General features: G+C 33.0%; 9 protein-coding genes, 3 long non-coding RNA genes and 1 pseudogene across 20 annotated transcripts; 6 read left to right on the top strand and 7 right to left on the bottom strand.

The window, feature by feature from the left end:
• Nucleotides 1-5548: 5548 nt before the first annotated feature.
• Nucleotides 5549-10462, bottom strand: LOC7476720 (disease resistance protein RGA2). Its single transcript, XM_002321779.4, has 3 exons — nt 10241-10462; nt 5909-8888; nt 5549-5755 (listed from the first exon to the last, which is right to left on the bottom strand). Exons 1-2 carry the CDS (start codon nt 10298-10300, stop codon nt 5985-5987), a joined length of 2964 nt encoding a protein of 987 aa, XP_002321815.4. The 5' UTR covers nt 10301-10462; the 3' UTR covers nt 5549-5755; nt 5909-5984.
• Nucleotides 10463-12178: 1716 nt separating this feature from the next.
• On the top strand, nt 12179-15078 carry LOC7476719 (pentatricopeptide repeat-containing protein At4g19890). The gene has a single exon (XM_002322340.4). The coding sequence runs from the start codon at nt 12214-12216 to the stop codon at nt 14359-14361; it is 2148 nt and encodes a 715-aa protein (XP_002322376.4). The 5' UTR covers nt 12179-12213; the 3' UTR covers nt 14362-15078.
• Nucleotides 15079-16011: 933 nt separating this feature from the next.
• LOC7481797 (uncharacterized) lies at nt 16012-18673 on the top strand. Of its 2 annotated transcripts, none has more exons than XM_002322339.4 (6): nt 16012-16216; nt 16358-16582; nt 16709-16885; nt 16979-17203; nt 17306-17434; nt 18229-18673. In XM_002322339.4, exons 1-6 carry the CDS (start codon nt 16127-16129, stop codon nt 18460-18462), a joined length of 1080 nt encoding a protein of 359 aa, XP_002322375.4. In that variant the 5' UTR covers nt 16012-16126; the 3' UTR covers nt 18463-18673. The 2 variants fall into 2 exon arrangements, with proteins under 2 accessions (XP_002322375.4, XP_024442442.1); XM_024586674.2 differs by having other exon boundaries at nt 16062-16216; nt 16338-16582.
• A 594-nt stretch (nt 18674-19267) lies between these two features.
• On the bottom strand, nt 19268-19655 carry LOC7476718 (uncharacterized). Its single transcript, XM_002321778.4, has one exon. The coding sequence runs from the start codon at nt 19588-19590 to the stop codon at nt 19339-19341; it is 252 nt and encodes an 83-aa protein (XP_002321814.3). The 5' UTR covers nt 19591-19655; the 3' UTR covers nt 19268-19338.
• A 2266-nt stretch (nt 19656-21921) lies between these two features.
• Nucleotides 21922-28492, top strand: LOC7481796 (protein NARROW LEAF 1). Of its 3 annotated transcripts, none has more exons than XM_052447579.1 (6): nt 21922-22330; nt 23320-23826; nt 23968-24111; nt 24698-24938; nt 26129-26629; nt 27045-28492. In XM_052447579.1, exons 2-6 carry the CDS (start codon nt 23332-23334, stop codon nt 27278-27280), a joined length of 1617 nt encoding a protein of 538 aa, XP_052303539.1. In that variant the 5' UTR covers nt 21922-22330; nt 23320-23331; the 3' UTR covers nt 27281-28492. The 3 variants fall into 3 exon arrangements, with proteins under 3 accessions (XP_052303539.1, XP_002322374.4, XP_024442404.2); XM_002322338.4 differs by having other exon boundaries at nt 21933-22330; nt 27468-28492; XM_024586636.2 differs by having other exon boundaries at nt 21933-22330; nt 23301-23826; nt 27468-28492.
• A 334-nt stretch (nt 28493-28826) lies between these two features.
• LOC112324351 (uncharacterized) lies at nt 28827-29584 on the top strand. The gene is made up of 2 exons (XR_002978157.2): nt 28827-29357; nt 29461-29584. It is a non-coding gene; the product is annotated as an uncharacterized LOC112324351 (long non-coding RNA).
• A 3682-nt stretch (nt 29585-33266) lies between these two features.
• Nucleotides 33267-36742, bottom strand: LOC112324382 (uncharacterized). The gene is made up of 2 exons (XR_002978224.2): nt 35831-36742; nt 33267-35231 (listed from the first exon to the last, which is right to left on the bottom strand). It is a non-coding gene; the product is annotated as an uncharacterized LOC112324382 (long non-coding RNA).
• A 6955-nt stretch (nt 36743-43697) lies between these two features.
• Nucleotides 43698-44554, bottom strand: LOC18105956 (squalene monooxygenase SE2-like; annotated as a pseudogene).
• On the bottom strand, nt 44456-47479 carry LOC18105957 (cytochrome c6, chloroplastic). 6 transcript variants are annotated; one of them, XR_008057411.1, is made up of 7 exons: nt 47234-47479; nt 47016-47145; nt 46437-46534; nt 46162-46193; nt 45944-46040; nt 44967-45095; nt 44456-44857 (listed from the first exon to the last, which is right to left on the bottom strand). XR_008057411.1 is itself a non-coding variant. In XM_052447403.1 (6 exons), exons 1-6 carry the CDS (start codon nt 47396-47398, stop codon nt 44849-44851), a joined length of 531 nt encoding a protein of 176 aa, XP_052303363.1. In that variant the 5' UTR covers nt 47399-47477; the 3' UTR covers nt 44456-44848. The 6 variants fall into 6 exon arrangements, 4 of the variants coding, with proteins under 4 accessions (XP_052303363.1, XP_024442061.1, XP_052303362.1 ...); XR_002978073.2 differs by having other exon boundaries at nt 45944-46007; nt 47234-47472; XM_052447403.1 differs by lacking the exon at nt 44967-45095 and having other exon boundaries at nt 47234-47477.
• A 1970-nt stretch (nt 47480-49449) lies between these two features.
• On the top strand, nt 49450-55766 carry LOC18105958 (lecithin-cholesterol acyltransferase-like 4). The gene is made up of 11 exons (XM_006374637.3): nt 49450-49868; nt 50517-50608; nt 51309-51427; nt 51593-51728; nt 51866-51917; nt 52638-52738; nt 52910-53092; nt 53421-53578; nt 54531-54585; nt 54939-54992; nt 55180-55766. Exons 1-11 carry the CDS (start codon nt 49625-49627, stop codon nt 55594-55596), a joined length of 1611 nt encoding a protein of 536 aa, XP_006374699.2. The 5' UTR covers nt 49450-49624; the 3' UTR covers nt 55597-55766.
• Nucleotides 55767-57195: 1429 nt separating this feature from the next.
• LOC18105959 (squalene monooxygenase SE1) lies at nt 57196-59936 on the top strand. Its single transcript, XM_024586613.2, has 8 exons — nt 57196-57643; nt 57726-57837; nt 57943-58117; nt 58261-58429; nt 58591-58809; nt 58893-59168; nt 59258-59536; nt 59640-59936. Exons 1-8 carry the CDS (start codon nt 57383-57385, stop codon nt 59742-59744), a joined length of 1596 nt encoding a protein of 531 aa, XP_024442381.1. The 5' UTR covers nt 57196-57382; the 3' UTR covers nt 59745-59936.
• A 493-nt stretch (nt 59937-60429) lies between these two features.
• Nucleotides 60430-61231, bottom strand: LOC18105960 (protein CYSTEINE-RICH TRANSMEMBRANE MODULE 4). The gene is made up of 3 exons (XM_006374639.3): nt 61051-61231; nt 60720-60942; nt 60430-60615 (listed from the first exon to the last, which is right to left on the bottom strand). Exons 1-3 carry the CDS (start codon nt 61085-61087, stop codon nt 60570-60572), a joined length of 306 nt encoding a protein of 101 aa, XP_006374701.2. The 5' UTR covers nt 61088-61231; the 3' UTR covers nt 60430-60569.
• Nucleotides 61232-63778: 2547 nt separating this feature from the next.
• LOC18105961 (uncharacterized) lies at nt 63779-64381 on the bottom strand. Its single transcript, XR_008057519.1, has 2 exons — nt 64244-64381; nt 63779-64065 (listed from the first exon to the last, which is right to left on the bottom strand). It is a non-coding gene; the product is annotated as an uncharacterized LOC18105961 (long non-coding RNA).
• Between the last annotated feature and the right edge of the window lie 1790 nt (nt 64382-66171).

Raw genomic sequence — 66171 nt, 5'->3', positions numbered from 1 at the left:
TTAACGGGTTAACTTGGTTTGACGAGTTAACATGAATTTTATTTTATTTTTTGCTTTTTTTTCTTTTTAATTATTTTTTTTGTTTCGTTTAGTTTAGTTTGTTAATGTTAAATTTCTATTTAGTTTTTTTTCTTCTTAGAGGTTTTTTTTCTTTTATTTGTTATTTTTAATTAATTTATTTAATTAATTTAGTTTATTAATATTAAATTTTTTCTAAGTAGTTCTCGACTGATGCCTTTAGTTTTTTTTTTATGCCTTTGACTGTGAACTGCACAGTGCAGTACACTGTGAAAAGGCTGATGCTTTTTTTTAATTAATTTTTTTTATTTAATTTAAATTGTTAATGTTAAATTTTTTTCTATTTAGTTATCAAACTTTCATTACACGGATTCTGGGTTTGACAGGTTAACCTGGTTTGACGAGTTAGCCCAGTTAATTCTGGGTTAACCCATTAATTTGTTTTTTTCTTTTTAACTATCAAGCTTTCACGATGCAAATTTAATGTATGACGGGTTAACCTGGTTTGAAAGGGTTAACCCAATTAATTCATATTTTTTTTTTCTTTTTTTTCATTAGTTTTTTTTTCCTGTTGGTTTTTTTTTAACTAATTTATTAAATTATCACACTTTTATGACACAAACTTGCAGCCAGACCCATGTCCAATGTTATTGGGTTTGGTATTGCAATCCAGACACTTTTATGCTAAGGATTAACCCAAGTTTAATGTTATTATTAATATTATAAACATTACTCTTGGATCAGGCGTTGCAACCAAACCTGAGACTCTTGGGTATAACTTTGTAAAAAAACCTAATACTTTTAGATCTTAACTATTTTTAAAATGCAAAAAATAATTGACCCGCGGCATCGCGCGGGGCATGTAACTAGTACAAAACTAGGTGGGTAGGTGACACAAAGGCACCGAAGCTGAAACAGTAGGAAAGAGGTTTTTCAAACATAACAGAATTGTTGGCTCATATTTATTAATGGTTTATTACTGTGTTTTTAACTAAAAATGAAAATGAAAAAAAATTAATCTCTTACATTTCTAAAAGAAAAAAAATAGTGTTGTTGATGTCTTTTTTCTATTTGAAAAATAACAGAAAACCTATAAAAAGGAAACTATAGAGAATTTCTAAATTGTGTTTTCTAAACTTATCAGTATGAATTTAAAAACCGAAAAACTAGTGTAAAACTAAAAGGTGGAGGAGGGTAAACACTATTTTCCCTCACACATTATTACTATGAATTATAATAGTAATTCACAATATTATATATATATATATATATATATATATATATTTTGACCCCCTTTTCTTTTTTTGATTATTGTTTTTTTTATTTAGTCCTTATATTATGTTTTTATTAAGATTTAGAGTTGATAATTTGTTGTAATCCACAATGTTTATTTTAATTTGCCTTTTTATATAGTTATCTCGGTATTAAAAAATATCTCAGTATCTAGTTAGTATAAAAAACATATCTCAGTATCGTAGTATGGTTTATTTTTTAAAAACAATTAGTTAAATATAATTAAGTATAAAGTTAAAAGGTTTGAGGAAAATATTGTTTCCCTACACTTATTAGTACCGTGGATTACAATAATAATCCACAATGTTTATTTTTTTGTATTTTAATTTTTTTTCTTTGGTTATTTTTTTTTAATTTAGTCCTTATTAATTAGATATTAAGTATAAAGCTAAAAGGAGCGGGGAAAACATTGTTCCCCACACCCATTAGCATTGTAGATTACAATAGGAATTCATTATGTGTTTTTTTTTTTTTTTTGCACTTTGACCTTTTTTTTTCTTTGGTTATTGATTTTTTTTTAATATTATGTTCTTATATTATGTGTTTATTGGGATTTAGAGTTAATAATTTGTTTTAATTTTCCTTTTATATGGTTATTACGGTATCAAAAAAATATCACAACATCAAATTGGTATCAGAAAAATATTTCAAAATCGCAATATGGTCTATTTTTAAAAAATATTATTTAAATAAAAAGTAATTTCCAAAAAAAAAACTAGGTAATTAAACTTTGTAGAGTTAATGACCTAGTTTGCAAGTTTGACGAGGTAACCTTAGTTGCCTCAGTTTGCAAGTTTAGCAAAGGATTTTTTTTTAATTGAACTCGATTATGTAATCATCTATTTTTTTATCATATAGTTAAAAAAATTATTTTGACAAAAAAACATGTTTTTAAATTTTAGAAAGTTCATGAGTCTATTCGCGAGTTTGGCGAGTTTAACTTTTCTCCTTTTCTTTTGTTTTAAATTCATTTTTTTTTCGATTTCATCATATGATATTGAACAGATTGAGGATTGAGTTTCATAATTTGTTTTGTTTTGCTTTCTATGAGATTATCATAATCTTAAAAAAAGTCTGAATATTGGTTTGACACTCGATTTTGCGATACTCTATTTTTGTTGTCATATAGTTAAATAAACAATAGTTAAAAAAAAAAACAAGTTATTAATGCCAATATAGTCCATTACCTAGTTTGCAAATTTAACATGTTGACCCCAGTTACCCGATTCACGGGTTTGGCGAGTTTACCCATCAAACCTGATTTGTTTTATAGTTTTTAGTCCTTTAATTTTTTTAATTGTTTTTTTATTTCACTCTTCTTCAATATTAGATTGGTTAGGAAATGGAATTCATGGTTTATTTTTGTCTACTTTCTATAAGGTTGTCACGATCTCAGATAAATGTTTTTTGTAGGGTTAGTACTTGATTTTGCAAGCATCTATTTTTATCATAAAATTAAATAAAAATAATTTACAAAAATAACAAAGTTATTAAATCCATTGAAGTTCATGACTCAGGTCACAGGGTGACTAAGGTCGATTCAATATGGTATCTTCTCAATATATTTTTTAAAGAAATTGACATCTTAAATTTTTTTAAAAAGTTATGTCATATTTTTACCAGTCATCCAAGTTGTCTTTAGACCCATTAAATTAATTGATTCATTTTGGGTAAGCTCTCACGCGATTTAATTGGAAACTTGAGCTAGGTAAGGAGCCGTGTTTGCAGGTTTCAAGATCAAACCGTTTGATTGAATTTAATGATATTGACAAAAAAATCTTCATACTAGATTTTAACAATTCTTTTCAAGTTTTTTTAAAAATAATCCAACGAGCAATATAGTGTGGACGAATATACTAGTTTATAACTAGTCCTCATGGTTAGTAGTTTTTTTTATATATAGACTTAAGTATTTTGGTTAGAAAATGCAAAATGCAAGAGATATTAATAGATGATTTAATGATGATTTTATAAATGATAACTGAAAATTAATTCACAAAGAAATTGTGAATTGCACCATATTATATTGGATTTGATTAGGTCTCAGTGAATTAATGGATTCTTAATATTAATACACATCTATTAACTTAAGTTAATATAAATACTAAGTAATATAAATGTTAAAGTAATCATTTCAAACTTACCTAATTTCTCTTTTCTCATAAAAAAAAACCATGACTTTTAAAAGAAATATAAGGAATTTATGTTGAATACAGTACAATATAATTATCTTTGATATATATATATATATATATATATATATATATATATATATATATATATATATATATAAAATTATATGCAATTTGACAGCGATTCTAAAAACAATCTTTTTACCGTCCACAGTCCACTCCCGTGTCAGCGGACACAATGAGTTGTGCAAATATATCGACAGTATTAGTCGTGAAGGTGAAATTGGTATAATCTAATTAGTGGACAACTAGACATGAGGTTAACTGCTCATATGAATGAACAGTGTCTGAACTTAAGTTTTTTCTTCTAATTTCATATAATTAAACTGTAAAAGAATATAATTGAAAAGGGGTTTAAAAATTAAAAAAAAAAGGAAGAAGAGAGATTCATTGTTTATATAAATAGTAGCCAACTAATAGGTTTTTTAGTTTCTATTAATATTTTAGTGGAAGTGCCAATCCAGTGGGTTTAATAAATACAATTTTAGCATAAAGATTATTATTTTTAAGATATTAATTGTTTTTATTATATTTATTACAGGGTTAAAACAATATATTTTTAGAATATAATAAAACCTTGAAACTTATAAACAACAGTTTTTATAAGTTTCTTAAGAATTTTTGTTTTGTTTTTTATGAATGTAAACTAAGATTTTGTAAAGAAAAATTAAAGAAAAAAAAATTATTTTTTAAATTGATTTTTACTAATATCAAACTGATATTTATACCTCTTTATATTAATGTATCTGTAAACTTGAAGAATTACAGTCAGTAAGATAAATTATAAGGAATAAAATGTTGCACACATTCGGTTCGGTCATGATCAACGCTCATATAAAGCTAATGATAAAAAGGTACATAATACTAAACATTTTGATTTTTTTTAAATTAATTTGATTTTGATTTTTTAAAATTATTTTGATATGTCAACATCAAAAATAATTTTTTTAAATAAAAATAATTTAAAAATAAATCACCACAGCACTCATAAAAATTTAAATAAAAATATACATAGTTAAATTTGTCGGTTAAGCATCATTGCTGAGTAACTGTATTGTTACCCTTATACTATTATTGCTGAAAAGTTCTTGGAAACAAAAATGATAAAAAAAAATGATAGATTTAAGAGTATTTTTATTCAATCAAATATTTTTACATAAAATTTGTGTTCTTACATAATTATTAGTGGTTATGGATATATATAAATCTGGTTAAAATCAATTGGCACTTTAAACTATGTTGCTTTCAACTTAAATTAAGGGGGTCAAATGATTACAAGTATGGTATTAAGACCTTTCAAGATGCTTCAGAACATCAAAGTTTGAATTTATTTATTTTTCCTTGTTGTTCTTACTTTTTTTCTAGATCGTAAGCATGTGCAGTGCTTATGTATTTATTAATACATAAATTTAAATTGTTTTTTTTATTTAAAAATATATTAAAATAATATTTTTTATTTATAACATTGAGATATTAAAAATAAAAATAAAAACATCATAAATTTTTTCAAAAAATAATAATAATTTTTTTAAAAAAAAGCACGGGGGCATAAATATGCACACCCTTTGACGAATATTTAAATGAGATTTCTTCAGTCTAATCTACTTAAATCACTAATTCATTTTTCTGTTTTTTAAAACAATTTAGGGTTTTTTTTGAGTTAATAAACTTGTTCATTGTGATCTTCTTATAATGTTTATTAAGTGTTCTTCTAAAATAAAATAAAAAACCCTAAAATTTTGAATTTTAGATCAAACAAATCACACTACTTTTCAATTGCCAAATCTTGACAATTTTTTAAAAGTCTCCTCACAGAAAAATTTATCAGCAACAATCTTAGCTGCAAATTTAAAGAAACTTCTTCTCATCCATGGCTCTCTACATTACCATGTTTGAAACAGGAGCATCTGGAGCTTACAAATGATTGTGTAGGGTTGATAGCCTGTCCAATATCCATACCAATGATCTGATAAACCGGATTATGATAACATCAGCACGCCTTGGTCTTAGATTATTAGATAATCAGCCTATAAACAGCCATATAATGAATATCCAACCATAGTAATAAATATTATCAGACAACAAGCATACATCAGTATTGTCCAAACCAACAACAGATCCAAACAAATTTACAGAACTTGAATTCAAAAGTTTGTGAATCCAACTGACAAACGAAGATAGAAACCAAATCATCTCGATTATGAGAGAACCACCTCAGGGCCAATGATCAAGTATCTACCAATACCGTAAGGCTGTCAAGTAAACAAGAAAGAAAATCAGAAACGGGTCATAAGCGAAAGCCAAGGCAGGAACGTCCTTACTAAAAGAATCAGAAATTTTATTAAGTGAAAGCAGCATCTTTTGCTCAGAGTTTTTCTCTATGAAAACAAAATATAGTTAAATACCTGATGATGATCTTTGACACTTAAGGAGTGTGAGGGGTAGAAGAACTTTCCTGTTGCTCTGTATCATCGGCAGAACCTAAGACTTCCGTGGTGGTCTCTTACTACGCTGGTAATTAATTTCGATTTCTGAGATGTGAGAAATCTTGTGCCAGTCTTCACCCTTCTCCTCCTCGTAACGTTCTGAAAGAAGGGGGCATTCATTCATCCTCAATTCCACTAGTGGTGCTGTAAGAACATAGTCTGGCAGTGCTTTCAACTTGGGACAGCCCTTGACTTCTAATTCTCGAAGTTGTGGCATTATTGCTGTCCTTGTATCTTTTTCTCCCAAGCCCATTCCAATTCCGTCCCACCCTTCCAACTCTTCCATTTTCCAGATAAAGAGTTCTTTCAGCTTCGGGAAAGCAGAAACCGGCGCCATTTCTCCGTTTTCTCCTTTCTTTGATATACCTTCACTGCCATTGTTAACAGGTCCTAATCCTAAAAATCCAACATCCAACTTTCTTGTTTTCACACCTATTTTTAGTTTCTCAAGGTATGGTAATCTTCCGAAAGGAGGCAGAACCTCGAAGCTTCCACAGTGAGAGATATCAAGCCCCCTTAATTTGGTTAACGACATGATCCATTTCGGTAACAAGGTCCCTCTGAATTCAGATATGCATAAAACTTGCAAGTTTGATGGTGGTTGCAAAGCTTCAACTAAAGCATTCTCGTCAACTCGCAGATCTGTTTCATCTCTATTGAACAGCAGATATAAACCAATCAGGTACTTCTTCTTCTTGATTTCGGCTTTCACGGCTTCGTTCACATCTCTGACATTTAGAAGTTTCTCTATCCAAAGAGTCCCTCGAAGGTGACTTAAGTTTCCCAATTCACCAAGATTAGCTGCACCACTTTGACCCCCACCTCCACTAACAATGAAATTTGTTAATGTTCGAAGAGAAGTTAATTCCTCTATTCCTCTCGGCAGGAAGGCTACACCTGAACCGAATATCTCCAAATGCCTCAATCTGATGAGCTTTCTCATCTTTTGAGGTAATTTCTTTAGAGCAACACACCAAGTAAGATCTAAGGACTGCAAATTATATAAATCACATATTGTTTCAGGCAGTTCCTTTAACCATTTACAGTAAGAGAAATCGAGGTACCTCAGATGCAACAATTTCCCCACGTCACTTGAAATTCCTTCAATCTGAGATGCACTCAAATCAAATAACCTCAAATACGTCAAGTTGCGGAGCAATTCCAGCAGCGGGTTGCTGATTGCGGTATCGTTAAAAGACCTGATCAGGAGGCTGCGGAGTTTTCTTGCGTTGTAGATGGACTGAGGGAATCGTGCCCAATTGGAAACTGTCATAATTGCATGACGAGCTCTTTCATAGAAAGACTCAGTTTTCTGTCTCTTCAGAACATCAGTTTCCACCGTGAAGCATTCATCCTTCATCAAAAACTGGGCGAAATCATGCACTATGTCATGCATCTTGAACTTTATAGAGTCCTCGTCCGTTTCTTGAAAATCCTGGAAGAAAGCACGCGTAGCTAAGATTTCGAAGTAGCCCTTACCAACCAGCTCCATTTCTTTACTCGGTGATGCCTTGAGGTAACCTTGTGCCATCCACATTTTAATTAATTTCCCTCTCTCCATCACATGATCTTTAGGAAACATGGCACAGTATGTGAAACAGCTTCTTATGGCAACAGGTAAATCATAATAACTCAGAAGCAAAGGGGGAAATATGCCCTTTTCAACCTCCTCTATTTCCCATAGTTCATTAGATAAAATATTGTCCCAGTCTTCTGTAGTTGTTTTAGATTGCATGAGACCTCCTAGTGTCTTCGCAGCAAGAGGCAAACCCTTACACCTATATACAATTTGCCTGCCAATCTCAGTGAACATTTCACATGCATCCTGGCTTCTCCCATAGAACGCTACCTGACTGAATACCGACCAGCACTCCTCGTCCGTCAACTTCCCAAGGAGCAAAGAATAATCAGATTCCATCATCTTTGCTACTGTATCCTTACGAGTAGTCACTAAGATTCGACTTCCCGGGGCTCCACACTTGAGAGATTCTTTCAGTGGCTCCCATTTTCTAGGATTATCTTCCCACACATCATCAAGTACAAGAAGGAACTTCTTTCCCTCGATAGATTCAGAAATTCTTTTACAAAGTGGTTCCAGCTCTACTAAATTTGGAGCTGCCCCGCTAAGATCTTCAATTATGGCCTTCGCAACCGTGTTCTCATCAAAAGGATGTGAGACACACACCCATATTCTCTTCTCAAAATAAGTCTTAATCTCATCAGCATTGTAGGCTAGTTGGGCAAGAGTTGTTTTCCCTAACCCTCCCATTCCCACAATGGAGATGACTTGAACTTTCCTTCCTTCTTGACTGCTGTCGCACAACAACTTGCTGATCACATTTTTCTTCTCATCTTCTCGTCCGTGCACCCTAGATACATCAACAAAGGAAGTGGTTTGCCGGTCGGGTTCTTTTTCGATGGCCTTATGCAATTCAAAACCAAACATAGCTTTCCGTTTGGCTATATCTTCCAGTTTTTGACCAACTTCTATAATCTTATGGGCGATATCATGACGTCGAGCCACCCGACGGAAACTACAGCAGAAGGAGCACAGGAAGGAAGACACCACCGATTTTGGAGCTAAAGCATTTTCTGCTTGCTCCGCCCGACGGAAACAAAAGCAGCAGGAGCGCAGGAAGGAAAATACCACCGATTTTGGAGCTAAAGCATTTTCTGCTTCCTCCATTTCCCATTTCAGAACTGCAGTACTCCACTCATCCAACACATCATCCATATCATAAGACACATCTTTGAGGTTGTTCAGCCAATGTTTTACAGCAGTATCCTTCAGCTGTTTTCTCTCTGCGTCTTCAAGGACATCACGGATAGCTTGGAAATTGTTTTTGAGATGTTCAATTTCTTTCTCCACGCCTACAACAAGTTTCACTTCATGTTCTACCTGCAATGTAATTTTTCATCAGAACAAATTCAAAATCATACAAATCTTCAATTATTACTTCTGATTTTTTTATTTTTCTTCTTATATCATATATGTCAAGAATTTTTCTTGCTTTTGAGTAGGCAGCTTTAGTGCATAGAAACAACAAGAGGTATATATGTACATAACAAATAATTTTTTTGGTAAATCTCAACAGTAGTCCCCAAATTATAACTCAAATCTCAATTGAGTTCCCGGAAAATTCTTTTATCTCAATTGGATCCCCAAGATTTCAAAAATAAACAATTGAGTTTTTGGTCTCAACTCTTCAAAATTCTTTTATCTCAATTTTTTGGATTAGCATTTCGAGAGATAAGAAGGGTTTAAACGCACATATAGGGATAGGGCAAGAATTCATTGTTCAAAATACAAATAAAAAGGATATTTTTAGTTTGACAATTTTATAACATAATAGCTAGTGTGTATTTTAATGGCTCTGATCCTTTCTGTATGTATTGTTTTTTAGATTAGCCTAAACCTTTATATATTCTTTAATTGTTAATTATATGTTTAATTACAAATTGTCCCTTCGAAGCTTGTTAATTTTTCAATCAATCACATACAATTTACTTTTTGTCAATTATCTACTTGAAAATTCAAGATTGCTTTCAATGGGAGGAATCCATTAATCATGATAATGGAAATCAATGAAAAAGAGCTCCCTTTTCACATTACTTACATTAATTTTAAAATCATCAAACACCACTAATGGAAAATTATGTATAAACTTTTTTAAGAAATAAATTACAATAATCTCATATTATGTATGCATGTGTAACACATGGTTTGATGAAAGTGAAGTGCCGATTGAAATAATTAATATGGAAATAGGTTGAAAATCGAGATTATAAAGAAAAATAAGCAAAGATTTCTATATATATATTAGAACATATTTTATCCTAACATTTGGTTATTATCTTGAGACAAAAAAAAAAAACTTTTAAAATGATAAAAAATTATTTCAAAATTATTCACTAAAAATATTTATTTTATATTTATTTTATTGTTAATTCAACCAAATACATTTTTATCTCTCCTATTTAAAACATTAATCAAACACAATTTTACGATATATGGAAAGCACATAATATAACTCTCATGATAATCTTGATCGTTTAATTTTCTTATCTTGCTTCAAAAAATAAAAACGCAGATAAAACTATTAGTAAAAAACTATTTGCGAATTGCTGAAATATAATTAAGAATCTTTGACAAAAGATAACACGTATAGTTCTGAAAACAATAGTTCTTGAATAGAGAAAAGCTTTGGCATGCATGCATGAAAGCATAACTAAACGACGTTTAATTAGTACCTGATGACGAGCGATTGTTATTATCTGCTCCAAGATTGTGGATACAAGTGCATCAGCCATTGTTGATTTCGATATTTGATCGGAGGAAGAGGAAGGACAGAGAGATCAAAGCGGGTGTTAATATTGATTGATGGAATTGATGAGGAGCTGAACAAAGGGTTGTCAGCCTTTCACAGAACGTCGGGTTTGAGCCTTTGAGCTTCTGTAAAAAGCATAGTATTGATGCTTAATTGGAACGCAAGTAAAAAATAAATAAATGCAAAGCTTATACCAAAACCAGTTATGAACGTTCTGCTTTGCCATGATAAGTAATAAAAAACTTAAAAGCAAAATTTACTTTGTAAAATATATACAATAATAAAACAATATAATTAATAAAGACTAAATAAAATATATAAAAATAATGAAGGTTAGGGGATAAAGACAACACTTTTATTTTGTATATATAAATTTATAATTATATATGTATGTCTCATTCTCTCAACAATATTTCTATCTATAGATACATGTATATAAATACTTATAAATTTGGAAAATCATTAAAAAAATATAGATTTAAATGAACTTAATAATAATGAATAAATATAATAATAAAGAAACGTGGAAAGGTATCTAGACAGTATAATTTTATAACAGTAAATCATTGTTACTTGAGAAATGAATAATTAATGTAAATTAAGGGGTAAGTACTTGAGCTTAAGAATAAGAAAGGAGTAGTTTTGCGCATTAATTAGAAAGGAGCCTTCACTTGAAGTTTCCAAGGCAAAACAAAACAATGACAGTCGGTCATGAAGAACGCTTACAGAAAGCTTACGATCAAAAGGCATGTGGTCCTTCCTGTCTTTTCATTTCTTCAATGCCGCGTTGCTGACACTACGAAGACTCGGAGAAAAAGTAAGGAAAAATATGTTTTTTTTTTTTTTTTTATGGTGATTTTTTTTTTAATTATTGATTTTTTTTAATTTAGTCTTTATATAATATTATTATTAGAATTTAAAATTAATAATTTGTTTTAATTTGTTTTTTATATAATTATAATGGTTAATATTAAAAAAATAATTAAATTTTTCACTTATTATGTTTTGTTTTCCTCGCTCTTTTCTACTATGGTGTACATCTATTAGCCATAAACTATAAAAAATATATTATATAAATGATCCAAACCAAAATATGAATATATTTAATAAAATTTAACCGAGAAATAGGGGATAATAATAATAATAATAATAATAATAATAATAATAATAAATAATTATCATGATCTCATAACTTGTAATTTAGATTATGAAATCGTGATAAATCTATAAAAAAAAATTAAAAATAATAATAATTATAAAGTTTAATTTTTAATCAATTCAATATTAAAAAATAAAATTAAAAAAAATAATTAAAAAATAACACGAGTGAACACAACCACCCCGCAAAACTCGTAACCTGAGTTATGAAACCGAGATAACTATATAAAAAATAAATCAAAATAAATTATAAAGTTCAATACCTGGTAAACCTAATATTAAAGAATAATTTTTTTTAAAAAAACTAAGTTTAAAATTAAAAAAAAAAAAACCTCAAAAAATTTGAAGATTAAAGTGAAAAAAACTTTGTATTTTAATATTCATTACTGTAGAAAAATATGAGGAGCTTTTAGAACATGTTAAATTAAATTATGATCAAGCTTGATTTGTTTAGTTAACGGTCAACCTCGAACACATATTTTATTGAGTCGATCTCGAATCAAGATCGAGTAGTTTAATTTGTTTTACATGCCTAGAAATGTCTAGCCATGTGGCTATTGGATTAAAAAAAAATGAAATAAAATTGAAACATGAATGAGGCAATTCAAACAATTAGAGGGCAATTGAAGGAACTTGCAAGATTTAGGGACTGTTTAAATAATTTAACCTCAATGCCAATTTTATGAACTACTTCTCTTCAGATATTCACACACGCACGCACTAGACATTAAACCTTTGATGTTGTCTTTTTTCACTCTCAAATTTCATGGACTCAAAGCCAAACCCTCACTCAATCCTGTATCTTACACACCTCTCAAAATACTATGTTACTACCACAACAGTACTGATAATAACCTCAATGACAACAACATCAACAATGGGTGCAACACCCCAATTTCACCACCACCGCAAAAACAACATTTACAGCAGCATTCTCCTGTTAGATCAATTTGTTCACTTGTCTGTGAATCTTACTCCCAACAAACCCCACATGTGAGACTGTTGCAATCTCCAAGTCTCAATCTTTCTGTAAATCCTGATTCATTAACCCATGAACAGGCTATTACTGTTGTTGCTTCACTGGCAAGTGAGGCAGGGTCAATGGTGGCATTGAGTTTTTTCAATTGGGCAATTGGGTTTCCTAAATTTAGGTACTTTATGAGGTTTTATATTGTTTGTGCAACTTCTTTTATTGGTAATGAGAATTTTGAGAGAGCCCATGAAGTTATGGATTGTATGGTGAGGGTTTTTGCTGAGATTGGGAAGTTTCAGGAGGCTGTTAATATGGTTATTGAAATGGAAAATCATGGGTTGGTTTTGACTGTTAGGACTTTGAATTGTGTTACTGGTGTTGCTGGTGAAATGGGGTTGGTTGATTATGCAGAGAACGTGTTTGATGAAATGCGCGTGAGAGGGGTTTGTCCTGATTCTGTAAGCTATAAGTTGATGGCTATTGCTTATTGTAGGATGGGGAGGATTTCTGACACGGATAGGTGGTTAAAGGATATGGTCCGTAGAGGTTTTGTTGTTGATAATGCGACTTGTACTTTGATGATTAGCACGTTTTGTGAGAAGGGTTTTGCGAGTAGAGTGTTTTGGTATTTTGATAAGTGGGTGGAATTGGGTTTAAAACCAAATTTGATAAATTTTACATCGTTGATTAATGGGTTGTGCAAGAGGGGTAGCATTAAGCAAGCGTTTGAGATGTTGGAGGAAATGGTTAAGAAAGGTTGGAAACCGAATGTATATACGCACACGGCCTTGATTGATGGGTTGTGTAAGAAGGGGTGGACTGAAAAGGCATTTAGGTTGTTCCTTAAGCTTGTTAGGAGTGATGATTACAAACCAAACGTGCATACATACACTTCCATGATTCATGGGTATTGTAAGGAAGATAAGTTGAATCGAGCAGAGATGTTGTTGAGCAGAATGAAAGAACAAGGATTGGTTCCTAACACAAAAACATACACTTGTCTCATTGATGGGCACAGTAAAGCAGGGAATTTTGAAAAGGCATATGAGTTGATGGATTTAATGGGTAAAGAAGGTTTCAGTGCCAATATTTTCACATATAATGCGTTTATAGATAGCCTCTGTAAAAAGGGAAGGTTTCTAGAGGCTTGTAAACTGCTTAAGAAGGGATTTCGACTTGGATTACAAGCTGATACTGTAACATATACCATCCTCATATCTGAGCTCTGCAGGCGAGCTGATACCAGGGAGGCCCTTGTATTTTTCAGTAAGATGTTTAAAGCTGGAGTACAACCTGATATGCATACATACAACACACTGATTGCTGCCTTCTCAAGACAAAGAAGAATGGAAGAAAGTGAGAAACTTTTTGCAGAAGCTGTTGGTCTTGGCTTGGTTCCAACCAAGGAAACATACACATCCATGATATGTGGATACTGTCGTGATAGAAATGTTAGTTTGGCTCTAAAGTTTTTCAAGAGGATGAGTGACCATGGCTGCACACCTGACAGTCTTACATATGGGGCTCTGATAAGTGGTCTTTGCAAAGAATCCAAGTTGGATGAGGCATGCCAGTTATATGAAGCTATGGTTGACAAGGGGCTGTCCCCATGTGAAGTTACTAGGCTAACACTAGCATATGAGTATTGCAAACAAGATGATTCTGCTACTGCCATGGTTATATTGGAGAGGCTAGACAAAAAACTCTGGATTCGTACAGTTAACACATTGATCAGGAAGCTTTGTAGTGAGAGAAAAGTAGGCATGGCTGTATTGTTCTTTCATAAATTATTGGACAAGGACCAGAATGTGGATCGTGTAACTTTGACTGCATTTACTACTGCATGCTACGAGAGCAACAAGTATGCTCTTGTTTCTGACTTGTCTGAGAGGATCTCCAAAGGAATTGGTTAGCAGTCCAGTTTAATAAAAGCAAGTGAATTTCGTTGCTTTAACATACCTGCTTGGCGAGTTGCTTGGTGATTTTAAGGAGATTACTTTTCCTTACCAGTGGCATAGTTTTGATTTGGTATTGTCACTGGTCATTTCAAATCTTGAAGAATGCCATCTCACAACTCAAAATAAGGAATAAACTGCAAAGAGTGCATACATTTAGCAATTCAACTGAGTTGGCCGAGTTATTGACTGAATGTGGATTTAGCTTTCAAGTTTGTGAATCACCTCCCCACTTAGGAATCACTGTTCATTTTCTATGCAAGGCAAGATTGAGAGTTCTGTGAAGCGGAGTTGGAAGGTTGGAGTAGATGCTAGATGTTACTCGTGATTTTTCCCATCTTTAAACATTGATCACCAATATATCGGGCTTGATGCTGATGGAGGTGGAACTGAAACGCACTGAGCCACTTGAGATGGCTATGATGATTAAGCAATTCCAGATACGACCAATTTTCTGCTGTCCGAAGTTATATATTCTTTCATTTACTTTCTTACTTTTCAGAGAAGATTGGGGAACAAGAGACACCTGATTTCGATTGACCCAGTGGCTGCAATCACCATCTTTACATGGGGTTGAGATTTTTTACTTGTTAAAGATGGCAAACTATAATTAGAATGATGCTAATTGTTTCTTTCTTTTCATAGTAATAAATTTGTAAGTCTTTACATCTCTAATTAAGCATAACTTGAATATCCGTCATAGTTTTCTTTTCTGTACCCGGTAAATGATATTTCTGAAATTTTTGAACTTGTAATGTGATGGAGGCCTGGGGCTGGGATACCTGTGTTTGGACTGGTTTCCCTTGTTAAGAAATAGCAACCAAGATGGTTAAAGATATCGAACAAAATCCAATTGAGATTTGTTCTCTTGCTTTTTTCAGCAAAGCAGTATATGCTGCTTGCTGGAGGTGTAATCCGTTGCCGCGCGGATATCGTGCTGGACCTCTGTTGTGAGCTTGAACCAGAAGATCTCTGACAGCGTAATGCATGAATAATTCATTTTACCCTTGATATTGTTCAGCTATAAGCACAATCTCGTCATTTGGATATAACAATCCAAATGAAGCTGAAGACGCATTGCAGAAAGCAAATCAAGCTGAAATTCTAAATTGAGCATCACACAAGTTACGCCACTGTACATTACAAGCTCTGTATGCACGCTTATGATGACTAGGGAACATTTTTTGGTTGCAAGGCGGAGGCTCGAATCCTAAACCTTGGTTAGGGAGGATGTGAAGGCTACAGCTAGGGAACTTTACCAATTTGCCAACTCCAACAGCCCTCAATTTAGTACTTGCAACTAGAGAGGCCCATCTAAAGCCTAACCCTTGGTGGTAGGAAAAAAACAAAAAAATCTAAAGTCAAATGTTCATGCATACCCTTATGAAACACAGACGGCATGACGCTGCCTGATGATTATAGTGAACAGACACAAATTGATTTGCACATCTAGTACATTGTATGAACACGTCATCTAACTTGATTCAATAAAATTTTTAAACCAGTTCAAATTTGATTAGATAAATTTAGTTTTTTTTTAAAAAAATAAAACATATTATTTTATATTAGCTCAAGAGACATTATTAATTTATTATGAGTTGATCTAATAACTCATAATTCAGACAAGTCTCTTAACAGACCTAGCAAGTATGTCTAGATACCAGAAGAGACAGAAGACTTATAAATCATTTTAAAACGCAAGCAAAATGGAAAGAACAAACCAATGGTTTGTGTGTTCACCAAACCTCACTTATTAGCACTTGGACCTAACAAGAACAACATCTCCTTTATCCTCCCACAATTATCTTTGAAGGTAAATTTCATTACTTTTCTATTGAATTCACTCTTGATCGTCTTCATAAAACCATGATCAAATTCAATATCTTAGGTTATATGTGATTGATGATTCATATTTTGATCATAAATACCAATAGTTTCTGTGAATTGTTTATAGTGCAATCTTCACATGGCTCGATCTGCAATTGATGAGACTTCAGATACTGGTGCATTTAAGAGAACGGCTTCAACATTTCGCAACTTCATTTCAAAAGAACCAAATTCACAATTCCCACCAGAATCTGGAAGGTATCATCTTTATGTGTCCTATGCTTGTCCTTGGGCTTCTAGGTGTCTTGCATACTTGAAGATTAAAGGACTTGAAAAGGCCATAGCGTTCACGGTAAATTTCAAGGGATTCTTGTGAAGATTCTAGTCTTTTGATGTCTGTAGCAATATTTTGCTATAACATGTAAAGATCCAACCTCTTAATGACCAAAGTATTGTTTTGTTATTGGATTTGGTTCAGTCTGTGAAACCCATATGGGAAAGAACAAAAGAGAGTGATGAGCATATGGGGTGGGTATTTCCTGCATCAGAGACTGAGGAAGCAGGTGCTGAGCCTGATCCTTTGAATGGGGCAAGAAGTATAAGAGAACTTTATGAGCTTGCAAGTACAAACTATGCCGGAAAGTATACAGTTCCTGTATGTTTAGTTACTTAAATTGTGTTTTTTGGTTTTTAATCTGTGCTTTGCGTCGGTATCTTGAATTGAATGATGGATTTTGGTTTATGATAGGTGCTGTGGGATAAGAAGCTCAAGACAATCGTTAATAATGAGAGTTCAGAAATTATTCGTATGTTTAATACTGAATTCAATGATATAGCTGAAAATGCAGCTTTGGATTTGTATCCATCTCACCTGCAAGCACGAATTGATGAAACCAATGAATGGGTTTATAATGGGATAAATAATGGTGTTTATAAATGTGGGTTTGCAAGGAAGCAAGGGCCTTATGAGGAGGTGATCATTTCTCTTACTGTCTAATTTGTGTTTAACTGATTCCAGCTTTGTGTTTATGATCTCAATATGTCATTTGAAATCTTCTGTGTTTCTCTTTTGCAGGCCGCAATCCAGTTATATGAAGCCTTAGATAAATGTGAGGAGATACTTGGCAGGCAAAGATATATCTGTGGAAACACACTTTCTGAAGCAGATATTAAGTTGTTTGTCACCCTTATAAGATTTGATGAGGTAATAGATTTTCCCATAAAAGGAAAGTTTAGTTCAATGTATGTTGATATGATTGTTATCCTTTTCCCTCATCTTCTCAGCAGCCAAAAATGGCTTTTAGTAGAATATTAAAAAAAATCTCTGATTAGCCTTCTAGAGATTCCTAAGAGAATTGTGTTTTACACTAAAGTGGAACTGAACCATTTAGCGTTTCGAGACACAGTTTTATAGAGATTGCTTATAAAAAGTTGCATTATCACCTGTAAGCCTGTATGTAAACATTATATCCTTTCCATAATTTTGCAATTTCTTTCATACATTGCCTTCCCCAAGTTATGGAGGACCAAAGATTGGGGCATATGGAATAGATGGTTTTCTCCTGTTTTAGGTTTCCTTATTTGTCTGCCTTTTGAATGTCCAGAAAAAGCTTATGAAAGGTAGAACAGTAATGTTTACCCTTCTGTCCTAAAGATCATGAAACCTATAGGCAACCTTTTTAAAGTTTCTCTAATAGAAGTTCCAGCAACTTCTCCCATTTGGAAATGCAAGTAGAACAGTAATGTTTGTTATCCCATGGCATGTATGGGACTTGAGGAAAGAGAGTGAAAGGAATACTGACATTGAAATGAGAATCACTGGTAGAATTTCATTATTTCACAAAAATCATGCCCTTTTTTTGAAGCATAACAGGGAGCTTGGGTTAGTATGGTCAAGTTAAAGCCTTTTCAGAGTGTTACAAAATTCGCTCCCGCTTTACATTTTTTGAATGAAATTCTTCCATCTAGCAAAAGTATTTGATGGTCATTTTATTGCAGGTTTATGCAGTTCACTTCAAATGCAACAAAAAGCTGCTCCGAGATTACCCGAATATGTTCAACTACACCAAAGACATCTTCCAAATTCCTGGCATGAGTAGCACTGTTAACATGCAGCATATTAAGCGGCATTATTATGGAAGTCATCCCACTGTCAATCCCTTTGGAATCATTCCTCTCGGCCCTGACATTGACTATTCTTCACCCCACGACAGGAACAGGTTTTCTTCATAGATGCTTTATATCTGCGGATTGTAAACGAACCACAGTTCTGCAAAACTGAGGGCATGTATACGCTTGAATAAGTCGTTTAAGAGTGATTTTTATGTCACCCTGTTCTCTTTTTTTTTTACTTTCAGAATGATGTGTGTAATATAAGTTGTTGAAAGTGCTATTTCAACTTATCAACTTTCAGAATAAGAAAGCAACTGTTTTTTTCTTCTCATACTTTGGAGGTAACAGTAAAGTGTCGGTCTTTGTGCTACAAAGTTCATGGTGCATTGCTTATCATTTGTAATTACTCGATGTACTTCGGCCCCTTCCCCCTCTTCTTCTTTTTTTTTATTTATTTGTCGTACATATGGAGGCAAGAAACACCTCAGACCATCACTGTTGGTGACAACAAAACAGTATTATGCAGGTTTTCCTGTGTCTCTTCACCATTCTGGAGCTGCAAAATCAATGTCTTACGGCCTTACAATAACAGAAGCACTCAGATATGTGGCAGCCAGATTGCAAGTACAATTATTTTGTGGAGTTTGTCCATTTGTGATCATACACACTGATATGCATAACTGAATCCAACCCTAAAATTTTCATGAACTTGAAAATATTTCTCTTAAAATTCTGTATACATTTCCAAATACGCCATTACAACAACAACCAAGCTCGATCTCAACCTAGCTGGAGTCGGCTATATGTATCAGCATAGCCTTCTGCGTCATTCTGCACGATCATACATCAAACAACCATTACAACATGTTAATAATAAGCCTATAAGCAACACAAGAAGAGACAACCTTGAATTGAACCCAAAAGATTAAAAAAAAATGTTTTGCTTCAACATTATTGTTATTGCTATTCTTGTTGATCATTATACATAAAATATAATCATTCTTGTTGATGTGAAGAGAGACAGACAGAAAGTGCAAGCTGGGCTTCTTGGCATTGAGACCGTTTAAGTTTGGTCCCACCACTTGAACACAAACTACGAACAGCCTCTGACTCATCAGGACAAACCACCGCTACCATGCACTCTGCTAAGGCCCTGTTCAGGTGCCGACACGCCGTTTCCCGCCCTGTTCCCGCCGGGACTCGGCGGTAGCAATCATAAAGCGCCTTGTGTAGCCTCTCGCACTCCATCTGTCGTGCTATCTTGAAATAGATCCTCAGATTTGTTGAATTCTTGTATTGGTTTGGTGGGTGTTTTATTTGAAAGGTTTTAAACCCGACCCGGTTTGATGTTTGGGTGTTCTGAATCCACATGGGCTATGGAAAATGTGACCCAAAACCAAATAATAGGTTTAGATTTGTGATTTGAACTTGACCCGGTTTACTCATGGGTTCGTAGTTTTCTTTAACCTAGAATGGCCCACGACCCAATTTATATACACCTATACAGCTATATGTGTTTATATAAGAAGGCAGATATTTCAGATTTATCAGCAAACTATAAAAAATAATTTTCAATATTATTTGAGGAGGTAAGCAGGTTTGCTTCTCATGCCAATTTTTTGTGTTGGAAATTAAGAGAAGACAACGATTAAAAAAAAAATTGTTGAATACGCTAATATATATATAAATGTTATATATTTAATTTGAAATTAATCAATTCAGTATAAATTGAGTCTGTTGATTCAAGTTAATTAAAATAATGTTGTTTTGATTTTTTTTAAAAAATAAACTTGTAATGTGTTTTTGATGTTGTAATACAAGGTGTTTTTTAAAAGTATTGTTTGTTTAAAAATATATTAAAATAATTTTTTTATATTAACATATCAAAATCATCAAAAAAACACAAAAAAAAAACATCAATTTAATTCCTTTTAAAGTGAAATGTATTTTTTAAAAAATATCCAAAAACATAAACTACCACACTTCTAACCTCTCATAATCACCTTGGGAAAAATTATTGCAGATTTGAAAAAAATAATAATTTTGTTGTGTAAAATGAAAAGGAGATCAATTTGATAACAAATCGGGCAATAAAAAATGCAAGTGGATCAATGGGATGTGTAAGGCAGGGGCTATCTCTACATCACCATGAATAAGTGGGTCCACTCCTTGTTAGATTTATGTACAGCAAATTTGAGCTATGGCCCATTTTCTCAATGCCCCTTTTACTCTTTTCATAATTTTAGTCCAAGTTTGGTTCTCTATTAGCAAATGCCATTTCAACACATTTCTCTCTTTCATCCCTCGTAATAGTTGCTAGCGTTGAAAGGAGGACCATATTTGAAAGGAGGACCATCGTAAGTGGATCAATGGGATGCCATTTCATCCCTTGTCGACTTTCATTATTTGTTTTATGATACATTTATGGATTGGTGCAAATGGGATAGCAAGAATGAGCAATCATTTTAGCATTTACTTGTGTTTATTTTACCCCCTTCTATTTTTAGCATTGATGGTGAATAAAAAACTGACTTAAATGTCTAGGGTTTCTACTCATGATATAAAACTTATTTTGTAAGTAATTGAGAAAGACAAACAACAAGTCAATTATTATTATTATTATTATTATTAATGTGAGTGTTCGTGTCAGCTTGCATCATATCGACTAATTCCACGGGCCCTGAAGTTAACGATCATGTAAGCTTCCAGTGAGTCTGAGATTTGTGAGATTCGAACTGGCGACGTCTATTCATGATATGAAACTTGTTTTGTAGGTAATTGAGAAGGACAAAACAATATATATAATAAACAAGTCAAATCTTTTTTTTTTTATTATTAATGTAAGTGTTCGGACCAGCTTGTGCGCACCTCGACTAATCCTACGAGCCCTGAAGTTAACGATCATATAAGCCTCCAGTAACCCTGAAGTTTGTGAGACCCGAACCGATAACCTCTAGGAAATAAACTTTAGACCTGATTAGTTGAGTTATATCCATCAAGATTACAAGTCAAATCTTCTTGGGCCAAGTTAGACAATTATTTTTCAAGATCCAAACCTATTAACCCATTAGTTAAGGTACTTGAATTTTTAAAAAGCTTAAAACATTAAATTCATTATACTTTAAATTAGATACTTTATTTACCATGTGTAGTTATATCGGTTTTGGAATTGTTACATAAATAATTATTGTATAGTTATGCTAATCACAATGTTTCATAACTTTCATCCAATCAAATAGAAAAACATACCATAAGCAAAATGCACAAAACATTTACCAATAAACTAAAATAACCAAGGTAAATAAGAAAGCAATAACAAGAAGAGAACATCACTTTACCATACCCATCACCCTGTAGATAGGTGATAATTGAATTATTTGGGTGAAGAATGTGCTACTTTTGGGGAGCAAATATGGATGGGACCCTAATCCCCCCACCAAGCTTAAAAATATCAAAATGGGATCCAAAGAAAAATTTTCTCCTCCATTGAAATCCTCGCCTGCGCTTCATTTTCCACCGAGAAATGTGATCACTCCAATCACTCCCTCCATAAATGATATGTAGCCAAAAGAAAAAGGAAAAAAGAGAAAGAAAGGATAAAGACATCAAAAAGGATGAAAGCAAATAAAAAGTGTTTGTAAGAAAATGGAAAAAATCCATTAATTATTAAACTGGTTATTTGTTATTACATTAATACAAAATCAATAGTAGCTGATACTATAGATATTTGTCCGGCGTCTCTCTCTCTCCAAATATTTTACTACCTAGTTCTCTCTGTCTGCCTAGAAAATATTGAATCTTTTTTTAATTTACTATAGCTTACTCCTCTTTCTCTCTTCCTTCACATCAATAGTCACATAAAGTTTTGAATTTTTTTTTAACTATGCAGAGCAGCAATCACAAATGAAAATGATTGTGTACTAGGGCATGGACAGCTTCAAGGGGCTATTTTTGGAGTCCCCCATCACAGCTCCACCTGTTTTGCTTGGTGAGTGTTGCTTAAAAATCTTGTTTTTAATTGTCTATCCTATCTGGGTTTTGCTTAATCCTTTTGTTTTGGCCTTAATTTAAATGTGGGGGCTGCTTGTTTTATCAATCTGGAGTTTTTGCTATCTGGGTTTGTTCAATTTCAGCTCATAAAAGAAGCTCCTTGGGATATTTTTGCTTAGTTTTTCAGAAAGTTATGTCTTTATGAAGTATGTGCTCAGTTTTCAAATAATCATGTCAGTTTTTGCCTTCATGGATTGGATATGTCTAACTTCTTTGTATTGGTTTCTCAAAGACTTGCGTTGACTTGCTGTTTTATATCTCTATTTGCAGACTTCTGGGTGATACTGTTTGTCCTTGATTGCTTTCTGTTTTATTAAGGTTTTCTGCATGGAAAACGATAACATTACTCCACTACCTATGTGTGCATTTGTTATGTTAAGTTTCTATTCCTGTGTTCTTCTTTCATTTCTCCTGATATCCTTTGAATAATTTGTTTCCTCTTTGAGCTTTTATCAGGATAGAGATGATAATGATTATTATTATTATTATTATTATTGTTATTGTTTTGGTGGCCTGTTCTGTATTCCATAGGCTCCCTAGTCTATAAGTTAAACATCTATTTATTCTAGTGCTTATAGCTTCACATTAAGTGGCAGAATGCTTGTGTCATATGTGTTGGTCCTTGTTTTCTGCAACATCCACGATTTCCTATTTAGAGACATTCACTACAGGTGTTTTTGCAAGTTTATATATCTGGATTAGCTATAGTCTGGTTAATTGTTATTTCCTTTATCTATATATTTTTTTCTGAAATATTGTTTTGAAGTGTTCCATGTTATTGTATAGTGCGATTGTTCTTTAGTTTCATTAATTATTCTTACCCTTCAAGCACCGTGGTTTTTCCTGCAATCATCCCTTAGCTAAGTTTGAGAATTAAAGCTGTTTAATTTGTTCTTAAGATTATACAGTCAATATGTTTTCATGTAGGAGAGCTGACAGATGGACAGGAACAGATTAGGTTTAAGGATTCATCACTCTGGATCATCACAATCAGAGGAATCTGCTTTAGATCTGGAAAGAAACTACTGCAGTCATCCTAATTTGCTGTGGTCAAGTCCGTCGCCACTTCAACCTTTCGCTTCAGGTGGGCAGCACTCTGAGAGTAATGCTGCCTACTTCTCCTGGCCCACATTGAGTCGACTAAATGATGCAGCAGAAGTCAGAGCAAACTATTTTGGAAACCTCCAGAAGGGAGTGCTCCCTGAAACTCTTGGGAGGTTGCCATCAGGTCAGCGAGCTACCACCTTGCTTGAGCTGATGACCATTAGGGCATTTCATAGCAAAATATTGCGGCGGTTTAGTCTTGGCACAGCAATTGGGTTTAGAATCCGGAGGGGTGATTTGACTGATATTCCTGCAATTCTTGTTTTTGTTGCCCGTAAAGTTCACAGGCAATGGCTCAGCCATGTCCAGTGCCTACCTGCAGCCCTTGAGGTATGGAAATTGGTGCTTCCAGCTTTACTGTGGCCTCTATTTTTCTTCTAAAGACACTTGGTTTGTTTTATTTTATATGACTTTTGACTGACTTCATTGTTTGCTTGGGAAGCTAAGCTGCCTTTTCATTGTATGGGTCAGGGACCAGGAGGTGTATGGTGTGATGTGGATGTCGTAGAATTCTCATATTATGGTGTTCCTGCAGCAACTCCAAAGGAACAGTTGTATACTGAGCTGGTAGATGGCTTGAGAGGAAGTGACCCGTGCATTGGGTCCGGATCTCAGGTATGGGCACTTTAGTGATGATCTGATTCTTGTGCTGATTAAATTGTAGGAATGGAACTCATTAATGATAAAGTAGCACTATTTGTTGGGTGCTTGATAAGCTTTTTATTTGCTATATAGACAGTTTCGTAGTTCTTCTGGTTGATTGAAAGATGTGATAATTGAACAGGTACATTAAATGGCTGAACTAATTTTCCTGTTCTTGAGTTGGATATGTGCAAGTCTTTATGCTACTAGCCTAGGTCAAGTCTATTATATTTCCCATTCTAGAGTGGTTTTTGCATTTTCTTTCGTACCAATAGAGAGTTTTAAAATCTGGTGAGAGTTGTTAGAAAATCTCTATCAGAACTTTGTGTGCAAATGAAGGTGTTATTGATATCATTTGGAATTACAGTTGGGTCTGTTTTGCTATTACTTTAGCAGTATTTATAATTTTTTTAAGGGAATGGCTTTGGTCATTCTTTTGTTTGCTGTCCTAATATATGTCCTGCATCTTATTTTGCTTAGGCGATGTATACTGTGTATGCACTTGAAAACTTGTTTCTGTTCATTTTGTGGAATTTACAAAATTGCTTTACATCTTTAGGTTGCTAATCAAGAGACCTACGGAACCCTGGGTGCGATTGTGAAAAGCCGAACAGGTAACCGCCAGGTTGGTTTCCTCACAAATCGGCATGTTGCAGTTGACTTGGACTACCCAAACCAGAAGATGTTTCATCCTTTGCCACCAAGCCTCGGACCTGGGGTGTATTTGGGTGCTGTGGAGAGAGCAACCTCATTTATCACCGATGAGCTTTGGTATGGCATATTTGCTGGAACAAACCCAGGTAATGTAGTTTTGCATTAAAATTTGTACAGCACTGCATATTTTGGTTTACCTCAAGTTTTTGCAGTTTGTGTTCTTCCTCTTAATAGACTATATTTAATGTCCTACTTGTCATGCTAAGGGATGGGTTATGCTGCTGAGTTTCTAAGACTACGTTCAACTAGGGAAATAGTTTGACAGATTAATCAACAGTTTTTTACTTTGAGGACATTTATGTTTGTTGGCTGGAAAGATCCAATTTAGGAGGGTATCGCCTCTTTTGGTTATTTGTGGATTTCACCAGGGGATATTTTCATTCTACATATGGAACTTGCCATGACACAGATTTAACTAATTAAGCGTTGGACATTGTTGCATCCTCAAGCTCCCTAATGTCCCCTTTTCAATCAAACAAGTGTCTGCAAATAATTGTAGTTCCTGCTGGCTGCAGGCGTTACAATCAGTAAGCTGAGGTGATTCAGCTCAAAGCCTAACTAACTTGGGTGTCTATCTAGAGCATTGGTCCACACATATCTTTAAAAGGCAGCTTAAACTGAAATTTGTCCAGATTTCACATGCCAAGCAAATTGATGGATACAAGATATTAGCAGATCAGTATAATGGGAATTTTAAACCTGACTCACATGATTCAAAGTAGATAGCATTTTATTAATCTTGAAAGGATCTAGCATCCTGCAAGGCAGACCAGACTGGGTTTGTTAATACTATTGTTGCATTAGTACATGGTAAAAATCTTGAAATTTTTGAATTAGTTATAAGTGGGCTGATCTTCAATGAGGATGCTTCTCTGAGTTTGTAAAATGAGGAGGCAGGGAGGAATTATTTATGGCTTGGATAAAAGTTGTTTAGATGAAATCTATTGGTGTCTGAAAATTATGGCTCATGTCCAAGGCTAAGATACTCCTCAGTGAATGTGAGAGAGAGAGAGGGAGGAGGGAGGGAGGGAGGGAGGGAGGGAACTTAAAAATGATCCTTGTTCATCCAGGCAATTGAGTTAGGTATTTGTCTTCACAGACTACGCTTGTTGCAGATTTTGGAATATAGGGTTTGTGTATTGTTTCCTAACAGTTAGATTTATCTATCTTATATAGGGATGGTGCTGCAGTACGATTGCATATGAAATCATAATTGTGCTAATTGTTTTTTCTTCGTTTGCTGACCTCAACACTTACACATTACGATCCCTTGCAGAAACATTTGTCAGAGCAGATGGGGCCTTCATTCCTTTTGCAGAAGATTTTAACATGAACAATGTAAATATAACTGTCAAAGGTGTTGGTGAGGTTGGTGATGTCCATGTTATAGATTTGCAAGCTCCAATTAATAGTCTCATTGGAAGGCAAGTGGTCAAAGTTGGAAGGAGTTCTGGCTTGACTACTGGGACCATAATGGCCTACGCACTAGAGTACAATGATGAGAAAGGGATTTGTTTCTTTACCGATTTTCTCGTTGTCGGTGAGAACCAACAGACATTTGATCTTGAAGGTGACAGTGGAAGCTTGATTCTCTTAACAGGCCGGGATTGTGAGAAGCCACGGCCAGTTGGGATCATTTGGGGTGGGACGGCTAATCGTGGTAGGTTGAAACTTAAAGTTGGCCAACCCCCAGAAAATTGGACCAGTGGAGTTGATCTTGGTCGCCTTCTTGACCTCCTTGAACTTGATATCATCACAACCAATGAGGGGCTTCAAGGTTTGTACTTCTGAACTAATCACCCATCCTTTTCTCATTCCACATTATTGCACTTATCTTTCAGAATTCATTTGTATTTGTCTCCTTGTATATGGAGGGCATATTGCCAAAATCAAGGATATGGTAACAAATGATACGCATGCTTTGTATTGGATGTGAACTTTTGGCTGTGTTTTGATCAACTATTCCTGATTTATTTTAACAAAAAACAAGATGACTGAAAAAGAATAGAGAATGTGACTTTGGAGTTTGCTTTCGAAATTGAATAAACTACATTGGTATCAATCGGTGTTCATTTTACTGATGAAACTATTTTACTTGTGAATTATCATTATTACTTTTTGGAAAGTGAAATCTACTTTCAAATAAAATCTAATGCTATTGCTTTCTGAATAACGTTTCTGAATTCCAATAGCAATGATATCAAGTTTCCAACATGTGTTTCTTGAAGAGGTGATGCCAGCCTATGTAAGTTCATTAGCAATGATCTTTGACCGTTACATTTTGCACACATACAAATATGCAAGAGCTGAGAAGGCAAAATTTCTCTACAAGGACAAAATATTCACCTTTTATTGCTCTCAGAAAAAATTGAACCTGCCAGAGCTTTTCTTTTTTCCTTTTGTTTTCATTGCTTTTGATAGAAGATAAAGTTGACACTGTAATAGTTTGATGCAAAACGAAGGCCTAGTGTGTGAATCTATGGGAAAATGTAAAGAGAGAGTTAACAAAAAAATAATAATAATCCTCCTGACATTAGACCTTACTCTTCAGTGAAATTTGTGTGCATGTTATCCCAACTTGTGATACTTTCTGACCTGTTCAGTTATTGATATAGCTGCAATTCAAGATCAAAGAAATCCGTTGGCACAAGGAATAGATTCTACTGTTGGAGAGTCATCTCCTCTAGACCGAGTGCCATCGAAAGAAAAAATTGAAGAAAACTTTGAGCCTCTAAATTTAAACATTCAGCAAGTGACAGGTGAAGGTGAGTCCCAGCACGGACAGACCCCACTTTTCATTGGCCCTGAATTTCATATAGAAGATGCGGTAGAAGCTTCTCCAAATGTGGAACATCAATTCATCCCAAGTTTCTCGGGGAGATCTCCAATGCATGATAACACACCCCAGGAAAACCCAGAATTGAAAAATCTCTCAGCATTAAGAAGCGACTCTGATGAGATGTGTTTTTCATTGCATTTAGGTGAGCCTGAACCAAAGAGAAGAAAGCAGTCAGATTAACCTTTTAGCATTGAGGAATCGAAATGAAGGTTCAATGCTGCTTGGAAAAACTCTTGAAAAATGGAGTTGCAAGATTGTTTACACATTCTTCCCCAGCTGCTTGGCCTTCAAATTCTGAATTGTAAGTATCCTGAAATGTTAAATTGCAAAGAGAAATTAAGGTTCATACCTCAACTAGGTAAATTATGATTCTTTTTTTCCATGTTCTGGTTAAGGTTACAGCTTTAGGTTATGTGAGTCATACATTATCCAGTAGAAAAATGGTTAGGGAGGTCCTTCATTAAATATGTCTTCAATTGTATTTACCTATGTCAAAATTGTTGTACCATAAACACTCCTAAAATGGGGGCATGAACAGTTAGTTAAACATAAAATGTCATTTTGACAAACCATGTCGGTTCTATCCTTTTCCCCGGAGGAGTTCTCCTTCGGATAAAACTTGTTGAAGCCTGTTGGAGTAAATAATGAATCCTTTTAGTCTGCTTTAGACAAAGCGTATTGTTCAGATGTTTTTGCACTGTGTGTTTAGCTGTTCAGTCATTTATTACATATTGTATTGGTACATATTGATCAAGATCTATTTATTTGTGTGATCGTTTTGGGAAGGGGATTTACGTTGAACTTCTTTGATGAATTTGATATTGGTTTCCTTTCTTTTCAATTAACATTGCCTTTGGTTATTCTGTTGAGGTACTGAGGACATCAGAGTTAAATTCCCGTGTCTGGATCTTGATAGCCAGATGATGTCTATAATGATTTTCGAGGAACTTCAACTGTACCTAATTTAAGACTGAGAATGGTGGTGCCAAGACAATTAGGAGCATGTTCGGTGTTATTATAATAATTGTTTTTTATTTGGAAATGCATCGAAATAATATTTTTTTAAATTTTTTTTATATTAGCATATAAACATATAAAAACATTAAGAAAAAAATAATTTAAAACCTAAAAAAAAATAAAATTTTTAAACTTTTTCAAAAATATTTTTCAAACCAGAAAAATCATCAAGTGAGCTCCAGAAAATGTCGGTAAAACACATAAATGTACCAGCCTTTCATTTTTGTCCCATAGCTCTTCCATCTCAAGCTCGCCACATACCGTTCTCATTTCCATTATGCCCCAGCATAAAATTTACCAGCTCCGCACCACAATCTGTGTTTTCTTTTCTATTGCTAGTAGTAACATAAAATGGAAGATAAGACAATACAAAAGAGTTCCTGACCTTATTATCACTCTACTGCTCCTGGTGTATGCATATTCTTTCACCTGTTTTGTGGGATTCACGGATCATAACTGGATTGACATGATAATGTGAGAGAGCAACAGGGAAGGTTGAAGAACTCGAGGATATTCTTGTCCAAGGGCAACATTAAGCAGGCCCACTATTCCAACTTTTACCACTTTTTTGGAAGTTTGCTGGAATGAAAGAGATGGTGGTTTCATCTAGTTCAGAAGCATTTGGCAGCTTCTTGTAGATCCATTATTGGTAACAATCAATTACATTATCTTCTTACCACAGGTGTCAATCCAGTGTTAATTTTGCACTAGAAAGGCTGAGGAATTGATTACATCATGTTTTATTTTAGTAGTTGGTGCTCATTTGGCTTCCTTGAAAGGGAATATCAGATGACCCCATGAGTAAGTACTTTGCAATTTGCTTTTGAATGTGGATGTGCAAATTCAATCATAACTAGTAGCATTACATGACCATTCTTTACCATTTTCCAATCTCCCATGATTGCTTGTTGGAGATGCCAAGACTGTTCTCTTTGTGCTGATGGTATATCAGTAGTATATGCACGCAAAAACTAACCCACAGGAATTATACAAGTGGTTTTGTTACAGAATTATACAAGTGGTTTGAGACTGAGCTATTAAATACGAGCCTCTTCGTCAAAAATCAATGGAGTTCTAGTTTTTTCTTTCAAATTTCTTTTATTTCGATCAACCGAGTTAAAATTCAACTCGAAACCCTCCTCATATTAGGTCTTGAGTTACAAGTTTTCCGAGTTTAACATACCTGTAACAGCTATGATTTGCAATAAAGTTATCATAATGATGGAAAGACATAAAAAGAAAATAGTACGCATAAGTTGTTGGTCCATAAAGTATCCAAATTTATTAGCTCCATGATTGATTAATTGTGTAGGCTTTTCAGGGAACAATCTTCTACTAACCCCGTCTTGTTTCAAATGCCGTGTTGCTTTTAAGTCTATAATGGCCACTCATTTGAGGCAGGCAAATGGATATTGCCTTGGTCACTTGGCAATTAACAAGTCCTTAAAATGTTAACTCAAGCAATCTTCAGTCAGAAGTAATAATGAATTTGATGAGTCGAACCGATTAAAGAAACACGAACTCACTAGCTACTTGCTCATTTTACCTTTAAGCCAAATGATTATGTCCACATTTGTCTGCAATAATTATGCTGTGTTTATTGCTTGGTGGGATAGGCTGATGGATAATGAATGAATTACTCTGCACACGACCCTGTTAATGCCTTCTTTAGGCGTCATCATCCACCCTTTTGAAGGTTGGTTAATGCCCAGCTCGAATAAATCTATCAAGAGATTGTGTTTTTTTTTCAAGTTAATATTTATTTAGTGTTTTAACGTATTAATATTAAAAATATCTTTTAAAAAATTTATTTTAATAAATTTTTAAATAAAAAATATTTTAAAAAACAATCATGCTGCCAACCTCCCTTGATGTAATCCCTGTATATCAAGTGGTCTTACTTACTTACCTTTTATGTTATCTTTAGCATCACAAAAAGATTATGAAATTTCTTTCCCATTTAAGTATAGATAACTTAATTAAGATTCAATGGAATTAATTATTATGGTACATGAAGAACCGATCTAAGAAAATCTTAGAGGCTAATCGCTCCCACCTAAAGAAGAAAAAAATATATATTGAGAAAACATAATAAAAATGGATTATACACGGGTTGTTTTGTTTTTTTAACGTTTTAAAAGTATTTTTGATATTTTCAATTCATTTTAATATGATAATATTAAAATTAATTTTTTAAAATTATATTAATATATTCCTAAATAAAAACAATTTAAAAAACAATTATTACCCCACTCCGATCAAATACATTTAATTTCACCATTGAAAAGTCCCCCCACCAACTAATTTGTATGGTACGTAATTGTTGAAGGTACTCGTAGAATTGATAATGGCATCAAAGTATATGATGAAGAAGAAGAAGAAGATGATAGGCTGCCAGAAAGGGCAAAACCTATCACACCTCTACTCCAATGATCATCATCACAGAGAAAAAGATGTGTTGTGTAAGCATATTTTCAATAGCTTAGGAGGTAGACACTTGTCTAGACCATGCCATCTCTAATTAAAAACTACTTTAGTTTGCTATTTATGCTTTGTTTGGTTCTGGGTTTTTACCGAGTAAATGTTCATTGCTTTTTATTTGGTAAAGTAACCTTCTTCTTCTTTCTTTTTTTTTCTTTTTTTTGCAAGATTTTTCCTAAACATGTAACTTTATGTTAACGGATATAAGTTTTTATCTAATTATTATCGACTTATAATTTTTTTTTAAATTCTAGAAATTCTATCTTCTTTTATATATAGATTCAAATCTTCATAGTCATTTTGAGATGAGCAAGGCTCCGAAGAAGTTATTTTTTGAGATTTGTTATGTTTTTCTAATTAATTTATAATTTTTCCTATTTAATTTATAATTTATTTTTATTTGGAACGTTTTTATAGCATATAAATGGCTTTAAAAACGATAAAATAGATTTTTGATATTGATATTATTAAAAGAGAATTATTTAGTAATAAAATTGTAAATTAAGGATTTTGTGTCATCCATTTTATATAAAAAAAAAATTTAAATTCTTATTTCTCAAGTGCGTCTGTGTAAACAGTACGTCTAATAGTTAAGATTTGAAATTTTAATTTAAAGGTTTTAAATTCAAATCCTAAAAAGGATAAGAAAGATTACCCTAAGCTCAAGAAAAAAAATCATTTTGTAATCACAAAATTAAAAAAAAAATTGTAATAATTTTCATAAGATGAATTTTTATAACACAATATTGATTCTTTTTTTATATATATAATAATAGAGTGTAGTAATCAACAGGTAGTCAATTAGACAATATTGATCATCTTTCATCAGGAAAAAAGAAGAAGAGTAAATGTAGCTAATGACTAGTACATAACTCGAAGGTAATATAATCCTAGTGTGAAAGCCTGATGGTTGTTTCTATGGAAAAAAAAGTTACCATGCCTCATAAATATTGGAAATATTCAGGTACAAGAATTCTCATATCTTCCATACAGATTTCATCATTTGTAGTTGTCACACATGTGTCTCCCACATGCTAAAAGGGCACAACGGCAATGGAATTTGGAGTTTGCAGCAGCAGGATTTCTTTGTCTGAAATCTGGTGCTTAGTTATTTCTTCTAGTGGCAGATTCTATAATAGCAGATCTGTTTTTTTGTGCAGAAACACTGGTGCCTTTTTGGCCTTTTAGCAGGACCTTCTTTTTGCAGATGCCAAGCTCTAAGGGATCTTAAAGAAACAAAGCTATAAGCTCTTTTCTTCTTTCGTGCTTTAATGGGAGACTTCAATGATTTGCAGCCTTAAATATTTGTGGTAAGGATTCCTGCTTCCCCTCTATTTGCATGCCTTGTAATGATGGTACATTTTTATTTTTTACTGTTAATTGTACTTAGCAGTGTTGAATGCTTAACTGAGATGATTAGGATCATCATTGTCATCACCATGATTATCTTCATAATTAGCACAAAAACTCACCTTAAAAAGCCTTACCAAATGTGTGTGTGTGTGTGTGTGGATCCACATTTATATCTTGTTCAGAGGGGAAGGACTCCTGTTCATGTCTTGCCCTTGCTAAAGGGGATTCATTTAAGAAAAGAAAAAATTGAAGAGGTGTAATTTGTAAGGAATTTTCAAATAATTAAAGAACTTACTGTATAATTGTGATGGTTTAACCAATATTTAAGCATCAATTATTGGTGTTTAGTGGCCTGCAAGACCTCATCAAAACATACAAGGTATGCCCTCACTTTCATACACAACACTAATCTAATTATTTTCTCCTGTTTCTCCATATATGAGCTATATTAGCTTGTGGACCTTCATCTCACAAGATAGACTACTGTTCTTTCTCTGCAATGTCGAAACCTAATCAATTCCCAGTTTTAGCTAACAGGATCAGCCAATTAAAGGACCGAAAGCATATTAATCATCAACCACCATGTTTATAGCATGACAGATAATGGAAGCTTGAAATTGAAAACCACGATTTTAAGTCCATTTTTTTAGCACACAAGCTTGCTTCACATATTTCAAGATCGTCCCATTTAATAATGAATAAAGCTTTCCTGTCACCATCGATGTTTTCTAGCTAGTAATTTGAACTCTCAAATCAATACAATATCCCTCTCAAAATAAATAGGTAATTAATACATAAAAATATGCAATTCATCACAGAGGGTATCTAGATTGAAAAGGTCTAAATGAAACACAAAATCATCATAAAAAAAATGATGAACTTACCTGCTGTTCCATGTAGATCTTCAAGTCACCCCTGGCATTCTAGCTATAACACTAATCTAAGCTCCAAAAGACGAGCAATGAGCTTCACAGATCAATCAAATTGTATTAGTAAGTCATAATTAGTTTTTGAAATCAAGTGACTTTCCTACTAGCAGGCATGCAGCTCTAGAGATGAAAACAAAAGTGGCTCCCAATGTAATTAATTTATTGTGCTGCTGTCAAAAGTACTATATTTATTGATGGGATTTCAAGATAAAAATAAAAGATAAAGGCTAATGAAAAATATATGTACACAAACAAATCCTCCAAAAGATGGTAGCTGAAATTCCTTAACTTTTTATTAGGGAAAAACAAGCCAGTATCTGCCCTTTCATATTAAAACTGATGTATCCCTAACTACAGTGTATGATTAAAGCAAGAACACGAGAAATAAAGAAAATTAAGAACAGCATTTTCGCAACAGTTTTTATTCTTAAGTATACTTGAAAGCAAGCTCTACCACAAACTATAATCTCATTGTCATTGAAATATCACTGATATCCCATTGTTTTTCTGGTAGAAACATGATAGACCAAGGAATTAAAGAATATATATCTACACTTGGAACTAGAATATTTAGCAATCAAGGACAGAAATTAGCTGTCTATAAGGTGCCAAAACAGTGAATCCGATCTTCAGATGCCATAGTCATGATAAAAATGAGAAAAAAGAACTGAAGGAAATAAAATGGCAACAATCTAATCCATGTTATCACCCAATCACATCAATCGAAGTTGGTTTTTCATGGAAAAATCCAACCAACACTACTAAATATTCCCTTTTCGACAAATTAATTGAACACCACCACTGCTTAATTAGGCAAATCAAATCTTTTAAATTAGTACATGAAGAATAAAGCCAAGAAATTACAACTGGAAGCATCTTTTGCAGGTATGAAGAGACTAAAAGCAAGTGGTCTCCCTGTCTTGACAACAACTTGAAGGGAAAAAGTCACACGCTTGTCCATGATCACCAAAACTTGATATCAGTGATTAACTAACTTTTCATACAGCTGATATCAAAACATTACAATCCATTTTTATTTTACATAATTAAGATATGCCCTATGAGGCCTATATTCCTATCCCTTATATTCTTTAATTAACACCTACTAATAAAATTCAAGCGCTCTTTTATGTTGGTGCAATATTCATGATACAACTTATCCGTATCTTGGCCTGAAATTAGATATGTAGAGTTGGATATAAAAAACTTATTTCTCCATTTTATTTTGTTAGGTTACAAAATTAATTTTAACCAAAAGATTCCTATTATTTGAAGCAATAAATCTAAGCTTTTGTCTCCGTAAGACTACAAGATGTGTGCATGGCAATTAATGAGCTATACAACATCATGCCAAGGAGCCTTGTTTTGGATTGAATCTTTTTGGAAACTCTTGAGATACAGAATATTGAAGAATAAAAGGGAAAAACAACAATCTCACAGAAACTTCTGATGTTATGCTTGAATGTCTGATAAAGAGATCGAATCAGCAAAATGCTTATGAAGCATAAGTACTCCATAAAAATGCCCCAACTGCCACCTTATGTGGAAGTGCTGTTGGAGTACTAATTAATACTATGTGAGGAAACTCACTGCAATTTATAATCTGGGAAACCACAGAATGCTAATTATCCAACAGATGAATGTAACATCCTGTGTAGGTTTGTCAATGTCTGTTCAGAATTGTGGGTCACCAACACCAAGCTGGACCCCTAACCGTGTGCAATTAAGGATGAAACCAAATTTGTACCACCTTTTGTCTCCTATTCAGTTTCACTCCCAAAATCAGTACAAAATTGTAAGGGTTAGGTGAGGCCAAAGTTAATATAGTGAGAGACATGATGAAAAGATTGCAGAAACCAAGTATATATGCAATTATGAGAGCATTGGATTTACCACCATATACACAATATAAAAAATACATTAATATATACATTTTCTAATAGCTTGCCTTTCTTGTGTTTTGTGAATTTAATTTACATATTGATTCTTGATACTACCTGCAGCCCACTAGTAAAGACAAACATGGAAGCATCCAGCCATGCAGGCAGGAGAGATATGGATAATATATTGTCTTTCTTGGCATTTTTTAGTTGTTGTAAGAGATATAGCTGGATCTGAGTAGGTTAAAAAATCAAAAATACACTGATTGGACAGGCAAATGTGTGAGTGTCTACTTGTGTATGTTTGCATATGCATAATTCTTGTGTTTGCAATAAAGGAAAATAGAGGTGTTAATTATTGAGATCAAAATCACAATATCATAATCAACCTGAAATTGCAATTTCAATGGTAACTAATCCAGAGATAAACAATAAAAGAAAGGGAAGGGAAGATGAAGCAAGAACAAAGAATTGATCACCTGGTATGAGGCACTTGTGACTCTGTGAGAGCAAATTAGACCCCAGAAAAGCATGTTTCAGAATCTCTTCGCTGTTTGTGAGTGAGTGATTGAAGCTGCAAGATGACCTGATGGAACCATATACTTTTATAGCTCTGAGTTCAAGCTAGTTTCTAATTAGGTTTCTACCCTTTTGCCTGGAAAATACATATACCATTTAGGTACAAGTTTACCTATGCGTCTTCCCTATTAGTGCAATTCCCTTTTCTCGACAATTTTACTGGGAAAAATCACCAGTATATTCTGTTTTCATTGCCAAAGAACTCACAAGCAATTGATCATCATAAGATCAAAAACTTGCATCCTAAACTAGTAATACAAACCTAGCTACCACGATTCAGTATATATCTTTGACAACATTAAATTTTTTCTACCTACAAATACTGCTATATGATTAATGTTAATATATATATATATATAAATGAGAGTAACACGTTCATTACCAGATCATGCTGGCAGCTTCAACCTCTCAAACCAACATATTAGACAAATTGAAGGAAGAACCAAAACGGGGGGAGTGAGGTTTGGCCTTTTTTGGGAAATTTGGAAAACTAAGAGGTCTAATTTAAAGGGAAAGAAGCAGAAACTTAATTTCTCACCTAAAGATTGACAAAGGAGAGCACGAGCTGTGCATGTTTTAGGTAGGGGAATCCTCGTGACTCTCCCTCTCCATTTATATAAATGCACCTCTCTCTTCTTCCCCCACTCTGTTGTACTGTGTCATAGATGGAGTATTTAATGGTGAGTTTTGGCCCTTCCTTACAGCTATTGACACAGACCTCTTGCCTCTCTTTCCTTCTCTCTTCTCACTACACAAGGTTACATGAATGAATATATCAATGAAAAGGGACCACCACTTGGTCCTCCTAACAATCAAAGAAACCTTGCTCTCAACTAAGATTAATTAATTTAATCTCTTACTGTTATATGTCAAAGAAATTGAGTTGTTAAGGTCAAACTAGAAAGTGGTTGAATGAAAAATCAACTGAAAGTAACATGCATGATTAATTATACTTTTAACAAAAAAATAATAATATTGTTAATAATAATTTCTATGAATATATTGACAGCTAGGTTTGTAAATTAAATAATGAAATATTAGCGGGCATAAATCATTTTACCGTCTCGAGAAGCAAAGTAGGTGAAAAGAAGAAGACTCATTGAAAAGACAATGAGATCAAAACCTTCAAGGAGTAAGAACATGGTAAATCTATAATCATGAGAAGATGCTAAAAATATCTAATTTTTATTTATTCAAATCTTCTTGGTACAAAGATATTATACATTAAAAAAAATAGAAAACCCAAATAATATTCAATAGGAAACAAAATAGAAAAAATAGAAAAGCAGAAAAAAAAAACTATTCATTTAAGTAAAAAAAACTAGAAAATACTAATAATACTAAGTAAAAAGATAAAAATAATCAAGGGAAAATATTTTATTTTTCCATAAAGCTTATGCATCAAATGGTGTTTCTAATTTAGGAAGATGTCCTGATTAAGCATGCAATAGTTTATGTCGGGCAAATGATCGATAGTCTATGTGCACAACCATTTTATGTAAAAATAGAATGATTTTAGCAAGAAAAAAGGTTAGAAATCAAATGATGCCCTAGAGACACCAGCCAGTTAGAGTAAGGGCTAGCCTTTTGACCTATTCTAAGGGCAGGTTTTCTAATATAAATTATAATTAAGAGGGAGTTACATACATAGCATGTGGATTTGTAAGAATAGGTTAATTGGAAGATGGGAAAGAAAAAGGGCAGCTAGCGCACGCTTGATTTGTCATGGATTATGTCTTTTACCCTATGGACTGCATGGCCTGAGTTTTTTATATTTTTATATCTAAAATATTGCTGTGTGTTGCTAGCTAGCTAGAATGCAAATGGCTGTGATAAATAATCTTGGCATGATCAGCTAGGGTTTCTTCTGTTCACTCTCAGCATTAAGCATCGATCCCTAGCGACTAAAAAAAAGGGCAGTTGCCATGTGCTTAGTGAACTCTTTGGACCTACAGCAACACCATTACAATAAATACTGTTTCATTATTTATTTGAAGTGTATGTATTGGCCAGGTTGGTGGAATCAGTTGAGGGCATCCTTTTGTCTTTAGCTTTGGGTGGTTCTTCTGTCTTTGGTTGACAAACAATGACATGTAGACAAGCCCTAATGGAAGGCAAGGACCACACCTTTTTCTTTAATATTTAGATTAAATGGATAGGCCTCACATGGTTTTGCTTTGTGATTTAGCTCAAAGAGTTGAATCTTCATTTGATTAAGGTAGGTGTGGTGGTGGTTTGTGAATAAAGCAATATTGCGAGATTAGGGTTTTTTTTTCTCTCTCACTAATTTCATCGGTGTTCTCTTCTTTTCCCTATGTTTTTGGTCCCACTTTTGCCTGGCTATTCGTTTGTTCTTCCTTTGTAGATAGGGTTTGGAGATGCCTTTTGTTTGCCCCATGGTTATCATTTTCTGCCTGTCCGGGGTGGTCTGATGTCCATTATCTCTTAAAGTAGGTTTTGTGATCATAATAATTTGCTCCAAAAAATCTGGTTATGTATTTATTTCAAAGAGATCCATTGAGTAATTTCTCTTCTTTTTGCACCCTCCATTTCTAGTCTCTTCTTATCCTTTGCCTTTATTTTTATTTTTGGGTAAAGCTCAAAGCTCAGTTGTTGGACAAAGACAGCACCATTAAAGCTGAGCTTTTAACCAGAAAGTTGGGACGCAGCTTCACTATTCACTATCAATTTAATCTAAATAAGGAATTCAAATTATGACTGAGCTCTCCAAATCAAGCTGGCAGCACTTGTATAGGCCAAAACAAATCTATCCCTGTACCCCTTTTTTATTTTTTTTCTTCTTTGAATTAGGGTACATGAAATGCTAGTGGAGCATATAGATAAATAAGATCGTTTTTGTCCTGTAATTTGTGGTTCGAAATGTATAATATTTTAAGTTTTAAATAAATGAAAAAAGAAGCAGGTGCCTAGGAAGATTAACTCTAAGAAGTAAAATCCTCCATTGATGTTCTTTTCCTATAATTAATCGAGGTCAAGTAGCTAGCATCACATGGGATCAAGCGAGGTGACAACTTGTACCAACCAGAAGCTTTTTAGCCAGTCTCTTCCTTTGACCTTTCCACAGTTTTTTTCTTTTTAAATTCCTCCCTATATCTTTACATTTTACTCCTTGGAAAATGGATTTATTGATTGTCCTATCTGTCTCATAACATGTGTAATTTGAACTTTAGCTTAACCTTGAGCTAAATACATAGGTCCATTGCTCATGGAATCTTTTTCCTTTCCTGTTCTGTAAAGTAAGAACAATTAAAAAGATTGATTGATTAATATGACTTGTTAACTGCTCATGCATTTCTATGACCTAAATCTTGGGAGATAGCTTTTTGGTTTCATGGAGCAATATCTAGGGTTTGTTAGGAGCTTCACAAACCTAATGTCACTTGTCCTTCATTAATTGGCATTGGGACTGAGAGCAGCGGCTTCTTGTGAGTCCAGAACCATACCTTTTTTTTTTTCTTTTTTTTTTTTTTTCTGATTCTTGTATCATGCTCAACCCATCAAGAAGTGGAAAAGAGTGTATATCTAGTATCAACCTCAAATAGGAAAGTCGAAATTTGTGCTCCATATGTATTAACAATTTTTAGAGAACACTTCCCTAAAGAAAAAAAAAAGTATTTAGAGAACACTTTTATTAAGATTAAATCCATAGAGAAAAAACTAATAGCGGTGAAGGGAAAAATAAACAAATAAATGTAATCATTTTTAGACAATTATATGATGATTAGACAACCTCATTATTAAAAAGCAAAATTAATCCATAATACCATATTAGAAAAAAATCAAAGTTAAATCCATTATAATTAAGGGTGTGTTAGTTGTTTGTCTAAAATTTAGATTATTTTGATGTATTTATATTAAAAATAAATTTTAAAAAATAAAAAAATTGATAAACTTCTAAAAAAAAACACTTTGAAATACAATTTCTTCAAACATACACTAAATGTTATTAATATATCTAACAAGCACACCATCCAAGTCAAAACTCTCGTTTATATATATGCATGCTAGGCTAGATAGCTCGTTAGTAAAAAACATTAAGCATTGTAAATTGTGTATATATATAAATACTGTAATTTTGTGTGTGAAATAGTAAATACATATTTGAGATCGACACTGTTCTAAAAAGAAGTATAGACGTGTCGCTTGGAGAGCATGATTAATTAAGTTGGATTTTCTTGTCCAATTAAGCTGCTTGTGGGGGTCCTAGGCAATGTGATTGTGTTTCTATGTTTCCTATGCTGATCATGGTATAATTAAATGTGAAATGATGCTTTCGATAATGACCATGGCAAACATGTTTAGTTCAAATCTACGTATAAGATAATGATTAAGATGCATTAACCATAGTGACAAGTGATACGTGTAAGAATAATAAACTATGGAAAAAAGCAAACTAAATTCTTTTTCTCGTAATTAGGCAGAACCGAAACCAATCCTTATAAAGATGCTTGACGAAATATGATTTGAATTCCATAGCTAATATGATGTAAAAGTCACCAACAAATGATATTATTAATATTAATTACGAATATAGAATCACAACTATTTATATGGTGGTAGAAATATTATTTATTTATTTTATTTGTAACCCTTCTTCGTTTATTTCATTTTGGGACCGACTGTCATTTCATTGGCTCCCATTTAAAGAAAATGTGTAGTGCCTTACTATTTTTTTCACGGATTAAGGTGTAGTCACCACAAATAATGGACTGAAGATTCTTTTGTGCATGTTAGTGTTCTAGAAGTATCAAAGTCTTGGAGGAGAAGATGTGTCAAGGGTTGACAAGTCAAGGCACATCACTACGAGATTGAATCATAAAAGGAATTATTTGCTTTCTTTCCCAATCGGGTCTCAAATGTTTCGGGCAAAAGCTTGATTTGATAATATGAAAAAATATATATAAATATATCCAGCCCAAAAGAATAGTATAAGAAAAGGTTAAAGTATAAAGTGTAAGTAAAATCATATTTTTTTAAGGAGAAAATAATTAAAATCTGTTTTTAAGAGATCGAATTGATGTGATAAATTAAAAAAAATTAGGGTTGACCCATAAAAAGAAGCATCCTCTTTTTCTTAGAATATATAATAGAATTAGTATATATTGGTCCAAAAGAGAAGAAAAAAAATCCATTTGGCATCCTATTTTATCCCACAGACCCATATATACCACTTTTGTTAATAGCTATTTATTATGAACATGAGCAACCGCTTTATAATGAGTGTCGACATGCATGTATACCAAATGATCTTTTGTAGAGATTGTTAGAGATGGCAATAAGTTATAAATCAATTGGTATTAATGTTTTGTTTTTTCATATTATTAAAAAAGAATTAGAGCTGATTGTTAAAGATGTAAAAATTACTTACTAGAAAAAGAATTCTCAATATATTCTAGGAAAAATTGAGGATTGATACCATCATAGGTTTTCTTTTTCTAAATAGGAAGTGGTGTTTATGAATATAATTAGGTTAAAGTGTGGATTTATAATGACTCAACTTTTTATATTTTATAAATTATAATTTTGATCTATTTAATTTTTTAGACTCGAGCGGGTTATAAAATATATCAAGTTAAACTAATTTTTTTTTTTATAAATATTATAAATAACCACGAGTTGAATTAATATTGCTAATTTGTATAGATTGGGCTTAACTAGAATTAAGATTTGGACTTAATAAATTAACTTAAAACATGTTATAAATTATAACAAATAATTTAGATTTAATATATCAGTTGAATTAATTGATTAAAATGAAACAATCAATTTAGATGTAACAAATTATGGCTTGTATATGCTATTTGTGTTGAGTCGGGTTGATTGAATTTTAAAAATTCTAACTTGTTATCTAACCCATGATATCAATTTTTTAGATTTTTTGATCGATTATCATTTGTAATATTTATATTATTTGACTTTGATATGCTGGATGAAGTTGAATAATATAAATATTATTACTGATATATTAATTATTTTTAACACCCCTACTAAATACTCCAAGTTTAAAAGGGACTTTCAAAATCTAACTTCACTCAAATCCAGCTCTGAAGTAACCAAAAGGGAAGGGAGTAGTCATGAATCTAAATTCCTAATAATAAAATAAAAGAAAGAAAGAAAAATCATCTTACGTAACCTAATTGGGAGAACCTTTATATAAAATAGTTTCAATCATATTTTTATTTTGATACAAAATTCAAAGATTAATTAGACGGTAGTAAAATAAAATTAATTAGATGGGAGAGAGTAAAATATTATTCTAGTTATTATTGATCAACTCCATTTGTTTCAATAAATTATGTAAATTCTAATTTTCTATTTAATTTAGTTAGAAATAAAATATTTTTTTATCAATTTATATATTGTTACTAGTTAAAAGAAAAGAAGGAAAATTAATAAACTTAAAGGTATAATCGATCCGGTTTTCCATATTTATATAGAAATACTAAATTTGTTTTATTAAATAAAACAGACTAGGTAATTAATTAGAAATATAAATCACACTAAAGTATTTGATGAATAACAACAACAACATGAAATATCAATTCAACAAAAATCCATATTTTTTAATTTTTTAAAAAAAAACATTAAAACGGTCTTTAAAGATTATTTAAAAAAATAAAATATATAAGTATATAATATTTATGTAAAGAAAACTATCGTTATTAAATCATTCACTTGGAGTGTAATTTAATATTATTGTATAAAAATTATATATTATGTTGCTCTCAAAGTATTATAATTATGATAAGTAAATCTAAAAGGAACAGGGAATTTACTGTATGAAATATATTGGATCCCTTCATATAATACTATGGATGAACTGTTTATAGTGTTTTTTTTAATCTCTTTTTCTTTTTAATTTGGCTTTTATTGGACCAAATTATAGATCAATTTGTTAGGAAATGATAGGGTTGAAAGATGGGAATCAAAGTGAAAAACTTGGAAGGAGTGGGTGGGTTTAATAAAGTTTGAGTGAAATGTTTATTGCACTTTTCAAATTATAAATATTGAGTTTTTTTAGTTTTTAAAATTTAAAAGCAAAATCAATTTTGGCTTCAAACTTTATTTTTATTTTTATTTTTTGATTTTTAATTTGAGAGATTTGAGAAAAAATCACCAAGATCTAATGCTAGAGAGAGAAAATTTTTGTTGGCTTTAATTATGAAAAAGAGTCAATATTGATGTCAAATTGTTTATTTAATGAGGGGAGTTCACATTATGTGTTTTTTTTACCTTAAAATTGCCTAGAAAAAAAATATTTTAAACTCGGTATTATTTTTTATTTTGGGATGGTTTATTGGGATTTTTGAGGCTATAAATCAGTTTATCAAGTTGCTTAGAATATTTTTTAGATGCTTTGTGTTAAAACAAATTGAAAATGAGTTTTTGGATTGAAATATTTTATGTGTATCTATTATTATTATCATTTGATTAAATAAAAATTAATTTTTATAAATAAAATTATTAAATAAAACTGTGTCAAATACTTGAGTTAGAGGCCAAATATCTTACTCTATACTCTCCTCTTAAGTTTTTAATTTTTATCTTTATTTATTGTTAATACATTTTTATTTATTTATTAACACATAGTTTTTTATTTATTTGATTAAATTTTTACACAAGCTTTTTTATTTTCACTTGAAATTTTTTTATATTAAAAAGTGTAAGAAAAGCATGCATATTCATTTTTCACCTAGTTAATTCTATTTCTAGTTTACCTTACGGTCAAGCCCAAAAAAACCATGCTTCGAAAAGATCTGAATATCAAATTGCTAATAAATGGGCTAAAGCCTAAAGTACTACTGGTGGTTTTCAATTGTGAGTAGCTTGGTAACGGGACAGCCACGACGGCCCAATCTACATAAGCGGGAAAGCACAGTGCAGACTAGACTTAAAGGGAAGCTTTAGGCGGCCAACACCATAGATAGCAACTGCAAAGAAATGGAGAACCGAGCTCAACGGTCGAGGGTCTAGACCAGAAAGTAGAGCTATTAGTCCATTCGAAAATACTCCTTCAAGGCTCATGTAGTCAAAACATGCTTGGCACATTTCGTTTCTAGCTGGATGATCAGGTGATGCCCTAAACACCTTGTATAGGGCACCTGCCAATGTGCTTATGGTAGGTGCCACTTGCTGCGAACAAAAGCATTAATCATTGGTTAAAATCAGTGTCTTATGTTATGTCGACAAGTTCATCAGGATTTTCATCGGCTTGTCTTACCTTACCCAGGGAGTAGAAGGACTGGGGATATTTGCAAAGGAAGATGTATCATTGAGTTGAGGTCGAAGAAGATCACGTAGTAGCACAATGTGTGATAGAGCCACAGTCATTCCTCCCCCAGTTAAATGCATCCCCCATTGGAGAAAGCTGGCATGCTCATGTCTGTCATTGTTTTTATGCTCCCTTTGTCAATTGCAGAAATGAAAGTATCATGCAATTCAGGAGGGTCTGAGATATGTAATTTGCTTGATTTTTCTAATGAATCAGAAAAGCGAGAAGCAGATGCTGATTTCAAACATAAGAGATTTTCATTGCTTAGTAATATTTCACATAAAAAATCGTTCGAATAAAATCTTAGTGACCTGGGGAGCTTTGGTAAGCTTCAAACAGGGAGCCATTTCACCATCAGAAACGGAAGGCACTTTCTGTCCAGGAACATCTACCACGCAGCGAATCTCGGTACTTCATGTCCATGATTTGCTCACGGAAGGTTGCAATTCTCCAGCACCAAGCTGACAAAACAGGTTGGGATATCAGCCTGCAGAATTAGCAGGGCCAATATGAAAGCTTCTTCCTGCAACATCTGAAAGAAAGTTCTCTAACGGATATGGTAGTTTGGCACTTTTCCCATCTTTAAAGATTGCATATCCAAGCATTCTTTCAGCATCAAAATCGCTCACACAATCTGCAATTACACAAACATTACTTTAACATTCACTGTTAAAATTATGAATAGTTTTGTCACCAAAACTTTTAGTTGGTTCAACAGATATATTGAGGTTCTGGCTGGTCACCTTCATGGCCTAACCTAATTAATTTCAGGTAACCTCCAGGTTGTAGGAGTTCTCCAACAATTCTGCCAAGTCTCTTTCAATTTATTTCAGATAACCTCCAGGTTGTAAGAGTTCTTCAGGTCTGATTTTCTGAATTCAAATTTTGAGGACAATCCAAAACATATTTATTAAATTTCCTTAACTAGATCAGACTAAGAAAAACTTTATCTTGATCAAAGCGTAAAGAAATCCAAGAAGAATATCCTGTCCGAACTAACATATCTATTAACACACACATGTAGTAACCTAACGAGGAAGAAGGCTTTCAAGATCAACAACTATCAAAATAATTTCGGCTCTCCTCATATAAATATCTTCAAACCTATAACTTCCCTGTTTCCATCTCTAACCCCATTGATCACTTCCGCATAAGCCTTATCACTTGCTTACCAATGGGATCAATGATTTCACGTACTTTTAATCTTAATCATTTGATTATACCAAGAGCTCATCTTTTCTTAGTTTTTTCTTCTTTGCTATACTAGAAATTATTATTCAATTCAGAACATGTACCATTCTGATACAACTGTTTCAAGACGGCAGGTCATATTAATAGGGAAATAAAGAAGAAAAAAAAATCATTGCAGGGATTGAAAACTATCAATTTGTAACTTAATTTAAAATGGGTTTGATCCATAATGAGATATGGATGGAATAGCTCAGAGACGATGGTTTCGGGCACTTGGGCATAATTTTTTTTCTTTACAAGAATCAATCTTGACTAATTTCTATGTTTGGCCAGCCTTGATCTGCTTGTGACTTCACAAATTGAGCCAAGAGCTTAATCTCTTCATCCTGCAACCGTGGTCCAAATGTGCACTGTCCTCTTGGAGTACAACTCTCACCGAATCCCTATTAGCATCGCAAAACCTATGATCTCCTTGACCAAAATCAAGAAAAAACAAATAACGATACTTTGATTTCAATGGAAAACTTACAGGCATTCTTCCTTTGCCAAAGTATGTTATGCGATAAATTTCTTCTTCAGTGTCTACTCCATTCCTGCGAGTGCCATCATTCAATTTGTTTCTACTTCTTTAGGGGAAAAAAACAAGTTTTTCAACTCTAAAAGACAGAAATTTAGTGTGCAAACCTAAATTATACAACGGAATTTGACGAGGAGATGGTATTTACGTTTGTATATTAATTTAAGTACCTTTGTAGGTCCTTTGTGAAGAGCGTTGCACCCTGAAATCAATATGAAACTGACAAGAATTAACAAGATATTGGAAAAGGAAAATTGAGAGATGGTGATGGGAATTCAGTGTTTATTTTTGGGTTATAAAATCTTTTTCAAAGTGTTTTTTTCTAAGATTTTTATGTATTTTTAAATGATTTTAATATATTAATATTAAAAATATTATTTTAATTAAAAAAAAACTCTTAAAATTAACAACATTATAGAGGATAAGCTTCCACCAAAAGACTCACGGGTTGAATTATGTTTCCACCAGCATCATGACAGCCAATGCAAGTGCGGCTAAACAATGAGGCTCCTCTTTGTACATCTAGGGTTTGTCCTAGTGACACTGCACAAACAAAAACATGGCCCAGAAGATTTAAAGCCCTATATTGTAAGAAAATCAAATAGTGTTAGAAAAAGTATCTACAATTTGTTTTTTTAATAAAGTTCGTAGATATTTAAGTTTAATTGCCCATGTCCTGCACTAATTAAAATAAATTTACACAAGATTTGCAATTATAAATACACTTTAATCTCGCATTTCACTGTTATCATGTTATTTAAGCTTAGCATCATTTATGTCACTTGCAGTGGCAATTACGATGACACGACTTGAGATACTGTTTATTATAATACGTACTTAATACTGTATTTTCCTTGAATGCTACTACAATTTTCTAAGGTGAAAAGCAAAGCTTAAAAATCACGATGGCATTATTGTGGCATTATGAAATAGAAGCAAGGGCAATTTAATCAATTGAGCATACGAAGGTAGCTAAAACTATAGAAGTAGATAAGAAGAAATCCTTTGTATGGCTGTAAGTTACCTGGGGTGTTGACAATGGGAGATAAGGCTACAAGGGCAGCCATTAAAGGTGGAGCCAAGCTCTTAACGAGCTTCACCTCCTTTTGCTTTAAAACAACTGGGTTTTGGCTTTCTCCTTGCTTTTCGTTCCCCTTCCAACGTGACATTCTCATTCTTAACAGCCCTCGGCAAGCTTGCAAATCGTGAGCAAAAACAAAAGGGAGAGATATAGATAAGTACCTTCATCAAGAGGGAGTTATAAGGTCCATGGCTGCAACAAGACATCACAGATGGAATCCACATCTTGGGGTTTGGCTTTAGATTGGTGGCAAGAGAGCGTAAATGGAGAAGGCGGTGGAGACAGGCGAGGGGGATGGTTGATGAATTATAGGCTACAAAATACATTGTCTCTCAGTTTTTTACATTCAGTGTATGGACATTATACATTTATCTTTTAACCGTTGAATAAATATAGTCTCGGTGAAATGGTGGTGGAGCCTCGACCCCTTAAAAAAAAACAGTTTACAATATGCCCCCTATAAAACTAGCAAAATTTAAAATTTTGCTTCCTTAAAAATATTTTCCTAGTTTTGAACCCCCTCTAAAAATAATTCATGGCTCCACCCTTGTGGATACATATAAATTATTTGTACAATAATATATTTCATTTGAGAGTATGGTTGGAACACAGTTTTTTTAATTTTTTAGCTTCAAGGTAATAGGTTTTTTTAAATTGTTTTGATAAACGGATATTAAAAATAAAAAAAATATATTATTTTAATATATTTTTAAATAAAAACACTTTAAAAAATATAATGTAATAGAACTCTAAACACCATCCTAACCAATTCAAAGAACAAATGAAGGAATAAATATGATATTCAGATATTATCTTATAAGCTCAAGCATATAATTAATGGTGGCTAAATCATCAAGATTCGAACTAAATTTAGGATTGCAATTAATCAATAGGGACTAAATCGGATAACATCCAATTAATTGGGGGATTCAATGTGCAAATTATTTGTCCTTTTCTCCAAAAAAATCTGGTGTTAGAAGCCGAATATTAAGAGCTAAATTGTCAGGTTCTGAAGAAACTTAATTAGTCAACAAAAGAAAGTTGATTACATTACTCAAGAAAACGAGTTGATCATCTAACTCGGACTGATTTCTTTGACAACTTATGTCAAAGACAAAACGAACACCACAAGAAGATGATTGAGAACAATACGTTGTTCCTACGTTTACGAAATCCACAGATTCTCTGTACAAGTTTCTAGGAATGCAAGCAATAATTTTCCAAAGGTTGGTGTGCAAGAACAATATCCTCGACTAAGTATATGATGTCATGAGTAATTTCTATTTTATTAAAATGATTTTGTTTTTTTTTTTTTAATTTTTTTTAAATTAACTTAAACCCATCTCAATCGAGTCAATTAAATTATTAAAAAATAACTGAATTAATGGGGTTTTATTAAAGTAATATTTTTTATAATTCAACTTTAAAATTGATAGAAATCAAACTCTAAAATACAATTTTTTCAAGGTTAATCCACTAATACCTGAAAGTGTGGTTGCGGTTACTTTATAAAGTGTTTTTCACTTGTAAAATATATCAAAATAATATTTTTTTTAAAAAATTATTTTTAATATCAGCATATCAAAATAATTTAAAAACATAAAAAAATTAATTTTAAATAAAAAAAAAATTTAAATTTTTTCAAAAACATTTTTAAAATATAAAAATAAACAGCATAGAAGGGATTTAAAGCTACATGCATGATCCGGCAATGTTACCAGAAAAATTTACATTAGCTATAAATTAGTCACCCAATTATAGTAGGGATTTAAAAATTAAATCGAATGTAATGTATAAGACTCAATTTAAACGATGAACAATCGGCATTACCTTGGGAAAGAATAATAAATTTGAGAATGGAGGATGTATCTGTAATATTGGTGTCAAAATCTAATTCATATTGTATTTTACCCTTTAATTTGAAAGGATTATCATACCAATTAAAATTTTCATCTCTCTTAATCTTGATATAAATAGCTTATGTGAATCAATTCCAAATCTAAACACGTAAAAATTAGTTTGAATAGACCATTTAATCATAAAACAAAATTATTATCCTTAATACTCAATTATCAATATTGCTTCGTCAACTTCATTGCTTGTGTATTATACAATAAAATACTTTGTGTTATTTAATAAAATCTTGTATTAATTATAATAACTTAATTTCCACGACATGTTTAACGCACTAGATATAATATTTTATTTAAAATATATATATATATTAGATTGTTAGGGACATGAAAATTAGCAAAATCCATATTATTTGCAGAAAGAAACATTAATTAATTATATTAATAAGTCATTCGTCAATGGTAGTCGCCTTGATAAAATTGCAAAAATATTATAAAATTAGAAAATATTTAGTAGTTCGAGGACTGGCTTGTAATCATAGTTATCCACTTCCGTCTCTTACCGGCTAAAATCTCTCTCTCGCCTTCAGATCTCCGCTCTAAAAAGCCCCCAATCCACAAAATTTCAATTCAAATTCCCAATTATTCTCAACAAGAGCAGAAATTAGGGTGTCTGATCAATCAATCAATCAATCAATCATGGCTATGTTACTAGAAGACATTGTTCGATCGGTGGAATTATGGCTACGCTTGATAAAAAAACCGCAACCTTATGTTGATCCGAATCTCGACCCGGTCCTTTTAGTCCCGGGTATCGCCGGTTCGATTCTAAAAGCGGTGGATAAGGAGAATGGTGATAAAGAAGAACGGGTTTGGATTCGGATTCTTGCTGCTGATTACACGTGCCGAACTAAGCTCTGGTCTCGGTTTGATCCTCAAACTGGTAAAAAAAAATAAAAAATTTTGATTTTCTAAGGGTTTTTATTTTGGTGATTTTGTGGTTAATCAATTGGGTTTTTTTTTTAATTAGCTGTTTTACGGTGGATTTGTTTTTTGTAAAATGGAAGGAAAAGTTGGGATTTTTGAGTGATTTTATGGGATTGTAGTTAAGGATGTGTTTGGTTGCTGAGAAACTGATGGAAAGTTAAGGAATTTAAGCATAAGCTTGGTTGATTAGAATCTGGGAAAACTTTAATTTACGGGAGGAAAAGGAAAAAAACGGGGTAAGGTTTGAGGATTTATAGAGGTTTTTAAGTTTATGATCTTTGTGGAAATCATTAAATTAATATATATTTTGTGTTTGCAAAAGACAAATTCTGTTTTATTTGGGGTCAAATGATTTAATGCGCGTTTGGTTTGTCAGTATTTCATCCTCATGCTTGGTGCTTAGATTTTGGGCAAAGTTTAGTGTAGTTAGAAAATGGGGGTAAAGTTTGAGAATTTCTAAAATTTGTTAATTTTATGATACTTTTGAGAATCAGGAAGCATTAAAAAAAAAATTAAATAGAAATTGTATGATGAGAAATTGTGATGCTGAATAATAGTTTGCCTTTTACTTATGCTGTTAAATTAATGTGTTTATGGGAAACAGGAAGGTCTGTGACTTTAGATCCAAAGAGAAATATTGTGGTTCCAGAAGATAGATATGGATTGCATGCTATTGATGTGTTGGATCCTGACATGGTATGTTCTTCATCTTCGTATCTTTTATGCTTATCTTACATGGTATTTAGATTCAAAACCTTGCTATGGAGTAAAATTTTCCACTTTTAACTAGGTGGGTTGGGGGGAGCTATGATTCCGTTATATTTGCTTTATAATAGGAAGTTCTACTTTATTCAATAACAATTGCAACAGAGAAAGTCAGCTCTAATTTGAATAATTGAAACATAAGCTCACAATTAAAGGACTTGTTAATGCTCTTGAGATAGGAGATGTTTTGGAGAACAACTTTACAGAAAGAAGAGTCCATTTTACTGGAAAATTCAAATGCATTATATTGGATGTTTTCTGATTTAATTTACAAGCTTTGTTCAACTAGAACTTCATTATAGTTTTGTTCATTTTAAACAATTCTTAAGTATATGCTACAACGTTCAAGTTACTTGATATCTCAAAATTCACCTTTAATCTAGTTCATCTCTAATGTCTCTCATGTATAAGAAGCTTTTTCTATTTTCCATTATATTGTAAAACGTCAAATTCATGGCTGATGCGGGTTGGTATGCAACTTGGTCTCAAATTTCTTCAGATATTAGTTTTATTGTGGAAAAGAGTGATAATCAGATGTTATCAAAATTGAATATATTGCTATAAAGGTTGGCTTTTAGTTCTCAATTAAATTTGCATGGAAGTTTCATACACATTATTTTGTTTCATGCAGATAATAGGACGTGACTGTGTTTATTATTTCCATGATATGATTGTTGAAATGATCAAGTGGGGTTTTCAAGAGGGAAAAACTCTTTTCGGGTTTGGGTATGATTTTCGGCAAAGCAACAGGTATGTATTAAACCAACCAGCTATCTCCAATACTGCTATAATTACCAAGTTCTTAGCCCCAAATCGTTTTTTTTTTTAAATGGAGTTGGCTTTACAATGTATGGAGCATTTCTTTTCCTTTTACTCTTCATGATTTAGGGCACTCGTGCTTTGCTTAATTTCTAGGTTGCCAGAGACATTAGAGCGCCTTGCTAAAAAGTTAGAGTCAGTGTATCAAGCATCAGGAGGGAAAAAGATAAACATCATAAGTCATTCAATGGGGGGTCTGCTAGTTAAATGCTTCATGTCCCTGCACAGTGATGTAAATTTCCCACATCGTCTCTTGGAGCAATGTTCTGTTCTTATTTTCCTTATATTTGGATGATTAAGTTGCTATCTGATGCTTCTTTAGTATTTCTTTGATGAAAAACCTCAAATTTTATACCTTTTTTTTGGCAGATATTTGAGAAATATGTGAAGAATTGGATTGCCATTGCTGCCCCATTCCGGGGTAAGTGATTCTATTATATGTGTGTAATTGAAACCAGTTGGCCTTTGTACCTCCCATGGTCTGCATCTTCTAGTGCTATGTAAAAGTCTACACACATAAGAAACTGTAATTAGCTTAGATGCTGATGAATTGTGGGAAGCATGTGACTTTACCTTATTTAGATTTCGTTGTTGTGTATGGACAAAGACAATATTAGAAAAAATGCAGCTTATTTTTTGACAATTTATGATTGCAGTTGAATATGAACCAATTATCAAGTTTTTCAGTGATATAATTACATTTACCAAAATAGAACTTCTAATTTTATTAGCATACTAAAAATTCCATAACTACTTCCATTAATAATTATTCTTACAATTGGAATAACTGATATACCCTGAAACAGGAGTCATTTCTTTGTTCCATATGAAAAAGGAAAGTATAGAAAATATTTTGGCTTATATCTGGCAGTTTAGATTTGCGTTTATATACAGACCAGTTGCCAAGTGTATATTTACATGTTACAAAGCAGAACTTCTAATTCTGTTAGGGTAATATAACTTTTCCAATTTACACATTTAATCAAACTTTGGAATTCAAATTTTATTATAGTTGTTTGTTCAGTCAGCTTTGTGCTTTTAGTTTCTGTTTCTGCTATTTCAGCTATTCCAAGGAAGGTTATCCTGATATGATTTTGGAACAGTGTTCAAATGAAAGCTATATGTGTTATTTGTCCAACAGGTGCACCTGGGTACGTTACATCTACCTTTCTAAATGGAATGTCCTTTGTTGAAGGGTGGGAGCAGAACTTTTTTATATCAAAATGGAGCATGCACCAGCTGGTAGGAGCCCATGTACTTTGGCATTTAATACATATCTATTAGCTTCCCTTTTTTATTGATCCATTTTGTGTTTCTCGAATTATGAGAATTATGAATGGTTTTCAAACTCAATTCTTTTAGAATGGCTTTTCTGAGTATCGTATACTGATTCTATGTGCAACGATTTTTCAGCTTATTGAATGTCCATCAATATATGAATTGATGGCTTGTCCACATTTTCATTGGCAACATCTTCCTGTTTTGGAAATCTGGAGAGAGAAGCAAGATAGCGATGAAAATTCTCAGATAATCCTAGAGTCATATTCCCCTGAAGAGAGCATCCAAATTTTCAAAGATGCTCTTTCAAGTAACACGGTGAGCTTAGAACATGTATTATGTAAATGCAGATTGGTGAAGTTTATCATCTTTTGATTAGAGTGCATTCCAATGTTTTTCATCATGATTAGTTGTTTCATTTCTCTCTCATATATTTTACTTTTCAGATTAAATAATTGATTAGGCTAAAAAAATGATGTTGCAAATCTGATTTATCCTCTTCTTTTTTGTAACTTTTCACGCTTTAAATTAAAAAGAAAACGATGTGCATAGTGTGCCCTTTTACTATCATGTTTTGATTATTTTAGTGATCTTTCTCCATGTATCATTTTGTTTGGATGGTAATCTCTGTATTTTCTCATTCCAGGTCAATTATGATGGAGAGGATATTCCATTACCTTTTAACTTAGATATCTTGAAATGGGCTGATGAAACACAGAAGGTTTTGTCTCATGCTAAAGTTCCTCCTGGAGTTAAATTCTACAATATTTACGGGATCAGTCTGGAAACGCCTCACACTGTTTGGTAATGCTTCTAATGAGGTCTTTAGATAAAGCTTTGCACTTTATAACTGAATGCAAGCTAGTCGCATAAGATTGCAAACAACAAAAGCAACAACAAAAGTTGAACTAAACATCAAAGGAATATTTATGGTTTCATCTATATGTTGCAGGCTGGCCACTGGCGTCAAGTTCTTTTCTTGTCAATATGAAGTCTTATTTTAAGGTTTCCATACCTTAAAGGTTTTGATATTTTTTTATTACATGTCAAACTCAAGGGCTATTTTGAGAAAAGGAATAGCTTTTTTCACAGTGAATGCTGAAGGCTACTGGTTTGATTTGATATGTGATGTTGAAAGTCAGTTCGAATATCCTATAATTGGCAGTAGTGCTGAATTGAGTTGACTAACAGCCCATGGGGTCTAGCCTTTGATGTAATTGTCTGTTTTAGTGTTTTAGGTTTTGTAGTCTAAGTATGAATTTTTTGTTTACTTGGAGTCCAGGTTCTTTTGTTGGAATAGCGAGAGTTTGTATATCTTGCTACACCATTTTTTACCATTATTTAGGTCTAACAGGAAAGCATCGTTTTTTTTCCTGCTTTCTGATGTGAATTCCAGTAAAACTCCATGAGATTCAGCCACCATATCATTGTCATAACTAAATCTTTTCGGACTCAATTAATCCCTTAATCTCGGCCAAGGATTAACGAGATCCTTTGTCACACCTGTCCCTCTTGAAAAGGAGCTTTCTTTCACAATGCACCCCACCCACTTCCAAAACTTTTGAACTGTCAAAAAGCCAAAAAACATGCAAATAAGAAAAACCCTAAACTTCATTCTGCAACCCTAAATTCTAAACCCCCTGTCTCACTAGCATACTCTCTAAACATCTTAGCTCTGCGTTATCTGATGATGTCTTAACATTTCTTGCAATTTTATTTGTGTATATTGCCTCTTACACAAAGTACTGTTCTGCAGCTATGGAAGTGCAGAGGTACCTGTCGCTGATCTACCAGAATTGCAATTTTGTGAGGTCATTATCTCATACTCTCTTATTCTGATGATGTCATTTCTTATATGGGTAACTTGTGCAGTAGACATGGAATACTTGTGTTTGTCTTCTCTTGTATTTTAATTCTTTTTTATTAAAGAGTTGTGCTACACAATTCTTGTATGCATACTCGCATAATGCCCTAAGGTTAGAGAAATGTCTGATCATTGGGACTTTGTGGATCAGCTGATCAGATATTTCTCTGACTTGCTCCTATCTCTGGTTGATATCAGAGCAAACAGATAGTTCTTTTAGTAAATTGTGCATTTGTATGAACACTTTGTTGTGATTGTTGAATTGGTCAGAAAAGCTGATTTTTGTTCATATGTTTTCAGCCTAAATACATTTGTGTTGACGGTGATGGTACAGTTCCTGCTGAATCAGCCAAGGTTTGTGACTTGCTTTTCACTAACTCTCTGATTTACTAATTCACAAAAGTAACCACGCTAGGAATAAGCTTTTATTCACTGGCCACTGCTTTAGCTCATGTAAGCTGTTGAAGGACAAGATGCTTGCATTTTGAAATATGCTTCTTTCTAAACTTATGTATTTTTCCTCATTTTTACTTTCTTCCAGGCTGATGGTCTCAATGCAGAAGCAAGGGTTGGAGTGCCTGGTGAGCACCGTGGAATTCTCAGCGACCATCATTTATTCAGGATTGTAAAGCATTGGCTGAAGGCAGATTCTGATCCTTTCTACAATCCAATAAATGATTACGTCATTCTACCCACTGCATTCGAAATGGAAAGGCACAAAGAGAGTGGATTACAATTTACTTCACTTAAAGAGGAGTGGGAAATCATTTCAGAAGAACAAGATGACCATGATAATATGGTTAATAGAAAACCTTTCGTGAGTTCAATTTGCATTTCTCAGGCAGGAGATTATCAATCTTCACCCGCAGAGGCTTGTGCTACTGTAACCGTGCATCCTCAGAGTGAGGGGAAGCAGCACGTTGAGCTAAATGCCGTGAGTGTATCCGTCGATGCCTGAAGTTGAATTGATCGAACGCTTTTCAGTAAGAGAAGAGTGCTGCAATATTTAAACCATGTATGTATATTATGCTTCTCCGGATAGTAACCATGGTTGATCAATGTGAAAACGCATCTGGTTGTACATAAAACCCCCTAATAAAATCATATTCTTCCTGGGATTTGGCAAAATGCATCTTTGTATGTACTACGTTATTAAGAAGTCTTCAATTTCATTGATGTACTTGTCCGAGTGTGTGTGTGTGTGTAGTCCAACAGTACCTTGATCAGAACCATAATTTACTGGCGTCTGTGCCTGTCTTACAACCAACGTCATCCATTAATGAATTCTCTATTTTATCTTAAAGGTCAGCGTTGAGATTACCTTATTTTTCCTTGAAGTCACCAGGTAAGTTTTCTACACGTTATAGATCAGGTCCTTCCGTAAGTGATTAGGGAGACTATCTACAGACTTCAACATTATAGACTATAACACCACCGCAACAACCACCATTTTACTGCGGTCATCGACACAACCATCATGACCATTTAAACCATCTTTTCCTCTATTACCTAGATCCTAGAACTTTAATCTCTTTTTTTTTTAAAAAAAAAAAATTATCTTCCAGAACAAATTTAAACAAGAAATTTTTTTTTTTAATAAAAATGTTTTTCAATAATATTTGTTTTCAAAACAAAAGCACCCCAAGTGATTATATGACAGGTATATTCATGATAGATTTTTTAAAATTATGGTAAAGCAAAGCCATTTTAATGATCATTTGGCAGAAGTTCAAGGGAAATGATTTAAGATTCCTATCAGCATCATGGACCAACTTAAGTCAAAGATTTATTATTTTGGGTTTTTGGGCAATCGGTGTACACATGGCTGCAAGTTTAATGTCATACAAAACATGTATTAAGACAGAAAATCATTAATTAAAGAAGGTGGTCCTAACCTCTTCTTCTCTTTGTCCATAGTTTAGTCAAACTTGTCAAGTGATTATATACACTGTATAAATTAATAGCATGATGGCCACAAAGTTGGCCATTAAACTGTTTTTATATTTTGGTGAAATTCTTAAACAGCTAATCACCCATTGTTTGGCTCCCATGGTTTTTCTTTTAGGTCAAGCAACACATTTCTTGACCATAGTTATAAAATCTGTATTGCCTGGCGATTTGATCCAAAATCTAAACGGATTTGAGTTTGAAAAAAATATAAAAAGAAATTGACTCGATTAAAAACTAAGTGAAACTCAGTCTTAAAACTGATTATTTTTTAAGTTAAGCTAAGTTAACTTTCTTGATCCGGAATATGAACTTTACCTTAGATCAATTCTATATTAAGTTTAATAACTATGATATTAAAACACTAAAATCGTAGTTCTTACAAGTTTTAGGTCAAGCAAAACATAGACAAAGATACAAAACCTTAGTTTTAAAAAATAAGGCCCCCCCAGAACGCCTGTTCTACCTGTTAACAGTGTAGTCAAAGTTAATGAAGGATTCTATACTTTGTATACATTGCAGGAGAGATTACAGGAGTTGGTCAATAAAATAAATTGTAACAATAATGTAACAAGGAAACTGCTAATCACCCCTTGTTTTGGCTCCCATGGTTTTATTTGAATGAAGTCATCTTGAGGTATATTTCAATGTAATTAATATCTAACAATTTTACAGAAAATGCCGAAAAAATTAGCTGTTTCGTAGGCCCTATAAAGGGCACAAGATCAGTCCTCCCATACTCATTGACTAAAAAGGAAAGGCAAAGTCTAGTAAGTAGTAACTGCAGCTTTCAGCCCATGTTTTCTGATCAGTCTCTAGTAATGGAATATCAGTATCTATTGGGAGGAGTCATTGCTTCTGTTTTTGTTTGGGGGTTACTTTTAGCTTTTCATGCAAAAGGAAGGAAAAAGGTTAGAGTTTCAATGGATATTCCAAGGGACAGTACTTTGAAAAGCTCTGAAAATGGAATGAGCTGGGCACGCAATCCTGAAAGCACAGATATAATCATTGTTGGTGCTGGTGTTGCCGGTTCAGCTCTTGCTTACACTCTTGGAAAGGTGACTTTGCATGACACTTGCTTCAGTAGAAATGACTAGAGGAGTGATTTGCAATCTCATTTTATTTTTCTACATATTGTAGGATGGTCGCAGAGTACACGTAATTGAAAGAGACTTGACAGAGCCTGACAGAATTGTTGGAGAACTCCTACAACCTGGAGGTTACCTGAAATTAATTGAATTGGGCCTTGAAGGTGAGCCAGAGCCTCAATACATCCTTAGAACCAGCTAAAATTTTCTATGTCAAAACTATTCATGATTTTAGCAGTAAGTGTTAAGAAAATGTTGTGTACCTGCAGACTGTGTGAGTGACATTGATGCTCAAAGAGTGCTTGGATATGCGATCTTCAAAGATGGGAAAAGTACCAAACTATCATATCCCTTAGAGAACTTTCCTTCAGATGTTGCTGGAAGAAGCTTTCATCATGGCCGTTTTATTCAGAAAATGCGAGAGAAAGCTGCAACTCTTTCCAAGTAATCTTTTCTTCAGAATCATTTTACTTCTTATGTTCTATTTCAAAGTAGTATTCCAATCATGATCTTTCTGGGGTATTTGCATAAACAATAATATTTCCTTAAGCAATTCAAGTTCAATTTTCTTTCAACGTTTTGTCCAGTGTCAAACTGGAACAAGGAACTGTAACATCTCTGCTGAAAGAAAACGGAACTATCAAAGGAGTTCAGTACAAAACCAGGGTAGGTCAAGAGTTGACAGCATATGCTCCATTAACAATAGTCTGCGATGGCTGTTTTTCAAATCTGCGGCAGTCCCTTTGCAATCCCAAGGTGATGATCACTCTTTACCGAATTGCGAAATGAATGACTTTTTGCATTTAAGATATAACATTTTTCACCGAATAGGTTCTTAGTACTTAAGTTAATTTGGCACTTGGATTCTTTAATCTTCATTGCATGCTAAAATTAAGAGGCCCCTGCTAATTCTGCAGGTTGAAATCCCATCCTGTTTTGTTGGTTTGGTGCTGGAGAACTGCAACCTTCCATATGCAAATCATGGACATGTTGTTCTAGCTGACCCATCTCCAATCTTGTTTTATCCTATTAGGGATACAGAGATTCGCTGTTTGGTAGATGTTCCTGGACAGAAAGTACCTTCTGTTTCTAATGGCGAGATGTCTCACTATCTGAAAAATACAATAGCTCCTCAGGTATACAAATCTTGCTCTAAATAAATAAATTCTCTCTCATTCCAGCGATTTCTTAACAAGACTACGCAACTTGCACATTTCAGATTCCTCCTGAGCTGCATGATGCTTTCATTTCTGCAATTGACAAAGGGGGCATGAGAACAATGACAAACAGAAGCATGCCAGCTTCTCCTTACCCTACTCCAGGTGCACTTTTAATGGGAGATGCATTCAACATGAGGCATCCCTTAACTGGAGGAGGAATGACTGTGGCTCTATCAGACATTGTGCTAGTACGTGACCTTCTTCGACCTCTGAACAATCTCAATGATGCGTCTTCCCTTTGCAATTATCTCGAGTCCTTCTACACACTGCGTAAGGTAAGACAAGCCAAGCAAAATCCTAATAAACCTTGTCAACAGAAAACAAGAGACCGGTTTTAACCAATGATTCGTGGATTTGTTTGCAGCCTGTGGCATCTACCATTAACACATTGGCAGGTGCCCTGTACAAGGTGTTTAGCGCATCACCTGATCCAGCTAGAAACGAAATGCGCCAAGCATGTTTCGAATACTTGAGCCTTGGAGGAGTATTTTCGAAAGGGCCAATAGCTCTACTTTCTGGTCTAGACCCTCGGCCGTTGAGCTTGGTTCTCCATTTCTTTGCAGTGGCTATCTATGGAGTCAGCCGCTTAATGCTTCCCTTACCATCTCCTAAACGGCTGTGGACCAGTGCTAGATTGATTTCGGTAGGTTTCTTTTGATACGACCTTTCTTTTCTTACAACTTCTTCTAAAAATTTCTGTTCGCCAAAATGATTTTCTAACATGGTTAACATCTGAATATCTTCAGGGGGCATCAGGAATCATCTTTCCTATAATAAAGGGGGAAGGGGTTAGACAAATGTTCTTCCCTGTAATGGTACCAGCATACCACAGATCTCCTCCAATGGCTTGACTAATAGGAAGCAGCATTCTTTTTTTTGTTCATCAACAAAAAGGAAACAACATGATTCCATTAAGAACTGAAACTAGCGTCCATTCTTGTAGAAACTATATACCACTCTAGTTCTTTGAATTGCTCTCAACTTGGGAACAAGATTTCTTTCATGAATTTGTACACTTGCCTTCATTTATTAAATTTGTTATACCTTTGAAATCTACATTACTATACATTTTGAAAGTTCTCGTGTGTCTCCTTTATATATGTGCCAATTCAAGTCGTTAAATTAGCTATTTACATTCTCAAAAACCTACATAACATTAGAACTCTTTAAACCTGAAATTTAAATGTTATCTTGATTCTAAAAATATTAAAATATAATTTATATTATTTTTTAATATATTTTCAAAAGTAAAAAATCTTTAAACTTAGAATTTATATCAAAGTACTATTATGTATTATTAATTTATTTTAATTAGAAGCAAGTGAAATTCATTTGAACTTGAAGTTCTTACAAGTTCATCATTATCAAGATTCAAACTTTTGACTAGTTTATCATTTAGACTTTGATAAAAAAAAATTATTTTAATTTAAAAAATTAAATTATTTAATAAAATGTTAAGATATAATTTATATAATTATGTAAATTACTTATTGAGCAGGTTCGTATTGGGATTAGAATGCACTTGGGAGAAAAATATTAAAGAGCACGTAAATTTTTTTAATAAATATTATTGTGTGGATAAATAATACATATCACATGAAAAAAAAAAAAAGAATGATAATTTCCCACAAGAAAGAAACACAAGGGAGATAAATAAAAGCTATCACTCGTAGTCCCTAAAAGCACATGTCCAAGAGGCAGCAGCAACATAAGGCAGCACAACTGTGTCACAAAGGAAAATAAATAAATAAATAAATAAGTAAAAACTGTGAATACTTATTTAGATTCAAATTAATTAAGAGAAAGAAAATTAAAATTTTAATTACCATCCACTGCAAAATCCATCACCCCTGTGCTTAGTTTCTGGAGGAGGAGGTGGCTGTTGGGGGTATTGAGGACCATTTTTCATAGGGTAACCCATCGGAGGTGGCGCAACGTAATGGCCTTGAGGGTACCCTTGGATTGGTGGTGGATAAGATTGTGGTGGAGGAGGATACACCTGGTGGTTTGGTGGATTATATGAACCTGGTGGTGGTGGAGCATACATACCTGAAAAATCATCAATACAGTAACTATAAATTGATCAACTTTCTTGATAAATCACACAATCATAAAGGAAAGGCTAATTTTCAAAGATCTGAACATAAATTGAATCACCTCCAGGAGCTTGATACTGATTGTTGTAGTAACTCATTACTGAAATCAAAATCTGATTCCCTCTGGAAATACTTATTTGGTATATGAAGATTTATCTCTTCAGGACTTGGCTAGCTAGCTGCTTAAATTTTATAATGTAGACATGAAGCAGGAGGTAGGGTTGGTTAAAACAAGAACATATTTGGAAATATTTTCGTCAATGGCGGCTTCTTACATGCATGGGAAGATTCCAAGACCTATCGTGCTGTGACATTTGGCATTTCTTTGAATAATTTGATCGATTTGTTCAAAGAAGCAAAGGCTGTCACCAATTCAAAGTTCGACCCGCGATGTCAAAGTATTGGCATTTTCTCCTAGGAATTAAGATGACCGCGTTAAGGATTTTTCTCTTCTAGAAGCATAAATTTTTTTTTAAAAATATATTAAAATAAATATTTTTTTATTTTTAATATTAACACATCAAAATAATTAAAATATAAAAAAATTAATTTTAAATAAAAAATAAATAAATTTTAATGACACTCCTGTAACGCAGTTCCAAATAGAGCTGGCCAAGCCTATCTCCTGAAGAATGGGATCTTACAGGAATTAAAGTAATTGAAATTAATTAAAAATTAATCATTATAATTAAAGCTCTCTCCTCTAACCCATATTTACTAAGCCATTTCATCAAATTAATTAATGTATGGACTCCTATTATATGGATCTCTAGGCCCATGTCCCATGGATTAAATCCTAGTTTGCCGTGTTTATGTGCCAATGCATTTTAAATAGTTTCTATGAAATTTTTTTGAGCTTTTACGTAATTATTAAAATAAATTTTTACGAAGGCTAATGTTTTGCAAAAAAAAAAAAAAAAAACAGAAATACAAGGCTTGAAAATTTTTTTGGGATGTGTAAGCCAAACTAACGTTTAACAACCCAAGAAATTGCATTTTTTATGACAAATTTATGTGAGGCCAAACATGATCTTAAGACTTTTAAAACTTAGCCAGCCACGCGGGCTGGGCTCTCTAGCCGTAACCAAAACCAGCACATGCCTGGTCCGAAAGAAACGAATGGGCTTAAGAAAACAAATAGCCCAGCCTTCCCTAAGCATAACATGCAGCCCACGTTGTTTTTTAAAAAGAAAGTCTTTGAAAAGCCTGACCCATAAACAAAACTAAATACTCCTTTGTCTTTTTGAAAGATCAAAATGAAGAATCAAAACACTCTGCCTCTATCATACAAACCAGACCTGATATTGCCCAAGGAAACTTCATAGTAGCCAAACAAAGCATGCTCCCTACGTCATCATCTAGGCTAGGAAGTAATTATTTGTATTATGAAAGCACAAAACAAAACGCATGCAACTCGTGACCATGCCAAGTCTAAGTGTAAGGCTTTTATGATTATAATTTTTTTAAAATAAATTTTAAAATTAGTTGAATTTACATGTAATTAATAAAAATTATGGTTAAAGTTTATATATAGCAAAAAAACATATTATTAAAATGTTTATAGTTGTGTTTGAGAGTGTGGTTACAGTTACTTTTTAAAGTGTTTTTTACTTGGAAATGTATTAAAATAATATTTTTTTATTTTTTAAAAATTATTTTTGATATCAGCGCATCAAAATGATCTGAAAACACCAAAAAATATTAATTTGAAGTAAAAAAAATAAAAAAATTTCAATTTTTCTCAAAAGCGTTTTTGAAACGTAAAAATAAATAAATTTTAAAATTTTTAATAAAATTTTATTAAAAAATCATGTAAAAACTACTTCACATAAACTACATTTAAAACTTAATTTTTTAGTTACTTCCGCAGTATAAAATACAATTTTATTTTGTTATCAAACACTTTGCTTCATTTGTTTCACATCAAACACAAAATCTAGCAGAAAACAAAAGCAGCGTCACAGCTCACTCCTTACCCAGACTGGACATTCGTAATGATAAAAATATCGTTTGTAGTCTTTCCAGGCAAGAAAAAAAAGTCCGACCAAAATAAAAGGAGGTGTACGGGTAAATAATTACTGCCCCCACCATCCATTCCATGATTTCATTGTGTTATAACAATCATTAAACATCAAAACGAAAAGCATTTAAAAATACAGAGAGGGAGCAGAATCATACCTGGACCAGACTGTGTTTGTTATTTCCTTGCTGCTACTACATCTTTCTATGGAAAAATGAGCTGTCACTTGGACATGAAGATTATTGATGCTTTCTAGAGTTGATATTATGAAAAAATTATCTTAACATAAGCTTAAACTGTTAGTTGAGATTTTAAAATATAATTTATATTATTTTCTAATATATTTTTTTTAAATGAAAACACTTTGGGCTTGAAACTTGTACATACCCATATTACCTTGTGCTTAATTTTTTATCAAATAAATAAAAATGATGAGATTCAAACTCGTGACCGCTTGGTCATCAAGGCTCTGATACCATATCAAATAATCATCTCAACCCAATAGCTTAAATTTTTAGGTGAGATCCTAAGATATGATTTATATTATTCTCTAATAGATGTCAAGGTCTGGGTACAGTATCATGGCTTCTCGGGCTAGTAGTTGTAGGTCTTATTAGAGTATATTATTTAGGTTTTTTTTGTTTTGCTTTTTTTCTGAAATAATTTTTAAAAATAGGCTGAAACACTCTTGATAATCATTTATATTGTCTTGGAATTAATGTTAACATCTTTATACCATTTTTAATTATACATATTGATATAACGCAACTGACAAAAACATAAAATTCATAGGTACTAATATAAAGTACAGATTAATTTGAAAGAAAAACACCATTATTGTTGCATATTTAATTGAAATAATTAAAAGTCACATTACATGAAAAAGATAATATATTACATAAATGGATACCAAACAAATTAGGTCAATTTCCCACAAGGATTCCCAGAGATGTGATTTGAGTAATGATGAATCACGCTCATCAAAATCAAATACTGGAGCAGCACTCGCAGCAACAATCCAGACAACAACGCCAACAGTAGAGGCGCTTGCAGCAACTATACACACAACAACAACGCCAACTGTGTAAAAAAAAAGAACAAAAAAATCAGATACACATGATACATGTATGTATATATATGTATATGTATGTATGCGTGCATGCTCATGTGTGTACGCACAATATTCATTTAGATCCACAATTAGAAGAGTAATTATGAAATGTTGAATTACTACCATTTATGCCTCTTTTTTTCAGCTGCAGGTGGTGCAACGTACGGACCTTGATGATACCCTTGAGGAGGATGCGCCTGCTGGCTCGGTGGTGGATCGGAATATTGTGGTGGTGCCTGCTGGCTCGGTGGTGGATATGCTTCTGAAAGATCATTAGCAACCCATCCTTAATCGATGAACTTGATAAATTAATCATGTAAAAGACTAGTAACTTAATTATGGAAAAATAACTTTACCTTGAGATTGGTAGGTATTGTGGTGACTCATTATTTGAAATATAGACCTCACAGTAAGTAACTTATACCTAGCTAGCTAGGAAAATGTATGTTATGGATAGCGTTGAAGATACTCTACATATTTTTGCTCCCTACTCTTGATCAGTTTATATAGCAGCATCCTTCCCCTCCATGTTCAGCACCTCGGCATCATGTATGTGTGAATGCCCTTCGATCATGACAAGCTGTTCATCCTCCATGTGGGTCACCATATTCCTGGCCAATCAAGCAGGTGATGTTAGTGCGTGTGTGTGTGAAACACTATTAACAATTATTGTACTCATGATATCTTTATTTCTGTGGTTGTGTTGTGTTTTGTGCATGGAGCCGCTAAAAAAGTTAGAAAAAGTAAGAAAAATCAGTTTTTATGATTGAGTTTGGTATATAATTGGTTGTACCCAATCTTAACATCAACTACAACCATTAAAATAAACACATCCTAAGATTTCTAGATGTTTTACGCAAAACCTAAGTCATTAATTTTAGTTTTGTTAATGTTGATGAATGCAAAGAAAATTTTTAATTCATTTTGGCATATGTATAGTTGGAGATTATTCAATTTTAATGGTGTCTTACTAGAAATTTTTTTAAAAAAAACATGAAATCTTTTATTTTTCTGCACGACCTGAAATATATGACTAGTTCGGAATAATATTATCTTCCAAGAAGGTACTGCAGATCTTGGTTTCTACTTTAGCTTGATCCTTCACTGTCTCTTTTACTGGTTGGAGTCTTATAATCACCGGTCCACATATTCGAGATATGATCTTCTAATCAATGCAAATGACATTAAATTTTGGTGTCTTGGACACTTATAAAAAAATAAAATTAACTAAGCATATACACTTAGTTAATGGTGTCTTCGACAATTAAAAATAAAATAAAATTTAATATTGGTGTCTTGGAAAAACATATAAAAAAAATTAACTTTTAGTGTTTTTTTTTTTTTCAGATTCAAACTCAACATGTTAATATATATGAAGCATATACAGTTATCAATTACCACCTAAGCTCATAGTTTTGAACCCCGGCCCGGCGGGTTGACCTGGGAACCGGCTAACTTGAGGCTGGAACCGGGTCGAGTTTAAGAAAAAATAGGGAAAAACAAACCCCTGGGCGACCCGGCGACCCGGCTGACCTGACAAGACTCGATCAAAAATCCAGTTGCAACCCTTTGACTTTTTTTTTATTTTACTAAAACGATGTCGTTTTGATTTAAAAAAATAGACCCGGGCGACCCGGTCAAAACCAGGAACCCAGACCTTGGACCGGACCGGGTTTAAAAACTATGCCTAAGCTAACACCTCTCTAATCTCCTCTAATTTAATTGCAATAACACCTAGTCGCAACCCTTCAAAATAAATAAACAAATCTCAAAGAAATTAACCCACTACTAAGAAATAGCTCAACCTTTAAAATTAAAAAAATAAAAAATCCCAAAGATTGCATAGCATCACATTTGAGATTTCCATGCAGGAGGTTTTGATGTATTGAATTTGGACCGCGTGAAAAATTTAATAGATATATTTTTAGATTAGATAAACAAGTTCCAATCTAAGATGATTTATTTGATAAAATTGGACATTGTACTTGCACATTGCTACAATCAAGTTTATAAAATCTCTTTAAATTTTAATTAATTTAAATAAAATTAAG

The sequence above is a fragment of the Populus trichocarpa genome, chromosome 15 (assembly GCF_000002775.5).
Source record: "Populus trichocarpa isolate Nisqually-1 chromosome 15, P.trichocarpa_v4.1, whole genome shotgun sequence".
Classification (NCBI taxonomy): domain Eukaryota; kingdom Viridiplantae; phylum Streptophyta; class Magnoliopsida; order Malpighiales; family Salicaceae; genus Populus; species Populus trichocarpa.
Note: the sequence above shows the minus strand (reverse complement) of the source record. Positions and strands in the feature narration are given on the sequence as shown.

Excerpts from the sequence above, each read along its gene's own strand:
- LOC7476720 (XM_002321779.4), bottom strand. The coding sequence starts at position 10,300 with ATGGCTGATGCACTTGTATCCACAATCTTGGAGCAGATAATAACAATC. Across the intron at positions 8,889-10,240 it reads TAACAATCGCTCGTCATCAG|GTAGAACATGAAGTGAAACT; the intron begins GTACTAATTAAA and ends ATTACATTGCAG.
- LOC7476719 (XM_002322340.4), top strand. The coding sequence starts at position 12,214 with ATGTTGTCTTTTTTCACTCTCAAATTTCATGGACTCAAAGCCAAACCC.
- LOC7481797 (XM_002322339.4), top strand. The coding sequence starts at position 16,127 with ATGGTTTGTGTGTTCACCAAACCTCACTTATTAGCACTTGGACCTAAC. Across the intron at positions 16,217-16,357 it reads TCCCACAATTATCTTTGAAG|TGCAATCTTCACATGGCTCG; the intron begins GTAAATTTCATT and ends AATTGTTTATAG. Across the intron at positions 17,435-18,228 it reads CCCTTATAAGATTTGATGAG|GTTTATGCAGTTCACTTCAA; the intron begins GTAATAGATTTT and ends ATTTTATTGCAG.
- LOC7476718 (XM_002321778.4), bottom strand. The coding sequence starts at position 19,590 with ATGGAGTGCGAGAGGCTACACAAGGCGCTTTATGATTGCTACCGCCGA.
- LOC7481796 (XM_002322338.4), top strand. The coding sequence starts at position 23,332 with ATGGACAGGAACAGATTAGGTTTAAGGATTCATCACTCTGGATCATCA. Across the intron at positions 24,112-24,697 it reads GCATTGGGTCCGGATCTCAG|GTTGCTAATCAAGAGACCTA; the intron begins GTATGGGCACTT and ends TTACATCTTTAG. Across the intron at positions 26,630-27,467 it reads AACCAATGAGGGGCTTCAAG|CTGCAATTCAAGATCAAAGA; the intron begins GTTTGTACTTCT and ends TTATTGATATAG.
- LOC18105957 (XM_052447402.1), bottom strand. The coding sequence starts at position 47,398 with ATGTATTTTGTAGCCTATAATTCATCAACCATCCCCCTCGCCTGTCTC. Across the intron at positions 46,194-46,436 it reads GTGGAAACATAATTCAACCC|GGTGCAACGCTCTTCACAAA; the intron begins GTGAGTCTTTTG and ends TATTGATTTCAG. Across the intron at positions 46,041-46,161 it reads TTCACAAAGGACCTACAAAG|AAGTAGAAACAAATTGAATG; the intron begins GTACTTAAATTA and ends TTTCCCCTAAAG.
- LOC18105958 (XM_006374637.3), top strand. The coding sequence starts at position 49,625 with ATGGCTATGTTACTAGAAGACATTGTTCGATCGGTGGAATTATGGCTA. Across the intron at positions 49,869-50,516 it reads TCGGTTTGATCCTCAAACTG|GAAGGTCTGTGACTTTAGAT; the intron begins GTAAAAAAAAAT and ends TATGGGAAACAG. Across the intron at positions 54,586-54,938 it reads CAGAATTGCAATTTTGTGAG|CCTAAATACATTTGTGTTGA; the intron begins GTCATTATCTCA and ends ATATGTTTTCAG.
- LOC18105959 (XM_024586613.2), top strand. The coding sequence starts at position 57,383 with ATGTTTTCTGATCAGTCTCTAGTAATGGAATATCAGTATCTATTGGGA. Across the intron at positions 57,644-57,725 it reads TTGCTTACACTCTTGGAAAG|GATGGTCGCAGAGTACACGT; the intron begins GTGACTTTGCAT and ends TACATATTGTAG. Across the intron at positions 58,810-58,892 it reads AAAATACAATAGCTCCTCAG|ATTCCTCCTGAGCTGCATGA; the intron begins GTATACAAATCT and ends TGCACATTTCAG.
- LOC18105960 (XM_006374639.3), bottom strand. The coding sequence starts at position 61,087 with ATGAGTTACTACAACAATCAGTATCAAGCTCCTGGAG. Across the intron at positions 60,943-61,050 it reads TCAGTATCAAGCTCCTGGAG|GTATGTATGCTCCACCACCA; the intron begins GTGATTCAATTT and ends ATGATTTTTCAG. Across the intron at positions 60,616-60,719 it reads GATGGATTTTGCAGTGGATG|TTGTGCTGCCTTATGTTGCT; the intron begins GTAATTAAAATT and ends TTTGTGACACAG.